Below are 69,475 nucleotides of genomic sequence, written 5' to 3'. Positions count from 1 at the left end.
TATACATACACACACACACACATATATACAGTTGATCTAATTTGTGTGTGTGCCAGTCCTGGGGCTTGAACTCAGAGCCTGGGAACTGTTCTTGAGTTTTTGTGCTCAAGGCTGGCACTCTACCATTTGAGCCACATCTCCATTTCTGGCTTTTGTGTAGTTAATTGGAGATAAGAGTCTCATGGGCTTTCCTGCCAAGACTGGCTTTGAACCACAGTGCTCAGATCTTAGCCTCCTGAGTAGCTGGGATTACAGGCATGAGCCACCGATGACCAGCTTAGAAATATATTTTAAAAGTTGTTTTCCAACGATATCATTAAATACAACTCTTTTTCTTGTATTCAGCCGCAACCAAATCCCTGTATTAATTCCTTTTATGCAATGATGTCACCTCAAAACACATTTGTTTCTTGTTTTTCAATACAACACTCATTTTAATTTTTTCATTTTAACTTGGTTAGGGAATTCAGTGTCAATGGAAAAGGGAATCGTAAATTATATTGAAATAGACACGTGTAAATTTTAAACAAAACAATCTCCAACGCACACTTCATCCACGCTGCATTCGAATGTCTAAAAAGGTCGATGTATTTCCTGACCCTTTCATTTTATTTAGTCAATTTACTTTATTGTAGTTTTTTTAACCAACAAAAATGTAAATGGCGACGCTCAGCTTCTATCTCAGAAATGAAATTACTCTTGCTGTGTAAAAGGTACCCAAACCCCGAGGTAAGTTCCAGGGATGTCCCAGGATCCATGATGAGTGGAATCAGCTCTCTCCCCTCTGGAGGGAGAAGGAAGGAGGAAGGGAACTGAGGCAGCCTGTGCGCTGGGTCTCCTCCGCGCCTGCGCAGTGCAGACCTCCTCTCAGAAACCTCATCCCGGGGGTGTGAGACCCCGCAGGTAACTGCGGGAGCTGCCAAACCACCCCACCTGACAGCTAACTCGGCTCACAGCCCCCAATAGCTACAAACCCATAACCTCCTCGCCCTCACCCCAGGGCAGACGCGCGCCCGGCCACGGCGCCACGACGCTCCCACAGGAAGTCCCGCCTTCAGAGGCTGCGGCCTTGCCATTCCGGCGCGCCCCGCCCCCTGGGCCTCATTCAGCGATTGGTGCCTTTTCATGTCACTCAAAGTCTGAGCCCGGGCAAGGCCTGAAGGTCCGTTTAAAATGATTGGCAGCGCGCGGGATGTCAGGACTGTCCAATCAAGACACCGGAAGTCGAGACGGGGGAGGGGCGGGGCTTCGCGCGGATGTGCGGAGCACCGGGCGATCTCGGCGCCATCTTGGAGTCCGTTTACCGGCTGTGCGGGAAGCCCGGGTGACCGCCGCGTCTTTACCCTGTGAAGGTGCCAGGAGGACCCACGAGGAGGACCCCCAAACACCCCCCCCCCGAGAACCAGGAATGGTGGGTGTGGGGGTACAGTAGGCAGCGCTGGGGGAGGGAGGGGACGTGGGGGAGGGGACGTGGGGGAGGGGAGGGGACGTGGGGGAGGGGACGTGGGGAGGGGAGGGGATGTGGGGGAGGGGAGGGGACGTGGGGGAAGGGACGTGGGGGAGGGGAGGGGACGTGGGGGAGGGGAGGGGACGTGGGGGAGGGGGAGAGGAGGTGGGGGAGGGGAGGGGACGTGGGGGAGGGGGAGAGGAGGTGGGGGAGGGGAGGGGACGTGGGGGAGGGCACGTGGGGGAGGGGACGTGGGGGAGGGGAGGGGACGTGGGGGAGGGGACGTGGGGGAAGGGGGAGAGGAGGTGGGGGAGGGGAAGGGATGTGGGGGAGGGGACGTGGGGGAGGGGAGGGGGGCCCTTAGGGCAACTTTGTTTGGGGGTGAAATAAAAGGGGGAAAGGAGGGGTCCCGGGGACTACTGGCCTTCTGGTGTGTCTTTCCTCTGTCCTGAACACTTTTTTCTTGTGTGTGTCAGTGCTGGGGCCTGAACTCAGGGTCTGGGCGCCGTCTCTGAGCATTTGTTTAGGTGTTTTGCTCAAGGTTGGCGCTCTACCACCTGAGCCACTGGCTCCACTTTTTGGTCTCTTGGTGGTTTATCGGAGATGAGCTTATGGATTTACCTGTCTGAGCTGGATTTGAACCATGATCCTCCCTCAGTAGCAGGGATTGCAGATGTAATTACAGGATCAAAGAAATTTTCAATAGGAAGAAATCAAGGACCAGGAAGAGGGCTCAGTGGGAGAGTGCTTGCCTAGCATGCATGAAGTCCTGAGGTCAATTCCTCAGTACCACATACACAGAAAAAGCCAGAAGTGGTGCTGTGGCTCAAGTGGTAGAGCACTCGCCTTGAGCAAAAGAAGTTCAGGGACAGCGCCCAGGCCCTGAGTTCAAGCCCTAGGAGGGCAAAAAGAAAGAAAAGAAAAAGAAGTCAATAGCAAAAATTTCTTTAATCCTATCATAAACATTACAAAGTCCTTTCCACCCCTTGTGCCCTGTAAGTGGCACAGTAATCATATTGCATTGACTTTTCTACCTCAGAATAGAATACAAATCGAGTTGCACACTATTAAGAATTTGGGTGAAGGGTAAACAAAGGAGGAGGCTGCAATGCTTGGTAAGAAATGTACACATTATCCTGCCCATGTAATTGTAACCCCTCTGCACAGTATGTTCACAAATAAAATTAAATTTAAAAAAAAAAAAAGAATTTGGGTATTGGCATTCCTAGGGCATGTGGACTGGGAATGAGGAACAAAATGTCATTTCAGGAGCCAGTGACATTTGAGGATGTGGCCATGGACTTCACCCAGGAGGAGTGGCAGGTCCTAGACAATGCTCAGAGGACACTCTACAGGAACGTGATGTTGGACACCTACAGCAACCTGGTGTTCGTGGGTCAGTGACACTTGCAGGAACAGAAGAGCTTCTCTTGGTGTAGGAAATGCACCAACCATTTCTGACTTTTTACCTCTACTGCCTTATTACATGTTTTGAACTGACACAAAGTAGTAGCACATCCCTATAACACATTACAGTGTGGCATTTCAGTAGACAAATAACAAGTTACAATGACCAGGTCTCAATTATTGGCTAGTCTTATCAGTTTAAGCAAACACAACTTCTTTGCACATGGAACAAGTAACATCCTTTGCACTGGCTGTTCTGAAATATTCAATTAATGGTGATCACTCATAGTTAGGCTAATATGCTCTGCCACATTGCAAATTATTCTGCATCTTTTACATCTAGTAAATACTTGCATTATATAATCAGGTATTCAGTATTGGCTGTGCATGTCTATCATTATAACTGGACCCTTTTTGAATTGACCTTTTTTGGTATGTGGTAGTGCTGAGACTTGAACTCAGGACCTGGGCTCTGTCCCTTAGCTGCTTCACACAAGGCTGGTGTCCACTACCTGAGCCACAGCTCCACTTTTTGGAGATGAGTCTCGTAGACTTCCCTGCCTGGGCTAGCTTAGAATTGCAGTCCTCAGATCTCAACCCCTTAAATAGCTAGGCTTACAGGTGTGAGCCATCAGTGCCCAACTGAATCATGATCATCTTTTGTTGTTGTTGTTGTTGGTCATAGGGCTTGAACTCTGGGCCTGAGCACTGTCCCTCAGCTCTTCAGTGCTCCACCACTTGAGCCACAGCGCCACTTCTAGTTTTCTAGTGCTTTATTGGAGATAAGAGTCTCATGGATTTTCCTGCCTGGGCTGGCTTTTAACTGTGATCCTCAGATCTCAGCTTCCTGAGTCGCTAGGATTACAGGTGTGAGCCACCAGCGCCCAGCTCATCATTTTATACTGACCTTTTTTTCCTCTTGCACTTCTTAATTTTAAAAAATGTACCATATTAAATGACAGCAGTTTCGTCTGTTTCCACTTGCACAGTTTATCTTTTCCACACCTTCCCTTTGACTCCATGTGCATTTTTCCTGAAATGGGTTTTTTTTAGGCAGATAACCGTGGCACCTAAGTTACTTTTATGCCATTCAGTGAGTCTATATCTTAAGTTCTGTGATTAGAATTTCATCTGGTTAAATCAGATTTACAAAGACTTGATACTCTGTTACTTTTTTCTAATTGTTTTGCATATTGTTTTCCTTTTTCCTCCCCTTAATCTTTTTTTTGTCTGCTTGATGTTTGTATGGATAGGGTTTATTCTTTGAGTGTCTGCTTCTGTCATTGAGTTTATAAATTATTATGTTTTCATGGTGGCAATTATGTCTTCTAGTAAAAGGATGTACTTAAGTATTTCTTGTAAATCTGACCTAGTGGTGGATCTCCTGACATTTTTTTCCTAGGTAAGGTGTTTATTTGATTCTATTCTGAAGGACAGATTTTTAGGATAAAATATTCTCAGGGGGAAACTTTCAAGACATTTTTGCATAGCCTCTTATGTCTATTCTGTTTTCTGCTGGTCCTCTAGTATTTTTTTATAAGTGACGTGGTGCTTTTTGCTATTTTTAGGATTTTCTCACTATTGTGTACTTGTGATGAGTTGAGGAAAATATATCTCAGAGCCTTTATTGGCCAAAAAATCAGGAGTTGTTTAAGCTTCCTGGCCTCTATATCCATATCTCTCCCTTGGGTGACAATTCTTTTGTTGAATACCTGTTTGATACCCTTTTCCTTCCCTGACTGGAGCATCTGTAGTGCAAATGTTAGCTTGTTTATGTTGGCCTGTGTATGAAAGACTTTGTCTTCCTTCTCACCTTATATCTTTATTAATCCATATGAATTGTTTTATTTTTTCATATGAATTATTTTAAAGTAACCTATCTTCACTCTTAAGATATTGATTCTTCTAATTAATTCTGCCTGGTTACTTCTGTTAAGTGTTCTAGCTGTTTGATTTTGTTTATTTGCTTGTTTGTTCTTTGCATTTTTTTAATATATGAGTTCTTAATTCCCAAATTCCTGGTTGGTTCTTTTCTGCTGTGTTTTCTTAAAGTTTTGAGAGAGTCTTGTGATGTTGTACTGGTGTCTCAGCTTCCTGAATGCTGGGGTTACAAGAGTACCTCACCACAGCTAGTTCCCATTTGTTCTTTATGTACTCTGTCTCTTTTCCTAATATCTCCTATACATCATAAGTTAACCTACTAATTTTATTGTGCCACCTCTCGTTTATTCTGATTCCTCCCTTAGCACTTTTCCCATTTTTTTTAAACTTACATCAGTTATTTGTGGACAGAAATTTTATTTTGGCATGAAATATATATGCAAACCATACAAGTTGATCAGACTATGTCCTCTGCCACTCTCCCTCATCACACTTCCAAAAACAACTCCAACAAGTTTCCTTGTTCCATCTTTACACATAATATTTTTTCATATTCCACAGAGTACTAAAGTATCTTGACCATATTTATCAACCTACATTCTCTGTCTGCTCTCCCACTAGTACCCGCCCCCAAGATGTCTATTTTCTTAAATTCATCATTGTAGGTTATTTCCCATACAACTTTTTTGACAAATTAAGGATCAAACTAATAGCCTTACCTATATTAGATTTACTAGTATAGTAGATTTCAAACTGTAGCCATGATGATTGAGAGTGTATGCTTTCTCTAAAGTTTAAAATTGGTCCCATCACCACACACTTGATAAATTGGAGATGTCTGCTCCGTGGATCTGACTTAGCATTTGCAATGAATCTTAAGCTATTTTGCATTTACAGGGCACTGCAGTACCAAACCAGAGTTAATCTTCAGGTTGGAGCAAGGAATTGAGCCAGCTATGGCAGCAGAAGGTCTATACTGGAGTCTTTCCGGTCAGTCATTGCACACAAGGAGGAGGATCAGGAGGAGGAGAGGTAGCTCGTCAGATCCTGGCCATGGTGAGCTGTGTTCTAACACTGCAGCAGCATAAGGTTTCCAAGTCAGATTGTCACATGTAAAACCATCCCTGCTGGGTTGCCTGCTTTGTTTCGCTCCCGTGTTAGCTCCTTATCACACGTCTGTTTGGTTGTGTCATAGGCTCTGGTCTTTATAGCTGTATGATGCTAGAAGAAATCAAACGTGTGTGCGTCCTCTTACAGCACTTACATCTTTGTGGGGGAGAAAGGGGTCACAAAGGTAAAGTTATTTGGTGTTGAGATAAGAGCCACAAAGACTAAGAAGAAAACAAAAGCTCTAGATGACTGGCCAGCTCTTAAAGGAAGCCCATTAAAGAGATTGTTCCTTACTAATTTTGAAGTGAGTACTTTCAAAATTTGGTATGTAACATGTAGGGATGAATAAGGTGTAGACTTCTGTTGTCATGATTATAATGTAAATACAAATTTGGGAATCAGTAGCTTGAAACAAGTATTTAGGTCATATTTATTGAGGCAGACACTTATGGAGCTGATAAAATGAGGAAGCAAGCTCCAGATCAAGCCCTGTGTGCCATACACATTGCACATTGCAGAATTTATGGAGTTACGGATTCCTACGGTAACAGATGATGCACATTTCATAGGTGTAGAACAACTAAAAGAACGTAGCACTGAAAATCTCCCAATGCCATGTTTTATTCATCACCAGGTACAAAATCCTTAGGTCCAGATTATTTTAAAATCTTACACTATTAGGTAATTGTGATATTACATTTATGTTTGAGTTGCAGAATGTTTTGATGTGCTTTGTTGGTACTGATGATTTTCATGTCATTTTAGCTGTCCAGAAAATGAATGGTCCACTTGACATTGGCCAGGAAAATCCAGAGAGAGATTTGCAGGAAGTTGTGATGATGAACAGTAGTAGTACATCAGCTGAACACACAGTTAAAGTAGGAGGAATATTTCCTATGAACTCAAACCCTACCTCAAATCTGAACAGAAACAGTGGGTGCTATTCAGTAACGATGCCTGGAGGGCTCTGTGTAAGCCAAAACGTACTACACCATGGTGAGCTTGAGGAGCTGCACCCTGGACAGGAACCTGACGCTCTTAACGAGAAACTCCTCAGGTATCCAGAACATTCTGATGTACAGAATAAGATTCAAAGTTCACAAAAGTATTTTCAATATTTAGAGCCAGGAAAGGCAAACGCGAGGATGACATTGACACCTAAGAAGTCTCAGCTGCAACACACTTGGAGTAAGTTTCACGAATATAAGAAACCCTTTGAGCAGGTATTGCCCGTAGCCCGAAAAGTAGCCCAGGTTCTGAAGGAATCTTTTGGATGTAATATGTGTGGGATAGTTTTCTGTAACATGTCTGAGCTTAGTGACCATGAGGAAGCCCACAAAGGAGAGAAATTCTACAAACCTAGTAATGGTGAGAAATCTTTCCACAAGAAGTCACACCTCATAAAACAAGAAGAAACACACACAGTGGAAGAGCATACACAATGTAAGAGATTCTGCGAGAGGTCAGAAGTAAGCAGTGATCAGCAGGTGTCCACTAGGGAAAAACTTACTAGATGTAAAATCTACAGGAAGCCCTTTTCCCAGAAGGCGAACCTCCAAGCTAATGAGAGAACTCACATAGGTAAGGAGTCCTATGAGTGTAAGAAATGCAGGGCATTTTTCTGTTACAAGTCCCACCTCACAGAGCATCAGAGAAATCACACAAAAGAAAGACTGTACAAATGTGACGAATGTAGGAAATTGTTCAGCCATTGGGCCTCCCTTCTCACACATCAGAAAATCCATACCGACGAGAGACCTTATCAGTGCGGAGAGTGTCGGAAAACTTTCCGTTGTAAGTCATACCTCATTGTGCATCAGAGAACTCACACCGGTGAGAAACCCTATGAGTGTCCAGAATGTAGGAAGACGTTCAAAAGTTTATCTTCCCTCACGGTGCACCGAAGGACCCACACAGGTGAGAAGCCCTATCAGTGTGACAGGTGTCCCAAAGCATTCTGCTCTAAGCCCCTCCTCACCGTCCACCTGCGACACCACACAGGTGAGAAGCCCTACGAGTGTCAGGAATGCAGGAAGGCTTTCTATTCCGCATCCAGCCTCCGGGTGCACCGGAAAACGCACACAAATGAGAGGCCCTATGAGTGTGCACACTGTAAGAAGATGTTCAAATGCGCTTCATACCTCTCCATCCATCAGAGGATTCATACCGGCGAGAAGCCCTACCAGTGTTCCGAATGTGGCAGAGCCTTTGTGTGGAAGTCATGTCTCACCGTCCACCAGAGAGCTCACAGCAGTCAGAAGCCCTACGAGTGTGAGGTGTGTAAGAAAGCATTCAAAGTTCTGAAGTCCTTGCATGTGCACCAGCGACGTCACATGGGTCAGATGGCCCTGTGAATGAGATGAATGTAAGACAACACTGTCCCCGTCCCTCACTGTAAAAAGTGTAGGGATATCATAGCCTCGGGCGTCAGTGTACCCTGGCCTGTAGCTTAAGTGGTGGAGAGCTAGCCTGGCACAAAAAAATCCCAGGCTCTGAGTTCAAACCCCAGGACTGCTGCACACATGTACACACACACACACACACACGTAGGAAAGCTTTCACATAGTGTCACCTCTATATAAGAAAAGGGATACAAGCCGGAACCCAGGTGCATATAAGAAATTGCCAGACCTAGTGGTGCCTGCTTTAATCTCAGCTACTTGAGAAACTAAAGCTGGAGTGTCTCATTAACTCAGGTTTGATAGTTCATCTGGGCTAATTGACAGGATATGATGTTTTAAGGTAATTTTATTTGGAAGTGAATGTCATGAAAGAAAGTAGCAAGACTGTCCATCCTGAAGGGGACCCCAAAGAGGAATCCCCCAATAAAAAAAGGGAAGCTGAGTAAAAACTTGTGCTGTCTGTATATGACATCTAAAACTCACAGATTTAAAACTAGATGTATTTAAGACTTAATGACTTGAAAACTCCTGTGAGCAAGCACCAGGTTCCAGTGTAGGAAATTCTCTGCACAGATTGCCCCCATGTACATCAAAGACCTCATTCCACAAACCTCAGAAGTGCAGAGAATTTGGAAAGGCTTTGCAGCAGAAGTCAGACATTGGGTAATTCATGAAAATCGGAGGCTCTGAGAATGTGGAGGAGGTAGTGGGGCTGAGCTGTCACTCAGTGACAAGATGTCCTCGAATGTCGGTTACTTGTCCGATCACACTAGCTGAGCCGTACTGTATTGTCTCCTTACTGGCTCAAATCAGCTTTTGGAAAAGTAGGAAAATTGCAGTACCCTGAGTGTACCTCATTAAGATAGAACATTGGGAGAGGGATATTTTAAATTGTCACAAATTTCTTTGAATGTTAGAATTTATAACAGTTGAAAATGCCTCAAATTCAATGGATGAAATCCAATTTAGGTAATTTGAGTGTTAATCTATAGAAAGAATCAAGTGTTGTGTTGTAAGTTCCTTGAGAGTATTCAGTGCTATACTAGCAAATAAATAGGATGCTAGTGGCCTTTTCTGGTGTGCCGTGTGTTCTTTCTTGGGACGTCTGTGGATTTCATGACTAGAAACTGGTCCATGTTTAGGCCTAGACCCCCTGGGACACATAGAGGTTGGCCAGGATGTCAGGTGGAAATGTGCACATCACCTCTGCGATCATCTGTGTGGCTAGCTCAAATCAACAAAAGCTCCCCAATTTAGTCAGGCACCTGTGGAGGCTGAGATCTGAGGATCACCGTTCAAAGCCAGCCCAGGCAGGAAAGTCTGTGAGACTCTTATCTCCAATTAATCAAAGAGCCTGGGCGATATCCCTGAACTCTTCAGCTCGATATCCCTGAACTCTTCAGCTCAAGGCTAGCCCTCTACCACTTGAGCCATAGCACACTTCCAGTTTTCTGGTGGTTTACTGGAGATAAGAGTCTCAGACTTACATGCCTGGGCTGGCTTTGAACTGAGACTCTCAGATCTCAGCTAGGATTTACAGGCATGAGCCACTGGCACCTGGCTGTGTTGTTTCTTTTTGCACCAATACTGGGGCTTGAACTCAGGGCTTGGGTGTTGTTCTTCAGCTTTTATTTGCTCAAGGCAGGTGCTCTACCACTTGAGCCACACACAGCTCAGGGACTCTTAGAACACTCCACTACTGGTCTGAATGGGAAATAGCCACAGAGGGAGGAGAGATACAGAGACAGAGAAGGTCTGACGTGGTCCTCCAGTTTAAGCGGCAGAGAACGCCAGCCTGGCAGCCGGTGGCCACACCTTCCAGGAAAGGAGGAAGCAGAGAATCGCCTGAATCACGGGGAAGTTAGTGCACCTATGGCTGGTGCACTACTTCTCTCCCTGGGCCCTGCCTCCAGACCCTCAAGAGAGTTGCAGACTTGCTAGACAGGTTCCAACAGTCCAAGTCCCACATTCTAGAACCATCCCCCAGGATGTCTTTTCTGGCAGGCAGGCAGTTCTGAGAGACCAGAGTGGGAGTCTTTACTGATTTCCACAGCCCCTTTCCCCCACCCCACTTCACCACCACCAAAGCCGGGAAGTGAACTGCTGGTGGGGCCTGACTCAGACCGACTCCAGGACCTCCATCCTGACAGGCGTTCACTCCAGGTGGGGCTGAAGCAAACTGACCCTCCGAGTCATGTGACTGCCAGGCCTCGCCTGAAGCCCACCTCCAGGATCTCCACTGTGACATGTATCTGCTTCCAGGTTGTCGCTTCTGAGGCCCCCACAACCTCCAGTCTGTCCTGAGTCTCCTTCCCCTACAGAGAATTGAATGGAGCTCCCCCACCCATAGATTTGGACGCTTGTTACTTCAGAAGACAAAATCTGGGGGGCTTGTGGGAGGACATGGAAAGGCTGTAAAAAAAAAAAAAAAAGTAGTTCCCATGGCAACTGGCAATGTCCAATACACACAGAGATGAAGCTAACTAAGAGCAGGAAAGCAGCCCAGGAGCCGATGACCAGCGCATCCACATGGCAACCAGGCTCATTTCCCTGCATCTGAGCAGGACCAGGGATCAGGGCAGTGCCCAGAGCCTGTGCGCAAATGCTGAGCTCCTGACCCATTCCCTTAGTCTAACGAAGAGAACCATCACCTTCAACCCGGCTGCTGGGAGTGGTGCAAAAGGACTTCTTCCATCTCATTTTAACCTGTTACTTCCTGCCCCTGACCCGCCTTTTTCTCTCCCAGGCTCTGATGATGGCTGCCATTACACTCCACACCTCTGAGAGATTGACTTGTAGAGTCTACTCATGAGTGAGAACGTGGGGGTAACTGGTTTTTCCTGTATTGGCTTTATTTGTATTTATCTGTACAAAACAACCTCCAGCTCTATCCATAAGATGGACCAGAGAGCCGGGCACTGGTGGCTTACACCTGTAATGCTACCTACTCAGGAGGCTGAGATCTGAGGTCGCCGTTCAAAGCCAGCCTGGGCATGAAAGGCTGTGAAAGTCTTATCTCCAATAAACCACCAGAAACCTGGAAGTGGCACTGTAGCTCAAGTGGTAGAGTGCTTGCCTTGAGCTGAAGAGCTGAGGGATAACACTCAGGTCCAGAGTTCCAGCCCCATGACCGACAAAAAAAAAAGATGGACCAGAGAGTCTCACGACATTTTAACAACTTACATAAATTGCATAACTTAATTTTATAAGCATTTAAACTTTCTTGGGAAATTGTTTTTACCTGCACACGTGGAATCTCACCAGCTGTACTCATTGATTTTTTGTATGGCTGTATAAATTCAGCAAGTTAGGGTGCTTTGAATTTGTGTCGAGTTACTGTATATCATTATCCTTGAATAAATTAAATAAAAGGGGAAAAACTCAAGTAACTGGGAACAAAAAGCACCAGTTATAAACTTCACAAGGCTGGCACTATTATTGCTAATTAGGAAGAGAGTAAAGGTCACATAGAGGTTTAAAGACAGTAGAATTGATGAAGATGACTCACAAGAATAAATTCTTTTGCTGGGGTTGGAGACATGGCTCGGTTGGTAGAGCAACAGCCAAGAGTTCAAACACTAGTCCCACATAACAGAAAGAAAAGAAAAAAGTTTTTTGTTTACAAACTAAAAGACTAACTTCAGTGGAGGTTTAATTATGCCCAGATGGAAAAGCACTATATTTGCCGACAACATGGTAAACAAGCCTTAGAACACAATGTATGGTCTCACAGCTAAACACAAACTCAGGAAGATATAGAGGATCTCAGGAAGACTCCGCCAGCACACCATCTGAGGATCTTGGTATTTTATTAGGATGCCTTCAGGGGACTAGAATCACTGACCACTAATTAAAGGGGGGAAAAGAACATAGTAAAACTGTAACAATCTGCTACTTGGCTATTCTTGACATCTGATCTGGTGTCTGATGACAGCTACTTACTCTGTATAAGGGATTTATTTGTATAACTATTAGAAAGGTTCCCACCCCAGGAGGTGTGGGAAGAATAAATATATTTATTAGCCGAAAATTGACTGGCTCTGGATTACATGCCTGGAAAGAAAGTCAGGAAAGTCAGGCTCTCTTCTGTGCCACCAAGTGATCATAAAGGTTAAAGTGACTCGAGGATAAAAAGATATATAAGGAACTGGGTGCTAGCGGCTCACACCTGTAATTCTAAGGAGGCTGAGATCTGAGCATCGCAGTTCAAAGCCAGCCCAGGCAGGAAAGGCCATGAGACTCTTATCTCCAATAAACCAGCCAGAAAACCAGAAGTGATGCTGTGGCTAAGTGGTAGAGCGCTTGCCTTGAGCTGAAGAACTGAGAGACAGTGCCCAGGCCCAGAGTTCAAGACCCAGGACTGGTGGGGAGGAAATATGTAAGGGATGAACAGGGTACTGGTGCTCATGCCTGTAATCCTAACTATATAGGAGACTGAGAACTTCCCAGGCAGAAAAGTCTGCAAGACCAAAGAAAGAAAGAAAAGAAGGAAGGGAGGGAGGAAGGAAGGAAGGGAGGGAGGGAGGAAGGAAGGAAGGAAGGAAGGAAGGAAGGAAGGAAGGAAGGAAGGAAGGAAGGTAATGGTAACATTTAGAAAATGAGAGGACATTTCATTTGGGGAAATAGGAAGAATTCTATTTATGGAAAGCACTAGACATTTCCAGACAGCAACAGGAAGATAACTTTAAAAAAATTAATTCCATCAGCCAGTCCTCAACTCTCTTACATCAGCCAATCCTCAGCCCTCTTACATCAGCCAATCCTCAGTCCTCTTACATCAGACAATCCCAAGCCTCTTGCATCAGCCAATCCCCAGCCCACTTACACCTGGATGAAAATTGCCCAGCCTTCCATTAGTACAGACAGAATGGGAGAAGGAATCCATGTCCATACCAATGTGTGCTGTGCTGTTCAATGTCAGATGCTGCTAAAATTGTTAACACAAAACCTAAATTGTTTCCTGTGGCATTCAGGTCGTCCCTGAGTCTAAGGCCAAATCACCAGCTTCTGTCCTCGTTGCCCGCAGGTGGAGGTGCGAACCCCTGACCCCAGCCACAGCACTGTGGGACACACCTCGCAGTCTGCAGGGAATAGAACACACCAGCTCGATGAGAGATCAAACCCAACGAGTAGCCAGGCGCCGGTGGCTCACGCCTGCCATCCTAGCTACTCAGAAGGCTATCTGAGGATCAGGGTTCAAAGCCAGGCCAGGCAGGAGAGTCCTGAGACTCTTTATCTCCAATGAATCCCCAGAAAACTGGAAATGATGCTGTGGCTCAAAGTGGTAAATAAATAAATAAGTAGACTCAGTGAGGCATGTTCATGTCTGTGATCATTTAGGAAGACAAAGTAAGATACTGATACAGGAAATAGTGACGGGAGATTTAAGGTAGAGTTTACCAGTGAAGCATGAGCTGGACACATATGAGGTCCTGAAACTCAATGCCCAACACAGAAAGCAAGAGAGGAGAAAGATGAAAGAGGGGAGAGGACAGAGAGAAGAGGGGAAAGGGAGGGGAGGGGAAAAGAAGAAAGGAAGGAAAGAAGGAAGGGAGGGAGAGAGGGAGGGAGGGAAGGAAAGGGAAGAAGCAAGACACAAGACGGTAATCTGATTATTTGGGAGATGGAGGCAGGGTGATCCTGGTTCAAAACTAGCTTAAAGTGAGACCCTGTTACAACGAAAACCAAAAAGAAAAGAAAAAAATGGAAGCACACATGAAAAACAGTCATCTCTGATTATCGTGTATTATAAGAATCATTCAAATACCTTAGTTACAGCTTTTTTAATAGAAATACTACAACTCATGATTACTCCTTTTTTTTTTTTTTTTGTCTGTTGTGGGGCTTGAACTCTGGGCCTGGGCGTTGTAGCCTCAACCCTTCAGCTCTAGGCGAGCATTCTACCGCTTGAGCCACAGCACCACTTTTGGTTTTCTAGTAGTTTATTGGAGATAAGAGTCTCACTGACTTTCCTGCTTGGGCTGGCTTTGAACTGTGATCCTCAGATCTCAGCCTCCTGAGTAGCTAGGATGACAGGCATGAGCCACCGGTGCCCATCTATTCCTTTATTAAAAGAAAAGTAATGTGACATATGTTACTTGGAAGCAAGTATTCGTGTGTGTGTGTGTGTGTTGGTCCTGGGGCTTGAACTCAGGACCTAGGGTGGTTGCTGTTCCTATGCTCTCTTGCTCAAAGCTACTGCTCTACTACTCGAGCCACAGCTCCACTTCTGGTTTTGTGGAGGTCAATTAAAGATCAGAGTCTCACAGACTTTTCTGACCAGGCTGGCTTTGAACCACAGTCCTCAGATCTCAGCCTCGTGAGCAGCTCGGATGACAAGCCCGGGCCATGGAAGCCCAGTGGAATCTACTATTCTTAAGAACTCCATGCTGTTTGACATTCTGAAATGTGAATTTAATAAATGCCTCTGATCTGAGTATGGAGTAATTTGAGGGCAAGTAGGAAATCACCAACAAAGACAATGGTTTTTGAGAAAGCCCAAGGAACACGTTGCTTAGGAATGAGGCCTCCTTGAATCTGCCTAGAAAATTGAAGATGGCAAAGAAATGGAAAATCAGAAGCAATGAGAAAGATCAAGTTCTGTTCCCCTATCAGCTGAAGAGGACCACCATTTTGAACCCCCAAACCATCCAGCCATTCTGTCGTGAGCACTTACTTCTACTGGGACGGATCGACTACTTCTTTTCTAGTCGCCCTCCAGGAGAGAATTCTCAGGGCCCTCTTGATGTCTTTGTTCCTCAGGCTGTAGATGAAGGGGTTCAGCATGGGGGTGACCACCGTGTACATCAGTGAGGCCGTGGCCGTCGCGTGTGAGTTTTGAGTCACTGCCGAGCTGAGGTACACACCCAGGAGCGTGCAATAAAACAAAGAGACCACGGAGAGGTGCGACGCGCAGGTGGAGAAGGCCTTGTACTTCCCCTGGGCGGAGGCGATTTTGCAGATGGCTGACACGATCTTAGAGTACGAATAAATGATGCCGGCAAAGGGGCCCACAGCGAGCAGCAGGGCGGTGGCGTAGATCACCAGGTCATTAAGGAAGGTGCCAGAACACGCGTGGTGGACCACTTGATTCAGTTCACAGAAATAGTGAGGGATTTCAAGCGCTCTACAGAAGGTCAGCCGCAAGACCAGGAAGGTATGGAGCAAGGAGTTCAGGACACCTACAATCCAGCATCCCAGAGCCAAGAGGCCACAGAGCCGGGGGCTCATGATGACCGTGTAGCGCAGGGGGTGACAGATGGCCACGTACCTGTCATAGGCCATCACGGTCAACAGGAAGATATCCAACCCAGAGAAAAGCAACAGGAAGTACATCTGGGCCACGCAGCCCGCGTAGCTGATGGCCCGGCTGCGCGTCTGGAGGCTGAGCAGCATCTTGGGGATGGTGGTGGAGGTGAAGCAGACGTCCACCAGGGACAGGTTGGAGAGGAAGAAGTACATGGGCGTGTGCAGACGGGGGTCTGCCATGATGGCCAGGACAATGAGCAGATTGCCGAGCACGGTGATCAGGTACACAGACAGGAACAGCCCAAAGAGGAGAGGGTGGATTCGTGGGTCTTGGTTGGAAAATCCCAGAAGAAGGAATTCTGAAAGTTGGGTGCCATTCCCTGGTTCCATGTGCTTGAGATGACTACCACCACCGTCGCCCCCCCAAAACATGACATTAAAAAAGAAAAAGAAAAAGAATATGAGTATGCATGAATCACGTGCCATAAATGTTGTCTTTTATGGCCTCTCACATCCTGGGCCAGCACTGCATCACCAAGCCACATGCCTCCTCTACCCTTCTATAAATCAAGAAATTAGCCAGGCGCCCGTGGCTCACACCTGCCATCCTAGCTACTCAGCAGCCTGAGATCCGAGGATCACAGTTCAAAGCCAGCCAAGCAGGGAAGTCCATGAGACTCTGATCTCCAATGAACCACCAGAAAACTGGAAGTGGCGCTGTGGCTCAAGTGGTAGAGCACTCGCCTTGAGCTGAAGAGCTGAGGGATGGTTCCCAGGTCCGGAGTTCAAGCCCCACAACCAACCAAAAAAAAGCGGGGGGGGGGTGGGGTGAGAAGGGGACGGTGGGAATTTAAAAACACTCCATTGCCACTGCACAGAAGCAAAGGATTTGAACAACTTGTAATTCACACAGTCAGTGACTCACAAGATCACACACAGATTTCGACTCATCAACCAGAATTTAATTGAGGTGAAATTTTGTTGATCTGCCCTTTACTTCACCCACTAATTGCTCCTCCTCTGACTCACCTGAGAGACAGTAATTGCACAATGTAACCCCTGTGGACCGCAATTGCAAGGCCCAATTTGCAAGCGACCTCCACTGATCGATATTTCAGCATCCTCAAATATACTCGGCCATAAAAACACTGAAGACAAGCCAGGTGACCGGTGGTTCATGCCTGTAATCCCAGCTGCTCGGGAGGCTGAGATCTGAGGATCACAATTTCGAAGCCAGCCTGGGCAGGAAAGTCCATGAGACTCTTTGTCAGAAGTGGTGCTGTGGTTCAAATGGTAGAGCACTAGCCTTGAGCCAAAGAAACTCAGGGATAGTGCCCCGGCTCTGAGTTCAAGCCCTGGGACTCACACACACACACACACACACACACACACACACGCCATGGAGGTGTGATCAAGTGAGAACTCAGTTCAGCATCGATCCCTGCCAGTGTCTATTCCTCGGCGTCTATCCTTACAATGGCAAAAGCCATCATCAGCCTTACTGTCCTTGTGCCTGAGCCGCATTATACGTCCAACCTGCTCTTTGGCCCCCACTGCTGTCACCCACCCATCCGCCATCACCCACCCATCCGCCATCACCCACCCATCCGCCATCACCCACCCATCCGCCATCACCCTGGCCGGATACATCTCGCTTAGCAGTGCAGACATCTTCCTGGTGACCCAGGCCCTCACAGATGCCGGAGCCAGCGAACCCTCCCTCAGGGGTGAGCTCGCCAGTGTTCAACTGAGCTGGACACACTGCCCAGGCAAATCTGCTCTGGTTCCGCCATCCCCTGAACCCCTTCCCCCACAGCTGGTGCGGCCTTGGACTCACCTGGATGGAGGCCTCTCAGAAGGGAAGCCTCTGGGGAGAGGCCACTGTGCTCTTGATGCTGGGGTGGGGGAGGAAGATCTGCCCCCAGAGGAGATGGCAGGATGGAGCGAAGGCTTCCTGTCCCCAGGACAGACTCAGGACACCAGCAGTAAGAGGACAATGTCTCACGGAGCTCAAGGTTAGACATGCTGAAGGACCGTACAGGAGGGGGTATTTGTAACCCCCAGTCCCCTCTCCCTCGGCTAGATTTTCCTTCTTGTGGCTCCAACACCTGAGCGCACTGGCAGATTCCCTGTGGGATGAGGCTCCACCCAGAAGGAAAATGGTCCCCGCAGAGTCTTCATTCTCAAGAGACCAGGCTTGGAAATAAAACATAATAAAAAGAAACAAGCCAGGTGAATGCAATCTTCGCTGCCCCTCTGCATCACACTCTCTTGCTTTTCTGAAACTCGCTCAACCCCTCAACTAATTTGCATTCTCCCCCCAAAAAATAAAATAAAATCTCCAATTAAGGAACCTGTCTGCCCCAGGCCCCTTCAATCACCAAGGGTTCCAGAAACTTCATTGTAATTCCCTGTGTGGCAATGAGGAGAGCCCGGTTCCTTTGATGTGAAAACATCGTGTCACAGGGATTTTATAAAAATTAAAAAAAAAAAAACCTCACAAGTATGTCTTCCTCCATTCCATTTTTTATACTTACTGCAGGTATGTGTGGATGGTTTGATAAACATTGCTCGGGCATCCATAGATTGCACTATCATTTATTTAACTTCCATAAAGTATGATTAGAATACTGACTGGAAGCCGGGCACCAGTGGCTATTGCCTGAAATCCTAGCTACCCAGGAGGCTGAGATCTGAGGATCACAGTTCAAAGCCAGCCTGGGCAGGAAAGTCCCCGAGAAACTCTTATCTCCAATTAGCCACTCAAAATAAAAAGCCAGAAGTAGAGCTGTGGCTCAAGTCATAGAGCACCAGCCTTGAGCATAAAAACACTCAAAGACAGCACCCAGGCTTTGAGTTCAAGCGCCAGCGCCTGCACAAAGGGAGTCCTTTGGGGTGATTTTTAAGCATGTGGTATATTATGATGGCTGATAATTGTGTGGGGAACATCGGGGCGGGGAGGCGGGGTGGGGGGAGGATGTTGAATTCAAAGCCAGAAAAGGAAAGCTCAGAATTTCAACTCTTCAAGAAAAATATGTATTCACATATTTATTAACTTTTTCATTGACAAGTTTTTTATTTTGGTTTTGCATCACCAGATATTTGCAGTTTGAGGCGTTTGGTTGTGATACATTTTCACGGATGCACAAATTCCTTTCCCCCCGCATAATCCATTCCTTTCTTTCGTTTATAACTGTATTGTCTTGAAGTAGTTGCACAGAAGGGTTTCCATTAAACATATCCATTTATGAGCTCCATGCATCGTGGCCAGCCTCACCTTTCCCCTCCTCCCGCTCCATCTATGTCATTTATAATTTCCATTACACTTTTATTTGATGAGAGTTGTAGATTGGCATCATTTGTAAGAACTAACACAGAAAGAGCCAGGCACCGCTGGCTTGTACCTGGAATCCTAACTACTCAGGAGAAGGAGGTTCTGAGGATCGAGGTTCAAACTTGGCCCAGGGAAGAAAGTCCATGAAACTCTTATCTCCAATTGATCACCCCCCAAAAAAAGAGCTGGAAGTGGAGCTGTGGCTTAAATGGTAGAGCACTGGCCTTGAGCAAAAAAAAAAAATTCTCAGGGAACAGCACCCAGGCCCTGAGTTCAAACTCTAATAATGACATAAAATAAAATTATGTAAGTAACCTTACCAATTGTGGGCTTTTTTTCTTGTGTAATAAAAATAATCATTATTATTTTTCAGTGAATATTACTTGATATGTGTTGCTGCTCGGTTATATAAAAGGGAATTTCTGCCATCATATTTGGAACAATGGTAACTTATCATGTCTCCTGCTAATATTTCTGGTGCAAATCTTGGACTAAATTTGGGAAATCAGAAGGGCTGGACAAGCAGTTGGATATCAGACAGACCAGATAGCTTTAAAAACTAAGTACTCAGGATCTGGGCACGCCCGTCACCTGGGAGGCTGGTGATGGGAAAGGGATTTCTTCCCCCAGCACGAAGGCAAAATGTTAGACCCCAACATCCACCATGTAGCCAAGATGGCGCCGGCCAGACCTGAACCTCGTGACTTCAGGACTAGAATAAAGGTCTTGTGGAATGTAGTCACAAGGAGTTGTCTGATTTCTATAACAACGCCCTGAAGCCTGGTTCTCCATCACCTTCCTGCCGCTTCACTATTCTGCACTGAAGGGAAATCGCCCGGTTATATATTCTGGAGGTTTCAGTGACTTTCCCCCTACAAATTATATGGCTTACCATTTGGGGGTTTTTGTTGTTGTTGTTTTTGCTAATTGTGGGGTTTGAACTCTGGGCCTGGGCGATGTCCCTCAACTCTTCAGCTCAAGGCTAGCGCTCTACCACTTGAACCACGGCACCACTTCTGGCTTTTTCTGCTTATGTGGTGCTGAGGAGTTGAACCCAGAGTCTCAGGCATGCAAGGCAAGCGCGCTACCACGGAGCCACCTTCCCAGCCCCAGGCTTACCATTTTTTAAACAAGTTGGACGGTCACAAACTGAGGAATCATTGTCAGGAGCACGTTCTCGGCCTTTGTTAGCCAGTTGCAATGGTTATGAGGGCTTTCGGCTTAAAGAAGTCAGAGGTGGGCTAGGAAGGTGGCTCAGTGGTAGAGCGCTTGCCTCGCATGCAGGAGGCTCTGGGTTCGATTCCTCAGCACCACATAAGCAGAAAAAGACAGAAGTGATGCTGTGGCTCAAGTGGTAGAGCGCTGGCCTTGAGCTGAAGAGCTGAGGGACAGCGCCCAGGCCCAGAGTTCAGGCCCCACAATCGGGGGTTGGGGAGGGGGAAGAAGTCAGAGGTGAAGACTGTATTTATTGCTGTTCTGTGTTTAGCTGCTTCACTGCTTACCTGCTAATTTTGTACATGCTTGATGCTACCTCTGTCATCAAGGTGGGTCCACAGATAGAGTACAGCAGAATGCAGAACTTGAGTGACCATATTAGTATCACTGAAAAAGCAGTCACTCACCATCAGACACATTGCATGCATTTTCCTACAATAAGTGCACTCGGCTTTATAAATAATATAGGAAAGACATTTAAAGAAGATCTAGTAGTATTTGTTCTCTTGGGGGCTTCTCTGGACTCTTGAATTTTTCTGAGTTTAATGAGTTAATCGTAGCTTAGGTTTTGTGTGCTTTTCTTTGAACTGCCAATAAATGATTCACTTCATAATATGGGTGGCGGATTGCGATCATGTGTAAAAGGAATTGCAATGAATCCTAACTAAGCATTCTTACCATTGTTGTGTTTCTTTTGCGGTGAATATTAATTGGTTCCAGTCAATAAAAATTTTGTGTTTTGGAAAAATAAAAAATACCCAGAAAGCACCAGTAGCTCACCCCAGTGATCTTACCTACTCAGAAGGCTGGGATCTGAGGATCACACTTCAAAGCCAGCCTGGGCAAGGAAGCCCACGAGACTATTATCTCCAGTTAACCACCAAAAAGCCAGAAGTGGAGCTGTGGATGCCACCAGTCTTTAATGAAAAACTTCAGGGATAATGTCCAGACCCTGATTTCAAGCCCCAGGCCCAGCATTAAATATATATAATATATTTTAATATATTATATATTATGTACTATATATTATATAATATATATTAAAATATATTTTTTAAGCCAGGCCTGATTGCTCAAGCCTGTAATTCTAGCTACTCAAGAGGCTGAGATCTGAGGATTGTGGTTGAAGCCAGCCTGGGCAGGAAAGTCTGTGAGACTCTTATCTCCAATAAACTACTCAGAAAAGGCCAGAAGTGGCACTGTGGCTCAAGTGGTAGAGCGCTCGCCTTGAGCTGAAGAGCTGAGGGACAGCGCCCAGGCCCAGAGTTCAGGCACTATGACTGGCAAAAACAAAAACAAAAATAACTAGTATTTGTATTGAATAGACAAGTCAAAATCCGAGCGATTTAGCCTCTAAGCAATAAACCAGTCGGAATACATCCCTAGTACATCATCTGAGGAAATGCTCAAGCCCCCTCATCTCTGCCTGGGAGTCTGGCCGCTCTTCCGGCCCCAGGGCCTGGCCCTGTCTTCTAGGCTTTGCCTCCTAAGAGCTTCCTCAGGGCCCTCTTGACGTCCTTGTTCCTCAGGCTGTCATGAAGAGGTTCAGCATGGGGGTGACCACCGTGTACATCACGGAGGCCGTGGCCGTGGAGCCCGAGCGGTGCGTGGCCGCAGAGCTGAGGTACACCCCCAGGCCCGTGCTGTAGAACAGGGAGACCACGCAGAGGTGGGAGGCGCAGGTGGACAGGGCCTTGCGCTTCCCCTGGCTGGACGAGATGGCCCGGATGGAGCACACGATCCTGCAGTAGGAATACAGGATGCCGGCCAGAGGGAGCGTGGCCAAGAGCACAAGGGCGACGTACATCACCAGGTCGTTGAGGAGCGTGTCCGAGCAGGTGAGCTGCACCAGCTGGTTCAGCTCACAGAAGAAGTGCGGAATGTCCACCTCTGCGCAGAAGGACAGGCGCAGCACCAGGAGACTCTGCAGCCAGGCGTGCGAGACACTCACCGCCCAGGAGCCCAGCACCAGCAGCACGCAGAGCCGGGGGCCCACGATGGCCGCGTAGCGCAGCGGGCGACAGACGGCCACGAAGCGGTCGTAGGCCATCACCGCCAGCAGGAAGTTGTCCAACTCTACAAACACCAGGAAGAAGAACATCTGGGCCACGCAGCCCGCGTAGCTGATGGCCCGGCTGTGCGTGTGGAGGTTGAGCAGCATCTTGGGGATGGTGGTGGAGGTGAAGCCGACGTCCACCAGGGGCAGGTGGGAGAGGAAGAAGCACATGGGCGTGTGCAGACGGGGGTCGGAGATGGCTGCCAGGATGACAAGCAGATTGCCGAGCACGGTGAGCAGGTACATGGCCAGGAAGAGGCCATAGAGGAGGGGCTGCAGTTGGGGCATTTCTGAAAACCCGACAAGAAGAAATACTAGATTTCTCGTGTTGTTTTCTGAGTCCATAGATGGCTTGTCCCTACCAGAGAACAGAAAAGTAGCTAGGTTACGAGCTGAAATGCTACAGCTCAGGATCTCAGGTGGTTACCTCAATGGCTACATATTTTTGTTGTTGTTATTTGTGGACTGGTCCTAAGAAGGTATTTTTGAGAGGCTGGGAAGGTGGCTCAGTGGTAGAGCGCTTGCCTGGCATGCATAAAGACCTGGGTTCAATTCCTCAGTACCACAGACACAGACAAAGCCAGAAGTGACGCCGTGGTTCAAGGGGTAGAGCACGAGCCTTGAGCAAAAGCAGCTCAGGGACAGTGCCCAGGCCCTGAGTTCAAACCCCAGGACTGGCAAAAGGAAAACAAGGGGGAAAAGCAGGTATTTTTGAGCTATTGCCAATGGGTCATTTCTATCTCACTCGAATATTACTCCAGTGGCTCACGCCTGTCATCCTAGCTACTCAGGAGGCTGCCTGAGATCACAGGGTCACAGTTCAAAGCCAGCCCAGGCAGGAAAGTCCGAGACTCTTATCTCCAATTAATGACAAAAAAACCAGAAGTGGAGCTATGGCTCAAGTGGTAGAGCATTAGCCTAGAACAAAAATTCTCAGGGACTGCACCCAGGCCCTGAGATCAAGCCCCAAGACTGACACAATTGTATTTTAAAAAAGAGATCAGGGTCTGGTAAGGTGGCTCAGTGGTAGGGTGCTTGCCTTGCATGCCTGAGGCCCTGGGTTCGATTCCTCAGCACCACATAAGCAGAAAAAGCCAGAAGTGGTGCTATGGATCCAATGGTAGAGTGCTTACCTTGAGCTGAAGAGCTGAGGGACAGCGCCCAGGCCCAGAGTTCAAGCCCCATGACCAACAGAGACACAGAGAGAGAGACAGAGAGAGAGACAGACAGACAGAGAGAGAGATCAAATACTGTGGAGCAGGTGGTTGAGATCGAGACTTTGCACTTTCTTGTCCAGACTCTAACCCTTGAGTCAAACACCCAGCCCTTCTTACTCGATTTCTTTGAATGTGGTCTTACATTGATGCCCAGCCTGGAACGCAGTCCTAGTGACATCCCCGCACAGCTGGAATGACAGGTGCATCCCACAGCCCTCAGCCTGTATAGTTGACATGCTGGGGGGGGGGGGGGGGGAGGCGTCTCATAAACTTTTCCACTAAAGATATCCTCGAACAAAATCCCCCCCCCCACTTTCTCCACTGTCCAAGTGGCCAGCATTACTGCTGTGAGCCACTGTGCTCAACATTTTTTTTTTCTGGTCAGTTGTGAGGCTTGAACTCTGGGCCTGGATGCTATCCCTCAGCTCTTCAGCTCAAGGCTAGTGCTCTACCCCTTGAGCCACAGCGCCACTTCTGGTTTTCTGATTTGTTTATTGGAGATAAGAGTTTCATGGACTTTCCTGCCTGGGCTGGCTTTGAACCACAATCCTCAGATCTCAGCCTCCTGAGTAGCTAGGATGACAGGCGTGAGCCTCGGGTGCATATTCTTAAACTCCAACTAGCCAGCAAAAAAAGCTGCAAACTGGAAGTGTGAATCAAGTGATAGAGCACCAATCAGCCAGGAGCGAAAAGCCCAAGTGAGAGCAAGAGGGTTCTGGGTTCAACACACACACACACACACACACACACACACACACACACGAACACATTGAAAACTAGGACTAAATACGCTGTCTCCTCACTGGGGGAGAAAAAGAGGGAAGGAGTGACAGGGTACAAAGGCAATGTCTCGTCATCTGGCGCATGTAACCAACCCCTCTGCGCATCACCTCTGCAGTAATTTTTTATAAAGAGTGATGCCACGTTTTTTGCAGTTAAAAAAAAAAAAAAGTAAATGAATCTCATGGGAATTATCATCATTACAAATTGTCCATTTTCCTTTACATGTCTATCCTGTGTGTTTATGTGAATGCCCAGACTGAGAAACAAAGCTTCAAACACTGCCTCTCATGAGTTTCTGTGGCCAAACGAAATCCTCACCAATTCCTTTCCCTCTGTCTCTCTGATCAACATAGAGAAACATGGCTGTGTATGTCTCCTCTTCTGCACAAAGGGTCCTTGCCAACAAGCTGGGTGCTTGATGGCTCACGCCTGTCATCCCAGCTACTCTGGGGGCTGAGATCTGAGGATCACGGTTCAAAGCCAGCCCGGGCAGGAAAGTCCATGAGACTCTTATCTCCAATGAACCACCAAAAAGCCAGAAGTGGAGCTGTGGCTCAAATAGTAGGATGCCACAGCATTGAGCAAAAAGGCTCAGGGACAAATGCCCAGACCCTGAGTTCAAGCCTGAGGACCAGCACCAAAAACAAAGTCTTTGCTTCTTTATGTGCTTCATAGCTAATTCCCCTCTCATCTGTTCATTTCACTTGAAAACAAAATCTCACACAGGCTTTTATTGCTGTTCTTTTATGAGAAGCAACGAGCCCAGCATTGAGTCCATTCAGTATTTATTAGTCATTAAGTGTTATAAAGAAACAAAGCAAGCCAGGCACCGGCGGCTCACACCTGCAATCCTAACTACTGGGGAGGTTCAAATCTAAGGATCTCAGTTCAAAGCCAGCCCAGGCAAGAAAGTACATGAGACCCTCATCTCCAATGAACCAGCAAAATAGCAGAAGTGGAGCTATGTGGCTCAAGTGGTAAAGTACCACCAATCTTGAGAAGAAGAAGAAAAAGAAAACCCAAGCCTATAATCCTAGCTACTCAGAAGGCTGAGATCAGAGGATCACAGTTCAAAGCCAGCCTGGGCAGGAAAGACCATGAGAGTCTTGTCTCCAATGAATGACTTGAAAAAGAAAAAGAAAAATCCAGAAGTGGTGCTGTGGCTCAGGTAGAGAGCTCACCTTGAGCTGAAGAGCTGAGGGACAGTGCCCAGGCCCAGAGTTCCAGCCCCACGACCGACCAAAAAAAAAAAGCTCAGGGACAGTGGCCAACCTCAGGCCCAGCAAAATAAATAAATACACACATGCACACACCAATGTGCAAATAACAGCATAGTGGTGCATTTGCACAGCCTAGTGCATGCACACTGCACCGTGGAGATGTACGATGTCCTGGGCAGATGCTACCTGATGAATACATCACTCATCAGCAACCATCAACCCCAGAGACCAGGCCAGGCGGGGTTGGCAACTCTGGGGTCCCTCCCTTCCATCCTCCCCGCCACCCCTGCCGGGCTGTCACTCACCGGACGTGCTGTGAGGGGCTGGAAGCCACCGAGTGGGAAGCCTCGGTTCCTCCCTGGATGTCAGAGGAGGAAGATCAAGCTCTCTGTTCAGGAGGCTCCCAGGGAGGACTGAAAGGCTGGTCCTCTGGGAAGACGTTCGCCAGAGCCGGCAGCAGATGCCTGCATCTCCACGCTGGGCGCCTTGCCCTGGCCTTACATCATCCTCTAGCTCTCCGCCTGGTCTCCCCATGGGCTGCTGTGGCCTGGGAGAAGAAATCCTCTCCTTCTCTCTGCCCTCAAGAGACCAGTGGAGTCTCTGGTTCACCTCTTCCTCCTTCCCAGACCTCGTGGCTCTTGCAGAGATTTGGCCTAGGAGTCTCCTTCTCCTCTTGGGAGTTATTAAAGCTTTCTCTTGTTTTGTTTGGGGTTTTTTTCCGCCCTAAGATGGAACCATCTTGACTAAAATGCCAAGACCCTTCAGAGTGTCTGGGTAGGGTGACGAGGGCAGAGCCCCTGATGTTTCTAGAACGTTCATCCTCAGAAAGGAGAAAAGTGTCCCGGGCTGTCAGGCTGCAGGCATTCTCATTCTTGGCTTTGTGGCCTTTGATCAGACGCTACTGGGAATTTTATATTTCAGTTGGACATGGGTGGCTCACGCCCGTCATCCCAGCTACTACTTGAGAGGCTGAGGTCTAAGGATCCCGGTTCGAAGCCAGCCTAGGCAGGAAAAGTCTATGAGACTCTTATTTCCAATTAATCACCAAGAGGCCAGAAGTGGAACTGTGGCTCAAGTGGTAGAGCGCTTGCCTTGAACAAAAAAAGGCTTAAGGACAGTGCCTGGGCCCTGGGTTCAAGGCCCAGGACACACACACACATACACACACAGACACTGCCATGTTATGCAAGAGTAAACATGGTGAAGAAGCTGGTCTTAACAGAAGAGGAAATGGCTTTAAACTAGAAGAACCTGATATTAGACACCATGACTGAACACGGGGTTCCCAAAAGAAGAGAATTGGAGGCAGTGGTTGGCAAATTCTTTTTCCCCCCTTTTTTTTTTTGCCAGTCCTGAGGCTTGAACTCAGGGTCTGAGCACTGGCCCCGAGCTTTTCTTCCTCAAGGCTAGTGCTCTACCACTTGAGCCACGGCTCCATTTGCATCTTTTTACTGGTTCACCAGAGAGAAGAGTCTCACAAACTTTCCTGCCAAGGCTGGCTTCAAACTGCGATCCTCACTTCTCAGCCTCCTGAGTAGCCAGCGTGACAGGCGTGAGCCGCCAGGGCTCAGTTTCAGAAGGCTAAATCCTACAAAAAGCTTTTCACCCGAACACCCTCTCCTCCCCACTCCCCAAAACACGGGAGACCATGACAGTTCAGTGCCAAGCTCAGACTCCTCTTCCTTATCCCCACGCTGTTTTATTTCGCCGTCTAATGTTTGCACTCGAAGATGTCAAACAAAATCCACCCTGGTTGTCCTAAGGCTGTGAACTGGTCCAGGGCGGTGCGAAAGGCACAGGCCAGAATCACACGTCAGTTTTTATGTGTAATGGGTCTTCACTGTGAGAGAGGACCGGGGAGGTGATTCTAAGCACTGTGCATGTCATGAGAACATCAAATTGTGCAGAGACCAGAGGGGAGACGCAAACGCTGCCATCATTCCAGCAGGGAAACTTCGTGTGTGCTTAATTTTTTCCTAACAACTTCTGTGTGTGTGTGTGTGTGTGTGAGAGAGAGAGAGAGAGAGAGAGAGAGAGAGAGAGAGAGAGAGAGAGAGGATATCACATCAATACATTGCAGAAATGCCCTGTGTGCCAAAAACATGGGGTTCTACCAGGCACCTGTGGCTCACGCCTGTCATCCCCGCTACTCAGGAGGCTGAGATCTGATGATCACAGGCAGGAAAGTCCATGAGATTTTTCTGCAGTGAACCATCAAAAAAGCAAAAAATGTGGTGCTGTGGCTCAAGTGGTAGAGCACCAGCCTTGAGCAAAAAAAGCTCAGGGACAGCGCCCAAGCCCTGAGTTCAAGCCCCAGGACACACTCTCTCTTTCTCTCTCTCTCTCTCTCTCACACACACACACACACACACACACACACACACACACAATGTACCTTATCAACATGTGCAAAAATGTTACAATGAGCCGGGCGCTGGTGGCTCACGCCTGTAATCCTAGCTACTCAGGAGGCTGAGATCTGAGGATCGCGGTTCAAAGCCATCCCGGGCAGGAGAGACCATGAAACTCCTATCTCCAATAAACCACCAGAAAACCGGAAGTGGCGCTGTGGCTCAAGTGGTAGAGCGCTCGCCTTGAGCTGAAGAGCTGAGGGACAGCGCCCAGGCCCAGAGTTCAAGCCCCACGACCGACAAAAAAAAAAAAAAAAATGTTACAATGAAATTTGCTGGGGAGTTTTTTTGGCAATTAATATATTCCGAAGAAACAAAAAAAAAAAAAATCCCACAATATCATTCAAAATCAAGTCACAGGTCCCCAGTGGTTTACAAGGATCTCCAAGATGACATTATCTTTATAATAACAATTTAAAAAACTAGGCGGGAGCCAGTGGCTCACATCTGTCATCCTAGCTACTCCGGAGGCTGAGATCTGAGGATCGAGGTTCAAAGCCATGAGACTCTTATCTCCAATGAACCACAGAAAACCGGAAGTGGCGCTGTAGCTCAAGTGGTAGAGTGCTAGCCTTGAGCAAAAGAACTCAAGGGCAGTGCCAGAGTTCAAGCCCCATGACCAAAAACAATTAAATAAAATTAAAAATAAGCCGGGCACCGATAGCTCACACCTGTCTCCTAACTACTCAGGAGGCTGAGATCTGAGGATCGTGGTTCAAGCCAGTTCAGGCAGAAAAGTCCATGAGACTCTTATGTCCAGTGAACCACCAGAAAACTGGAAGTGGCGCTGTGGCTCAAGTGGTAGGGCGCTCACACTGAGCAAAAGAAGCTCAGGGACAGTGCTCAGGCCCAGAGTTCAGGCCCCACGACCGGACCCAAAAAATAACTAAATAAGACAGATGTGAAGAGGGAAATTATCTCAGTGCTGTCTAATACAAGTTACTGTGCATTGCTCTCATAGCTCCCGTGTTTGGATCCAACAATGGGTTTTACGAAGCTGTTTCCTTAATAAAGCTGATACCTTGTGGTTTGGGTTTGGTTTGGTTTGGTCTTTCTAGCTTTTTTTTTTTTTTCCAGAGGTGAGGACCAAACTCAGGGCCTTGTACTTGCCAAGAAAGTGAGTGCTCTTCCACCAACAAAAATTCTAGATCCTCACACACCGTGAGACCAAAAGGCGACACTCAGTTCCTCTTCAGATATATCTACACCAAAATGAACGCCAAGAAAAGTCCAACCATAGAGCTCACTGAACACAGATGTAAGTGAACTACACAACTCATGGTGGAAACGGGAGGGAGGGGCTGGGCGAACAGAGAAAGGAAATGTACTCATTACCTGACGCGTGTCTGTATATCATCTCTACAATAACAACAAAGTAAGTTGATTTCTTTTAAGGCCGTTGCCATTATTTACCATAGCTAAGATACGGAACCAACTCAGAGGCCCCTGAGTAGATGAATGGATCAAGAAGATGTGGTATCTATACACAATGGAGTTCTTTCTATCAGAAAGAATGACGCCGCCCTATTCGGAAGGAAATGGAAAGACCTGGAAAACATTGTATTAAGCGAAGCCTCCCGGGAGCAATGTATTGTAGGTTGCATGTTTTCCCTCATTTGTAATAACTAGACCATGTCTAGGGGACCTCAATTGCCCAATGGCTGAGTGCACAGAAACATATACAATGAAACAGCCCAAAATAAGCACCAAGAAGTGGAAACAAGAGGTTCCCGATATGTTATTAAGCTCCACTTCTGGTTTTTGTGGTAGCTAAGGGTCTTGCAGACTTTCTGGCTCAGAGGTTGGCTTCAAACCGCCATCCTCAGATCTCAGTTACTATGCATCTATGTCCTCTGCAGTCATTCCTATTTTTGTTTTAGTGTTCTGTACCCTTTGTCTTGTCTATGTGATCTGAGGAAGGGAAAGGGAATCGCAGGAACAGCAAGACAAAGGATGGACTAATGCAACAATGATATTCACTTGACACTATGTTGGAAATGAACTTTACAACTTAGGGGGAAGGAGAGGAGGGAGAGTACGCAGGAGAAAATGAGGGAGCGGGTATGAGTGTGTAAAATGAAATGTACTCACTACTTCACTTATGAAACTGTAACCCCTCCCCATTCACCTTCACAATAAACAAAATAAAATTTTAAAAAAGCTGTTGCCTAGAATGCATCTGTTTTGTTCTGTTTTATTTCTGCCAGCCCTGGAGCTTGAACTCGGGGCCTGGTCAACTGTCCCCGAGCTTCTTTGGCTCAAGGCTAGCGCTCTACCACTTGAACCACAGCACCACTTTCGGTGTTTTCTGTGTATGTGGAACAGAGGAATCGAACCCAGGGCTTCATGCATGCTAAGCAAGCACTCGACCACTGAGCCACCTTCCCAGCCCAGAGTGTGTTCTGTCTGTCTGTTTGTTTGTTTGTAGATCAGGATGCTTTTTAAACCAGGTGTGACTAGGTAAGGCATTATTCAGAAGAGCAGTAGGGGCAGAAATCGAGGTCCACTGGGGGTCCAACCATTGAACTTGGAGTCTTGTAAAGCCCAGGGTCTGGCTTCCTTTTTGATGAAAGAAACATCTCGATCTGTTCATTACTCCTTCAAGCTAAAAAGTCATCTCCTAAAAACAGTGTTCTACGCCTAGCATTCTTATTCGCTGCAATAGTTTGAACAGATGCTCACGTTGGGCTATAAAAGCATTGATTCATAAATCCTGTGTGTGTGTGTGTGTGTGTGTGTGTGTGTGTGTGTGTGTGTGTGTGTGTGTGTTGGGGCTTGAACTCAGGGCCTGGGCATGCTCTTTCCTTCCTCCCCCTCTCCCCTTCTGCAAGCACCCATTTCCTAATACTTATTATTTGGGGCTTTGACTTTGCCTTTTGAAAGAAGTTAATCATTTTGTGCTCTCCATATGCTTTCCTGAATGAGAAAAAAAAAAAATACCTGACCTGCCAAGAAGGGAAGTGAGGGAAGGGCAGGGGAGAGTGTTGAACGGCACAGCACTGACCAAGATATGATGTGCTCATCAGCGGCTCCTTGGTATAACTACTTAAAGATAATTATTTTTTTTTGGGGGGGGGGGGGGTCTGGTCGTGGGGCCTGAACTCTGGGCCTGGGCGCTGTCCCTCAGCTCTTCAGCTCAAGGCTAGCGCTCTACCCCTTGAGCCACAGTGCCACTTCCGGCTTTTTTCTTTTTGCTTATGTGGTGCTGAGGAATCGAACCCAGGGCCTCAGGCATGCAAGGCAAGCGCTCTACCACTGAGCCACCTTCCCAGCCCCAAAGATAATTTTTTTAATACAAAAAATTAGAAAATAAAAGCACCTTTCTACGTTGGGTCTCGGCGTTCCCGCAGGACCACGCCGCCCGCTCGGGGAGGAGGCGATCCTGAGGCTTTCTGGGGGATGGGGCCTCAGGGGGCTGCAGATCGGAGCTGCCCATCCTCCCACCACCGCGCCAGGTCCATGACGACTTTTGCTTGTGGCCACACCCTCGCCCCCACTTAGCGGCTAGCTTGAGCCTCCATGGCCCCGTGAAACAGACCCAGGAAACACATCCCTCTGCAGCACCTGCCTGGATGCGGGTTTGGAGGGAGGGAGAGAGGGAAGGAGGGCGGGAGGGAGGGAGGGAGGGAGGGAGAGCTCTCCAAGGGTAAAGGCTGGCAACTTAAAGCATTCAGTGCCACAAATCTCTGTCCTTCGTGGCCTTGTCACACCTTGTCCCTTCTTCTGTACCTTCCTCTTGACACGTCTCTCTCTCTCTCTCTCTCACACACACACACACACACATCTGTATCAAGCTGTTATAGCTTGATATATAGCTTGCCTACTAGCCAAGCACCAGCAGCTCATGCCTGGCATCCCAGCTCCTCAGGAGGCTGAGATCTAAGGATCACGGTTCAAAGCCAGCCCCTAGCAGCAAAGTCCGTGAGACTCTTATGTCCAATGAACCAGCAAAAAGCCAGAAGTGGGGTTGTGGCTCCGTGTGGTAGAGCACCAGCCTTGAGCACAAAAGCTTTGAGGACAGCTTCCCAGGCCCTGAGTTCAAGCCCCAGGTTGCCTTCATGCCCCTCCAGAAAAATCTTCAGGTGTTTATTACGATCGTGGTTCCGCTTCCTTTTCTGTGCTTCTCCATTTGTCACCAGTTGAGGAATCTTTCTAGGATTTAGGCTTCAGGCTTTATAACTATAAATGCTACCCACTCCACACACCAAACAGCTCATTCTCTCCTTCGGCTCTCCTACATGGCCACTTCCTCCTCTGAAACCTTTGAGTTGATAGCTCTAGGTAGTAGTGGTTGATTATGATCTAGAGTCTTTATTTTTTTTTCTTTTGTCAGTCATGGGGTTTGAACTCAGGGCCTTGGAATCATCCCTGAGCTTTTTCACTCAGGGCTAGCCTATGCTGAACGCTTTCATCCACAGCCTGAGGAAGAGAGACGTGAAGGGGGTAAGATGGCGCCTCTCGGGGAGGGCCCACGCGTGGCCCCATGAGTTAGTGACGTGCGGGCACAGGGGACGGATGGAGGCCCCGTGAAGCCTCCCACTGAGATCCGTCCTCCGGGATCCATGCTGCCCTGGGTTCTAGCCCACCACGTTTTATCTGGATCACCCTTTACAATAGTCAAGCTTTATTTATTTATTTAGTTGTCGGTCGTGGGGTTGAACTCTGGGCCTGGGCGCTGTCCCTCAGCTCTTCAGCTCAAGGCGAGCATTCTACCACTTGAGCCACCGCTCCACTTCTGGCTTTTTTTTTTTTCTGCTTATGTGGTACTGAGGAATCGAACCCAGGGCCTCAGGCATGCAAGGCAAGCGCTCTGCCACTGAGCCACCTTCCCAGCCCCTTTTTTTAAAATGACATGCCTAATGAACTTTCTTGATCAAGGTTAGCACTCCACTACTTGAACTACAGCCGCATGTTCATCTCTTTTTTTTTTTTTTGTAATTAAATGGGAATAAGAGTCTCGCAGACTTTTCTCCCTGGACTAACTTTGAGCAGAGTTCTGAATCTCAGCATCGTAATTAGCTGGGATTACAGGCGTGAGCCTGAAGACCTCTCTGTACCTCGCACCAACTTGTGCCTGGCACAGCTGAACCAAGTCCCTACCTTAATTATGTGACTAGCTCATTCTCTCCTAGAAACAGCTGAGATTGTCACTGACAAAAAAAAAAAAAAAAAGGGATGACCCTATAGAAACAGGGCCTGGCTGTGCTTAATTACACTCCTGATTCCTAGGCAAGATGGGCACTCTTTCCTGGGCTGACAGGCCGGCGTAAGACACTTGGCTTTTAGTTAACACCGGTATTTGTACTTTGCTCAGATAAAACTAACTGTAGTTCATTTCAGTTAGCATCATTTTAGATGCACCAGAAATACTCACAAAACCCTAGGTTGGAAATGAACTTTACAACTGGGGGAGTGGGGGAGGGAAGGGGGAAATAAAAAAACGAGGGAGGGGGTAACAATGTTCGACCAGAAATGTACTCATGACCTTACTGTGTAACTGTAACCCCTCTGTACATCACCTTGACAATAAAATTAAATTTAAAAAAAGAAACATTGTCAATCTGTTGTGACTCGGCTTTTGCAAGCAAGCGCGCCCTCTTGTGGCAGACCCCGGGTTGGCCATTCAGTTCTTCACAGAGTCCAGCAGAAGTAAAAAATCCTGAATTGATCAAGTCAGACATTGCTTGGTAAAATGCCAACTTGCAGACCTAGGGGGCGTGGCTTAGACAGTGGGGGCGTGGCTACGCAGGAGCGGACTTAGCTCAGAGCTGGAGGCGTGGCTTAAGCGGTGGGGGCGTGGCTACAGCGAAAGCCAGGCTCATCAGTAAGAGGGCTTAGCTCTACCGCAGGGGCGTGGCTCTGGGTTGGGGCGTGGTTTGCCTGAGGGGGCGTGGCTCACGTGGAAGAATGCCCGCCTGGCAAGTGCAAAGACCTGAATTCCAACGCCAGAGTCACCAACAGTAAAATATGACTAGTGAACCCTGACATCTACACACACACACACACACACACACACACACACACGTAAGACTGGAAAACGGCAGCGAGGTAGAGGAAAGGGAAAGAAGAGAGGACAAAGGAGTATTACAGAAGTGCATTAAATATGTGCGTGGAAAACAGATCGTGAAACCCACACCAAAGATCACTCATCAGGAGAGAGAGGTTACGGATTGTCATGGAAATAGTGAATTTGATCTAAGGACACACAGCTGTGAATGGAATGCAATTGGCCTTAATTGGCTAAACAATGTGTTGTAAAAATAATTCAATGTCTCAAGATCCAAATCCATAATAATGGAGGATCTTGCTACGCAAACTTCAGTTACATCTTGTCCACATGGATTCAGGAGGAAAATATTTTGAAGTCAATTGCCTGATTTGTTTCTTGCTGCTTTGTGTGTGTGTGTGTGTGTGTGTGTGTGTGTGTGTCAGTTGTGGGGCCTGAACTCTGGGCCTGGGCGCTGTCCCTCAGCTCTTCAGCTCAAGGCGAGCACTCTACTGCTTGAACCACACAGCACCACTTCCATTTTCTGATGGTTAATTGGAGATGAGTCTCACAGACTTTCCTGCCCAGGCTGGCTTTGAACCTGAATCCTCAGATCTCAGTCACCTGAGCAGCTAGAATTACAGGAGTGAGCCACCAGTGCCTGGAGTTTTTTTTCTTTTTGTGCCTGTCCTGGGGCTTGAACTCAAGGCCTGGGTGCTGTCACTGAGATTTTTGCTCAAGGCTGGTGTACTACCACTTGGACCACAGCTCCACTTCTGGATTTTTGGTGGTTAACTGGAGATGAGGGAAGACCTTCTTGCCTGGGCTGGCTTTGGAATTGTGATTCTCAGATCTCGATCTCCTGAGTAGCTAGGATTACAGGCATGAGCCACCAGTGCCCAGCTCTTTTCCTTCTTTCTATTAACTGGTATAGGCCAATTGTATAAAGGGGTTTATTGTGGTATTTCCATAGTTGGATGTGAAGTATTTTGATTATATTCACCACTTTGTAACACTTTCTTTTCCCTCTCTCCCTGTGTGTGTTACTATTTTCAATGGATTTTTATCATCCTGTTTTCATACACGCATATAAAGTACTGTGATCACAAGGTGCATTAAATCGACATATGACATAACAAAATCCACTAAAAGTTGTTGAAACTAGAAGGGAGGAAAGCGAGAGGGACTTCATCTGAACAAAATACAACATATGCATGTGTGAAATTTCATACACTTGAAGTCTTCAAAGTACTTTGATCCTATTTTTTAAATTTTGGTGTTCTCTGTGTGTATGTGTGTGTGCATACGGGGAGGGGGGGCACATGCATACACCCCAGGGCCACATCTGACTTTCTTTTTGTTGTTGTTACGTACCAGTCCTGGGCCTCGACTTCAGGCCCTGGGCAATATCCCTGAGCTTTTGTGCTCAAGGCTAGCACTCTACCACTTGAACCATACTTCCACTTACCACTTTGGGCAGTGGGTGGACAGGGGTTGATGGTTAGGGATGAGAATCTCATAGACTTTCATGCCCAAGCTGACTTTGAACCTCATTCCTCAGTTCTCAGCCTCCTGAGTAGCTAGGATTATAGGTGTGAACCACCAGCACTGGCTTCACTTGGCTCTCTTTTTTTTTTTTTTTGTCGGTGATGGGTCTTGAACTCAGGGCCTGGGCGCTGTCCCTCAGCTCTTCAGCTCAAGGCGAGAGCTCTACCACTTGAGCCACAGCGCCACTTCCAGTTTTCTGGTGGTTTATTGGAGATAAGAGTCATACGTACTTTCCTGCCTGAGCTGGCTTTGAACTGTGATCCTCAGATCTCAGCCTCCTGAGTAGCTAGGATGACAGGCGTGAGCCATTGGTACCCGACACTTGGCTTTCTTACGGCTAATGTTCTACCATTTGAATCATGCCTCCAGTCCACTTCTTTTTTTAGCCAGACGCTGGCTCACAACCCAGGATGAGGATCCTACGCTTGGACAGTGAGGAGGGGCGCCGCGCTCGTGGGTGGAATAGCGCCTTTCTCATGAGAGTGGGTGCAGTATCAGCCCTCCCCCCCCCCCCCCGCTTCCGCACATCTCTCTCCTTCTGACTTCCACCGTGTCACGAAGCAGCCTCAGACTCAGCAACCAGATGCTGGGCCTGCAGCTTCCAGAACCAGTCATTCACAGCGACTTCACCACTTATAAACACACCCCATCTCGGGGATTGTGTTACAGTAACGACAAGAGCACACAAATCCCACTCGGTCCCCTTAGCCTGTCCCCCCAGTCTTTGATGTCCCACAGGGGAAAGAATTCTTTTATTTTTTTTGGGGAGGTCCGGTCGTGAGGCCTGAACTCTGGGCCTGGGCGCTGTCCCTCAGCTCTTCAGCTCAAGGCTAGCGCTCTACCACTTGAGCCACAGCGCCACTTCCAGCTTCTTTTTGCTTATGTGGTGCTGGGGAATCGAACCCAAGGCCTCAGGCATGCAAGGCAAGCGCTCTACCACTGAGCCACCTTCCCAGCCCAGGGGAAAGAATTCTATGCCTGATGTATACACACACACATGCACACACACACACACACACACACAAACACATACACACACACACTCACACACACACCTTGTGCAGCAGAGATACAGTGCTGATGTATCTCAGGAGAATAAACCTGGGCTGCCACAGCCTGCGGTTCTTCCCAGAGGAAACCGCTTCTATTTTCTTTTTGTTGTTGTTTTTTTCTTTTTTTGTGCCAGTCCTGGAGCTTGAACCTAGGGTCTGGGCTTTCTTTCTTTTCTTTTCTTTCTTTCTGTGTGTGTGTGTGTGTTGGGGCTTGAACTCAAGGCCTGGGTGCTGTCCTTGAGCTTCTTGTGCTCAAGGCTGGTGCGCTACCACTTGAGTCACAGCTCCACTTCCAGCTTTGAGTGCTTTCACTGGAGATGAGTCTCCCGGACTTTCCTGCCCGGGGCTGGCTTTGAACCGTGCTCCTCAGATCCTGCCTGTGGGATAGCACGGATCACTACAGACGGGAGCCAGTCACCAGCCCCTGCTGGCCTTCCTTTGTTGTGATCTCTGAAGCTTTCCCCTGCACACCCCTCAATTACCCAAGAGAGGGGTCCCCGCCTTCCTTGTCCAGCCCCACCACGCAGCACTCAACACGCACTCAGAGAGGACTCGAGGCCTGGGACAGCTTTCGCTCCTGCTCCTTTATCTCAGCTCCCCCCTCCCCAGACAAGACAAGCAGAGCACCGCGCGTGTTCCGCACACGGTCCGCTGGGCTCCGGCGGCCCCCAGGGCTCCCTCCCGTCCCCTCCCCGCCCGCCCGCCCGGCGGCCCCCCTGCAGGCCCCTCACATGGCGCTCTCGTGACCCCCCCGGCCCCTGGACGCCCCTTTTTCCTGTGCCATGAGTGACTTGTAGGGCTTGCCCAGGCTGGGAAGGGTGAGCTCGGCCTCCTGCAGATCCAGCTCCTGCTGGGACAGGTGCTCGATGACGGCCGCGCCGATCGAGTCCCCCAGCACGTTGGTCATGGTGCGGAGCCGGTCGCTGGTGGGAGACAGAAGCCATCGTCCACAGGGGACCGCGAGGAGGACCGCGGGGAGCGGGGCAATCGCACCCCCCACCCCACCCCCACGCAAGTCCTTCTCCTTCTGTACCCTCAGTGGACCTTCTGTTCATTTTTGTCGGCCGTGGGGCTTGAACTTAGGGCCTGGGCGCTGTCCCTGAACTCTCTGTACTCAAGGCGAGCGCTCTGCCACTTGAGCCACAGCGCCACCTCCAGCTTTCTGGTGGTTCATTAGAGATCAGAGTCTCATGGGCTTTCCTGTCCAGGCTGGCATTGAACCGCCATCCTCAGATCTCAGCCTCCTGAGAAGCTGGGGTGACAGGTGTGAGCCACCGGCGCCCGGCTCAGTGTCCCGGCTGTGAGATGCTCAGAGCTGTTCTTAGCAATGGGGTTGTTTCTAAGGATGTGAATCTCACAAGACAGGCCATGGAGAGTAGAGGCAATGGCCAGCGCAGAGAGGGGACGGTCCATCCAGACCCTAGCCCACCACAGTAGGGTAGCTCCCAGCTACTCTGCTACGCAGGAGGCTGAGATCTGAGGACCGCAGGTCAAGGCCAAGGCCACACAGGCCACTCTTATCTCCTTGGGGGAAAAAAAAGCCACAAGTGGCGCTGTGGCTCAAGTGGTAGAGTGCTAGCCTTGAGCAAAAGAAGCTCAGGGACAGCGCCCAGGCCCTGAGTTCAAGACCCAAGACCAACCAAAACAAAAATTGCAAGCCTGATCTGTTCTGAGTATCTCTCCCCCCCTCTTTTTGTTTTTTGTTGTTGGTTGTGGGGCTTGAACTCTGGGCCTGGGCGCTGTCCCTCAGCTCTTCAGCTCCAAGCTAGGGCTCTACCATCTGAGCCACAGTGCCACTTGCAGTTTTCTGTTGGTTCATTGGAGATAAGAATCTCACAGACTTTCCTGCCTGGGCTGGCTTTGAACCGTGATCCTCAGATCTCAGCCTCCTGAGTAGCTAGGATGACTGGCGGGAACCTCCAGCGCCCAGCTAGTATCCCCTTTTTTGATTTCCACGTAGGGCACTTCCAAGAGGAGCTGCTCTAGCTGACGAATAAAGCTCTCCCTCTGTGTCCCGTGCCGCCCTACATCCTGGGGCCCACAGGCCACGGCTTCCAGAACTCTCCAAAGACCCTTTGGTCTGAGACACTAGGGATCTGTCCTTGCTGGATCCTACAGACAAAAGCAGGGGTGGGGTTGGGAGGGAGGGTAGGCGGGGTGCCCCATCCAGAGGGCACTCACAGAAACCAGTCCACAGCGATGATGAGTGTGATGTCCTCGGTGGGCAGGCCCACGGAGGTGAGCACGATCACCATGGTGACCAGGCCCGCCTGGGGGATGCCGGCCGCGCCCACGCTGGCCGCCGTGGCCGTGATGCTGGAAGAGAGAGGAGAGGGGCGGGGTGGGATGATGGAGTCAGCTCAGATCCCCAACCCGGCACCCAAAGAGAAGAAATACTGCAGGAGCTGCCTGACAGCGAGGGAGCTCCCCAGAAGACAGAAGATGTCAAACTCAGGGAAGCGGAGTAGAGTAGTGGGGTAGTTTTTCTTTTTTCAGGGTTGGGGGGGGGGGGAGGGAGAAGACCTGGGTCAAAGGGCACCAGATTTTAGTCACAAAATTAGTAAGTTCTAGGGATCTAACGAACTGTATGGCAGCTAGAGTTAATAATGGCGGTGTTGCAGAGAGAGGAGAATGTAGGTGTTCTCAGAACACCAACAAAAAGGAAGGAAGGGAGGGAGGGAGGGAGGGAGGGAGGGAGGGAGGGAGGGAGGGAGGGAGGGAAGGAAGGAAGGAGGAAGGGAGGGAGGGCAGAATGAGGGAGAAGGGAAGGGAAGGAGGAAGGGGAGAGAGAGGTGTTGCATGAATTCATCAGCTTGGTACTGAAGTCGTTTTTGGCGGGCACATGAGAGCGCATTGCACACCTTAAATCTATGCACACTTCGCATCAGCCACCCCTCACTATGGCTGGGGGAGGGGAGAAGGAGAAGGAGAAGTTTTGGTTGTTTCCTTTTTTTTGTTTTTGTTTTGCAAGTCCTGGGGCTTGAACTCGGGACCTGGGCGCTGTCCCGGAGCCTCTTTGTGCTCAAGGCTAGGGCTCTACCATCTGAGCCACAGCACCACTTCTGGCTTTTTTGAGTAGTTTACTTCCTGCCCGGGCTGGCTTTGAACCTCCATCCCCAGATCTCAGCCTCCTGAGTGGTTAGGATGGCAGGCGTGAGCCTGTACCCGCACACAGCTCGCCACACTGAGGCGGATTAAGTCAGGTATGGAGTGTATTTCTTGCTCAGTTAAAGAAGAAAAATCTGTTCTGAAAAAACATACTAAGCAACTTGCTGACAGCTCTTGCCTAGACACACTGGGTTCTGTCCTCGGTACTGAAAGTAAGCCAATCAACCCTCAAATGAATCAATTCAAAGTGACACACACACCTCCCTCCCCGCTGTGGCTCCCTGCCCCCCCCCAGCCCAGCGCCACCTACTCCCCGCAGGCAGGCAGGTCCCACCTGATCGTGGTGATCTGGCCCAAGTTGAGCTCGTAGTTGTTGACTTGGGCGATGAAGATGGCGGCCAGGGCCTCGTAGAGAGCGGTTCCGTCCATGTTGACCGTGGCACCCACGGGCAGCACAAACCTGGTGATGCGACGGTCCACGCCCAGGCCTTCCTCCAAGCAGCGGAAGGTGATGGGCAGAGTGGCCGAGCTGCAGGGGGGAGGGGGGAGGGGGAGAAGAGAGAGGGAAGGGGAGAGAGAGGGGAGAGGGGAGGGGAGAGGAGGGGAGGGGAGAGGGGAGGGGAGAGGAGGGGAGGAGAGGAGGGGAGGAGAGGAGGAGAGGAGAGAGGAGGGGAGGGGAGGGGAGGGGAGGGGAGGGGAGAGGGGAGGGGAGAGGAGGGGAGGAGAGGAGGAGAGGAGAGGAGGAGAGGAGAGAGGAGGGGAGGGGAGGGGAGGGGAGGGGAGGGGGGAGAAGAGAGAGGGAAGGGGAGAGGAGAGGGGAGGGGAGGAGAGGAGAGAGGAGGGGAGGGGAGGGGGGAGAAGAGAGAGGGAAGGGGAGAGAGAGGGGAGGGGAGGGGAGGGGAGGGGAGAGGAGGGGAGAGAAGAGGAGAGGAGGGGAGGGGAGGGGGTAGGGGAGGGGAGGGGGAGAGGCGCAGGGGGAGAGGGAGGGGAGGAGAGGAGAGGGGAGGGGAGAGAGAGGGGAGAGGGGAGGGGAGGGGAGGGGAGAGGAGAGGGGAGGGGAGAGGAGAGGGGAGGGGAGAGGAGAGGGGAGGGGAGAGGAGGAGAGAGAGGGAAGGGGAGAGGAGAGGGGAGGGGAGGGGAGGAGAGGAGGAGAGGAGAGGAGGAGAGGAGAGAGGAGGGGAGGGGAGGGGAGGGGAGGGGAGGAGAGGAGAGGAGAGGAGGAGAGGAGGGAGGGGAGGGGGGGAGAGGTGCAGGGGGAGAGGGAGGGGAGGGGAGGAGAGGGGAAGGGAGGGAGGGAGGGGAGGGGAGGAGAGGAGAGGAGAGGAGAGGGGAGGGGAGGGAGGGGAGGAGAGACTGCAGCATAGGACCAAAGGAGGGCTTCCCATGACGGCGTGGAGAGCGCCAGTGGAATGGGGCCAGAGGAAGAGAGGAAGTGGAAGGCCTCATCACCCGTTTAAACTCGGGAGTTTAAGGCCAACAGTACCCAGCCACTAAGTAATCCAGTCCTGCACTTCCAACCCCGCCCCCCTCCCCCACGCCTTAGGGCAAACAGCAGTGTGTTGGCCAAGCGCCTGTGGCTCCCGCCTGTCATGCCAGCGACTCAGGAGGCTGAGCTCTGAGGACGGCAGTTCAAAGCCAGCCCCAGTCCTGCGGACGCTCCATCTCCAATGAACCACCCAAAAGCGGGAAGTGGAGGTGGGCTCAGTGGGTGGGCGGGGCCTCAGTGGGGGCGGGGCCTCAGTGGGGGGCGGGGCCTGCGTGGGGCGGGGCCTATGTGGGAGCGGGCCTCGGTGGGTGGGCGGGGCTATGTGGGGGCGGGGCCTCGGTGGGTGGGGGCCTGTGTGGGGCGGGGCCTACCTGGAGGAGGTGCCCATGGCGGTGAGGAGCGCCTGCAGCAAGCCCCCGATGAAGGGAAAGGGGTTCCGGTGGGTGACAAGGAAGTAGATGAGGGGCAGGACGCCGCCGGCGTGCAGGAACAGGCCCACGATGACCGTCAGCGTGTACATGCCCAGCTGACCGCCCAGGACCGCCATGTCTTCCATCTCCAGAATCTTCCCCGCGATCAGGAACAGGATGCCCACGGGCGCGTACCTGGGCGAGCCGGGCACCTGTCTAGGCTGGTCACCCTGTTACACACGCGCACACACGCACACACACCTCAACCCTCCCGCACACCCACAAACCACACAGATCTAACGTTCCCTAAAGCTCAGCGGTCGCCCAGGGCATCAGCGCCTTTGGGAGGTGATCGGATCTCGAGGATCCTGACCCCACGCCCAGGGATTCATCCACTGAGGGACTTCGAAGGTGTGGAAACTACCGGAAGTAGAGCCCAGTTCCATGAAGTAGGTAACTACAGAGGGGGAGGGGTGACCTTATAGGGTGTGTCTGGTCCCCCTTCCTCCGATGTGTGTGTCTGTACCACCGCCACAATGAACAACTCACATGCGCATTAACAAAAAGGAATAAATATTCCACCAGGCGCCCGTGGCTCACACCTGGAATCCCAGCTACTCGGGAGGCTGAGACCTGAGGATTGCGGTTTGAAACCAGTTCAGGCAGGAAAGTCCATGAGCCTCTTACCTCCAATGAAGCAGCCAAGAGCCTGGAGTGGAGCTGTGGCTCAAGTGGTAGGCTGCCTGTCTAGCAAGTAAGAGGCCCTGAGTTCAGACCCTGGTACTGCCAAGAAAAATTAAGTAGGAGCCCGATACTGGTGGTTCACACCTATAATCCTAGCTACTCAGGAAGCTGAGATCTGAGGATCATGGTTCAAAGCTAGCCCAGGCAGGAAAGTCCATGAGACTCTTATCTCCAATAAACCCCTAGGAAACCAGAAGTGGCGCTGTGGCTCAAGTGGTAGAGCGCTCGCCTTGAGCTGAAGAGCTGAGGGACAGCGCCCAGGCCCAGAGTTCACGCCCCACAACCAACAGAAACAACAGGAAACAAAGAATAAATGAAACAAACAGATGAATGAGAGATGGTGCAACTGAATAAACTATGCAGGCAGGAATGAATGAACTGGCAAGTAAATTAACCAGTAGATGAATAAATGACTTTGGTTAAACATCCGCCACCACCATTTCAGCATCTCCCACACGGCCTGGCTGGTCCAGCCCATCGGGGCTCCCCCACGCACCCCCAAGTGCCCTGGATGCCCGCCCAGACCCAGCCACCACTCACCAGATAATGATGCCCACCAGCCTCATAATGGCCTCGTTGAGGCTGTCGAAAAAGTCCCTGAGGACGCGGCCCTTGTGTTTCATGCCCCCGATGACCAGGCCGAAAGCCACAGAGAAGACCACCAGGCCCAGGGCATTGATGCCATTGGCAGAGCCGGGCACCGGCACGGTCTCCTCGAAGCTGAGCATCTCCTGCAGGGTGCCCAGGGCCCGAGTGACGTTCTCCACCACGCTGCTCTCGTTGTCCGCCAGGGACAGGGGCGCCGCCGAGGCTCCCGGCTCCGACCCGTTCTCCGTCCTCACCACCGTCCTGGTGACCACCCTGGTGCTATACTGAGTCTTGAACTGAAACACAGAGAGGTGGAACCCAGATTTAGCATGGTGGGCATAACAGGGAATTCCAGACTCTCACAATGATGCATACACACACATTTCACTCACTCACACACACAGAACTGGGAGAGTGAATTAATGATTTGATCGAGGCATGAATTACAAGAGCCGCCCCCAACCCCATCACCAAGTATCTATAACCAAAGGAAATGAATTCGGTGTCTCCAGGAGACAGAGGTTGACCTCCCTGATGGAAAAAAAAAAAAAGCCACACAAAGTCTGAAACTTTTTTCAACACTGGCATAACACAAGCAGAAAAATCCCATGCCTGAATTTTTGTGTGACAGATCAGTGAAAACAGGTGTCTGGCTGGGTGCCCCAGCACACACCTGTAATTCCCGGCTACTTGGGAGGTGGAGATCAGAGGATTTCAGCTTAAGGTCAAACAAGATAATAATAATAATAATAATAATGTCCATGAAACTCCATCTCAACCAAGGACTGGGTGTGGATACTTGTCACCGGCAGTGACAGAGAGAAACACAAAAAGGAGGTTCACAGTCTAGACAGAAGTGGCCATAAAGTAATATCCTACCTCAAAAATAACTAGAAAGAAGGCTGTTACTACTCACTGGAGGCTCACACCTGTAATCCTAGCTGCTCAGGAGGCTGAGCTCTGTGGATCGCTGTTCAAAGCCAGCCCCGGCAGACAAATCCAAAGTGTGTGAGTGTGTGTGTGTGTGTGTGTGTGTGTGTGCGCGCACATGCCAATACTGGGGCTTAAACCCAGGGCTTCATGCTCTCCCTTAGCTTTTCCCACTCAAGGTTAGCATTCTACCACTTAAACCACAGCTCTCCTTCTCGCCTTTTGCTGGCTAATCGGAGATAAGAGTGTCACAGAGTTCTCCACCCAGGCTGGCTTTGAAAGGCGATCCTCAAATCTCAGCCTCCTGAGCAGCTAGGATGATAGGCGTGAGCCACCAGAGCCTGACTGATTTTAAGGAGGGGGGGAGGAGCAGAGCGACAGAGGAGGTGAGGCAGGCTGGGACACGGCACACACGTGTGTGGGAATGTCACCACTCAACTCCCTGTGCAACCAATGTAGAGCCTGCATCCTTCACTACACTGGATGTCACTTTAGGGCCTCTCTCCCCGAGTCTCCACATCCAGGCCTCCCCTGATCCCAGGCCCAGACAACTCAGGTCTCTCCCTGATGCCCATGGAAACTACGTTTTGTCTCTCAGTGTCTTCCAACAACCCTTGCTCACTCTCTTCTCCCCCACCCCTCACCGGCAGCCACCACCTACCTCCCCCCCACACCCCCCAGGCTCCAACTCTTTCCAGACGAAGCAAGCTCTTCCTCCTCACCTGTTTGAAGCAGGCCTCCACGAGGTTGGGCGGAAACATATTTCTGCAGAAAAATAACAGGAAGCAAAAGCGCTTAGACCTTGGAAGGGAGCCTCGAGCGTGACTCTCCTTCATCTGAGGTAATGATGGCTCGCATCCATGGTAGGCCAGGACCCGGCTGCACCTCATCTGATTGAACACTACAACAGCCTGCCACACAGGTGCGTCGTGTCCCGGTTTTTTACATGGGAAGGAACAGGTGCTCAGGGAACTTCTGTTCATTACCCAGAGCCGTCCAGCTAATGGAGGTGACCTTGACTGCTAGCACTCTACCACTGGAGCCACAGCACCACTTCCAGTTTTTCTAGTGGTTCACTGGAGATCAGAGTCTCATGGACTTTCCTGCCCAGGCTGGCTTTGAACCATGATCCTCAGATCTCAGCCTCCTGAGTAGCTAGGATGACAGGCGTGAGCCACCAGCTCCAGCTCGAAGGTTCTTTAGCTTATGGTTTTGGAAGCTGAGGAATGGAACACAGCCACAAATGGACGAACCCAGCTCTGACAGCCAAGCCCTCATCTCTCCAGAGATGGATTCATCCATTTGTGGCTGTGTTCGATTCCCCAGCTTCCAGAACCATGAGCTAAAGAACCTTCGAGTCTCTACAACCCGCCAGACTTAAGCGTTCTGTGACAGCCATGGAAAATAGACTGAGACAAACCTCAAACCCAGGGCCTAATGAGCACCTTTGTCAGAGCCCTTCCAACTCTGAAGTTCCCGGCCAAGTTGGCGACCAGGGGGAACCTGTGAATAGCCCTGATTTTGCCTACCAAAATCTCGATGAGAACCACGGGCCCACCCAATGGAGCCTGCCAACATCAAGCCAACAGTAGCCCTCAAGATGGTGCCACCGTACCCTGCCCGGATGAAGGGTGGGAAAGCTCATGTCTCTCAGCAGCTCTCTCGGAAGATACGCATCCACCAGGGAAAGACAAGGTGAGGCTCAGGTCCCGGGCTGGGTATTCCCCCGTCCCTTTGTCCTTGGCTGCATGGCCCAGAAGGAAGTCCCGCCCCAGAGGCGGGCCGAGCCTCACCTGACCAAGTCCATGAAGGCGTCGGCCGTGGGGACGGTCTCAATGCGGCCCTCTCGGTGCAGCCCCTCCTTGGAGCCCTTGCCAGGGTGGATGATGGTGACCATGAGGATGCCGATGAAGACCGCGATGACCGTCGTCACCATGTAGTACACAGCTGCCCGCATCCCCATCCGCCCTGTGGCCTTGTTGTCCAAGGACGCCATACCTGAAAGACAGACAGCCCAGTCTCCACACACGTGTCCGTCGTGGGGCTTGAACTCGGGGCCTGGGCGCTGTCCCTCAGCTCTTCAGCTCAAGGCGAGCGCTCTACCACTTGAGCCACAGCGCCACTTCCCGTTTTCTGGTGGATCATGGGAGATCAGAGTCTCATGGACTTTCTTCCCACCTGTGACCCTCAGATCTCAGCCTCCCGAGTACCAAGGCTGCCGGGTGTGGGCCACCAGCGCCCGGCTTCACCCTCTTTTTTTTAATTTCTCTTTCATTCTTTTCTTCAGGTGGAGTCTCTGTTCTTGTCAAGCTGGTCTATGCTTCCCGTACCGCAAAGCTGGGATGGTAGGCGTGAATGACCATGCCTGACTTTCTTTCACTGACAGAGGAGAAGGTCTCACCCCTGCCTTGAACCTCAATCCTCTCCATCTCTGTCTCCCTCACAGATAAGATTCCAGGCATGAGACACCACATCTGTTCACCCACCTCATTCTTTACCCCAAACACACCTCCAGCCCACCACACTACCTGCCCTCTACTCCACACCAACCTCTTGATCTCAATCTTGCCCCATAACCTCCTTTCCATCTCTCTTCATCTCACTACCCACCTCAGACCTGCTCTCCCTCCAGCCCGCCTCACCAGACACTCACTCGGTGGGTATTTTTGGCACTGTATCCAAATGCCCAGGACCAGCCCAGCATACTTGTCCCTCAGCTGCTGTGAGCACTGGCTGCTAAGAACTCAGGCTGCCGCCTCCTCCTGATAATTGCCCTGAGCACAACGGGCACTGCTTCACCAGAAAGGCTCCCCAAAACAGCCAACAGCCAAACACCGACTGGTATAAGGGTTCAAAGGCTAATTCCTCCCAGGCATCCCATGGCTCATGCCTGTAAATCCTAGCTACTCAGGAGGCTGAGATCTGAGGATCACAGGTGGAAGATGGCAAAGACAGGAAAGCCCATGAGATGCCTATCTCCAACTAAGCAGCAAAAGGCCAGACGTGAAACTGTGGCTCAAGTGGTGGAGTGCTAGCCTTGAGCAGTAAAGCTCAGGGACAGCGCCCAGGGCCCTGAGTTTAAACCCCAGGATTAGCTCCCAAAAAAGGCAAACTCCTTTGATGCAGGTGTAGACAATCTCCCAATGCTATTCCCAGGCAATGAGGCAGAGAGTCTGGAATTCTTCTGAGCACACATCCCTCACCAAACCCTGCTTCTACCCCGCCCCCCCCCATGGGTCCCTTCCTCAAATATCCTGTCAGCCTCGGCTTCTAGGAAACCCAACCCAAGGAACCACTCTTCATCTTTTCTTTCTGTTGTCAAAACCAGAAACACGCCATCTACAATTAAGGAACCAAACCTGGCCCGCTTCTTGTTTTTATAAATACATATTTTATTAGAATACAAGAGTGTTCATTTGCTCTCCTGTTGCCTATGGCTGCGTTTGTGCTACAAGAAACAGCGGTGGGTGAAGCTGCAGCGGAGATCAAAGAGTCAGCAGAGAGGAAAATGCTTGCTATCCAGCCTCCTAGAGAAAATGCTTCTAGAGCCTTGCATGATCCATCCATCCTCCCAGCCCACCCCCTGCTCCCCATCCTGGAACCTCAGCCTCATTCACCGCCTCTTCATCCCCCCCACCCCCACCCATATTACAACTAGCTTTCTTGACTGGCTCTCCCTTCCCAGCCTTTCTTTCCCCTCTGGATAAAACTGAGCCCTTGCAGGCTGGCATATCTGCTCCTAAGGAGAAGTACAGGAAAGCTACTGAGGCAAGTGGGGTATGAGTGCCAGGACCACCAGGACTTGAATGGGAAGGGAACCTAGGCTCAGACCAAGGACGAGGGGGGCCGAGGTGTGGAGGGGACCCACGGTTGGACTGTAGGTAATTCTTGGAGGCCAACACTGGCCCACATCCACTCACCTGTGACCAGACTGGAGACAATAAGAGGCAGGACCAGCATCTGCAGCATCCTCATCAGAAGCTCGCCAGGAAAGGAGAAGTATTTGATTTGGCGGTAAGTGAGCTGGTATGGACGCAGGGCGAATGCCAGGCTGACTCCTACAGCCAGAAGAAGACGTGCATGGGGACAGAGCAGGCGACTCGGGCCCAGGCAGCTTCCATCCATCCTCAGAACGGCGCGTGTGGGGATGGACAGTTGGAGAAACGTGCTCGTGTGTGTGTGTGTGTGTGTGTGTGTGTGTGTGTGTGCACGCACTGGTAAACGCATACACTGCAGAGATGTACGAATGTGTTGGGCGCCTGTGGCTCACACCTATAATCCTAGCTACGCAGGCAAGTTGAGATCTGTGGATCTCAGTTCAAAGCCAGCCCAGGGAAGGAAAGTCTGAGATTCTTATCACCGGTGAACCGTCAAAAAAAAGCCAGGAGTGAAGTTGTGGTTCAAGTGGTAAGAGCACCATCCTTGGGTACCAAAGTTCACAGGCGGTACCCAGGCCCTGAGTTCAAGCCCCAGGAGGGATACAAGGAAAAAAAAGTGATCTCATTCTGGGATGGGAGAAAACAGATATGATATTCAATGTACTGTGTGAACGTGGAACCGAGGGGCTGGAGTGGGGCTGGGAAAGACGGGAGGAGGGACAGGATGGCATCGAGCTGGCCTGCTGAACTGAAACCCCTTTATACAAATGGTCACTTTAAGTAAATATTTGCTTCTGGGCTAAGCATTTACAGACTTCTTATTTTTCTGTTAGAGAATAAATTTTATTTTTAAGAGGCCTTTTTTTGCACACGACTCGTGAGTGCCAATCAGAGATGAGCCAGTAGGAAGTTCCGCCCTCTACGGGGAGGAAGTCCCGTCCCCAACCACAGGAACTCTTTCTCCTTCATCCCGCCGGCAGGAAGCCCCTCCCCCGGAAGTCCCAGCTCACCAATGACGACGGCGCTGACGGTGAGCAGGATGAAGGCGTTCCGGCGCAGGAAGCGCCGCACGTGCTCGCGCGTGGTGGTCTGCAGGCGCAGGCGCAGGCGCAGTGCTCGCCGCTGCAGGCCCTCGCGCGTGCGCCGCAGCCAGCCCGCCCGGCCCAGGCGCGGGCCGCTCTCCCGCAGGAACAGGCTGTTGCCGTGGCTGCTCATCGTCTCGCCGCGGGGGACACAGGAGCCCGGGTCTGGTGAGGGAAGAAAGAGGGGGGTCGGGGGGGGGGACACCTGAGACCCTGCTTGGAGGTCAGAGGTCACGCCACATCCGGGCATCCCAGGCTCCTGGGCCTCACTGCTGGGTGAGGCCAGCCAGGCTGTCGCAGGCGCATCCTGATGGACGCCGGGCCCTGTGCCCCGCGCCCGCTGCAGGCGGAGCTCCGAGCCGGTCTCAGAGTGAACGGCTTGCGGTCCTGGCAGGAAAGGCCATGCTTCTCACCAGGGCATCGTTCGCAGGCGAGGTGAACAGTGGGTGCCCCATCAACGTAGCTCTGCCCATCCCCAGCGCACCCCCAGCAGCAGAGGGGAGGGGCACCCCAGGGAAGAGGCGGCGACCGTCCTTTGGTCTTTGTGCCTTGTATTTCCCTTCTTTATATTTGTCCAATTTTTTTTTTTTTTTTTTTTTTAGGGCCTGAACTGAGGGTCTCGGAGCCGTCCCTGAGCTTTATTGGCTCAAGGCTGGTACCCTACCACCTGAGCCACAGCTCCACTTCTGGCTTTTGGGTGGTTAATTGAGAGAGAAGAGTCTCATGAACTTTCCTGCCCAGGCTGCCTTCAAACAGTGATGCTCAGATCTCAACCCTCCTGGGTAGCTGGGATGATAGGCGTGAGCCAAAGGCACTGGCCTTTACTCATATTCTCATTTACCTATCTTAGGAGGGAAAAAAAAGCATATATACACAGGTATGGGTAGATATATATCAACATATATATCTAAAGTGGAATGCTCAGATCACTACTGGAAATGATGTACTTTTCACAGACGTTAAATAAAATGCATTAAAGAAAAAAAACTTGCCCATCTATTTACTAACTAAACACCTCAAACAAACAGGAGAGGTTGAAAGTTGTGACAGTCCATGGATCTGAGGAACTTTTCCCTTCATGGACCCCTTCCATGATCTCAAAATTATATTTTACTACTGCCTTGATATCAAGGTAAATACAAGCAGGGCATGGTGGTACATACCTGTAATGCTAGCATTCAGGAGGCTGAGACAGGAGGATCATGAATTTGAAGCCAGCCGTGGCTACATAGCAAGACCCTGTCTCAAGGAAAAGAAGAATTTTGGCCATTCAGCTGTGTTCTAAGAAATCACAGCTCCCAAAACCTCTTCTCACCTCCAATGCCTGAATTCATGCAGAGCAGACCTAGGAGGTATGATTGCTTTCCTGGCACTGTCTCCCTAATCTCCCCACCCCTTCCCAAAGTCTTGTTGTTAAGTAAAAAAAAAAAATTGTTGGTCGCTGGGCGCCAGTGACTCAAGCTGTAATCCTAGCTACTCTGGAGGCTGTTATCTGAGAATTGAGGTTCAAAGCCAGCCCAGGAAACTCCCTGAGACTCACCAAAAATATACTCAGGAGAAGAGAAAAAAAAAAAAAAACGGAGTGGATCTGTGGCTCAAGTAATAGAGCAAAATCTTGAACAAAAAGCACCTCAGCGACAGAGCCTGAGCCCTGAGTTCAAGCCCCAGGACCAGCACGCAAAAAAAACCTAAAAATTAAAAACTTGCTGGCTCTCAGCCTAGAGAAAAGCACACATGTCCATATTTCGGACCCCAATTCACTGTGGCTAAGATAATTCAGTGCACCAGACAGTTAGAACAGTACAGGGTGACCACAAACTAAAAACATGTGGTTGGTGAAAAGCAGAAACCTGAGCCCAGGGACTCAAACTTGTAATGCCAGCTCTTTGGGAGGCAGAGATGGGGCTCCGTTTTAGGCCAGCCAGGGCAATAAAAAAAAAAAAAGTTTATATAAAAGACTCCACCTCACATCAATGCCTGAGCATGGTGGTGCATGCCTGCTATCCCAGCTACCAGGGAAATGCAACAACTAGACACTGTGATGTGAGCCTCTCATCCCCAGCAAAGAGAAACACAAGTAGGAGAATCATAGATCAAGCTGTTCAGGGAATAAGGCAAGACTCTTGTAAATAACAGGAAAAGGGGGGGTTGGGAACACAGCTGAGTGGTAGAGCGCTTGCCTTGCATGCATGATGCCCTGGGTCCGATTCCTCAGCACCACATACACAGAAAAAGCCAGGAGTGGCGCTGGGGCTCAAGTTGCTGGAGCACTCGCCTTGAGCTGAAGAGCTCAGGGACAGTGCCCAGGCCTAGAGTTCAAGCCCCACGACTGACAAAAAAAAAAAAAAAAGGAAAAGGGGCTGAGGGAATGGCTCAAGTGGCACAGCATCCATCTAGCAAGCACAAGGGCCTGAGTTCAAACCCCTGGACGTCAACTTGTCTCAGTCCTGTCTGCATTACTGTAAATAGATAATTATAGTCTGTTAATTGAAACTAATATTAGAAGCCTGGTTCTGGTGGCTCACATCTGTAATTCCGACTACTCAGGAGACAAATCGGTTTGAAACCAGCTTTGGGCAGGAAAGTCGGGGAGATTCTTATCTCTAACTAACCACCAAAATGCCAGAAGTTGAGATGTGGCTCAAGTGGTAAAAGCACTAGTTTTGAGCAAGAAAGCTCAAAGACAGCATCCAGGCTCTGAGTTCAAGCCCCAGCACAAATACTATATATTTAATACATGCATATATACGTATATGTGCATGTACTAATTTTCTTATTTTTAATTGGCGGTAATTGTGCCTATTTATGAAGTAGTGATCGTTCGAAACGTGAATACAGTGCGCAGTGCTCGTCAGAGTACACGGTCCTTTTGCGCGGGGCCCTGGTGAGCTCCAGGCATCCCACCGCCCTGCAACGCCCCGCCCTGGACTGGCTCTCCCGTGTGGCCTCCCCCCTCCACCCTCTTCCTGTCTACGCCCTCTGACCCGCAGCACCCGCATCCGTGAAAACATGCAGTGATCTTAATAAAACTGTTGATACTGGTCTGACGTGGTTCTTCCTGGGTGGGCAGCCACCTGTGTCCCCGGCCTCTCTGGCCTCTGGAGGAGTCTCTTCTTACCCTGGGCTCTGGCGCTCCACCACTGATCCACACCTCCACTCCGGCTTTTGGGGGGCGGGGTGGGGGTTCATTCGAGATGAGAGACTGACAGGACTTGGCTGCCCAGAGCTGGCTTCGAACCGTGATCCTCGGGTCTCAGCCTCCCGAGTAGCCCGGATCACAGGCCCAGCCAAGGGGGGAAGCCGCGGCGGCGGCGGCGGCTCCGGGTGCGGGGCAGGGCCCGGCCCGCGTCCGTGTCCGCCTCCGTCTCGCCCGCCCCACCCCCGGGCCCGCACCCCACGTGCGGACACCGCCGCGGGCCGGACCCGCCCTCGGACACCGCGGACCCGGGCGTGCCGCACGCGCACCCCTCCCCAAAGCACAGGCGCCGGCCTGCACGGGCACAGCTTGCACACGCCCGTGCGCACACGCGCGGTGCACAGGGAGCGCCCCACGCAGCGCTCGCGTGCGCACACCGCACACCCGCACGGCCCCCGTGCAAATGAAGCCTGACAGGCGGCTCCTGCCCGCGCGCGCACACACACACACACTCGGGCACAGAACTTCACCGGCGCGGCGCCGCCACGGCCCTCGGGCAGGCAGCCGGCTCCCAGCTTCGCTCCCGCCGGCCCGCGCGGCCCGCGGCGGGGAGGGGAGGGGAGGCGCGCGCACCCCGGGGCGCAGGCCCGGCCCGGGGAGGGTCCCGCACTCACCAGCCGTGGAGCGGAGCGGCCGGGCCGGCCCGCGCGGAGCCGCCGGGACCGTGGGCGCTGGCTGGCGCGGAGCCGCGACGCGCGCGCTGTGCGGCCGGCGGGATCGGGGCCGGCCGTGAGCTCACGTGGGCGCGGGGCGCCGGGGGAGGGGGCGGGGTCCCCTGCGGGACGCCCCCCCCCCCCCCGCCTCCCCCGACCCGCAGCCGAGGGCCCCCCGCGCGCGCGTGCGGGCGGCGGCGGGGAGGGAGGGCGCGGGCCTCCGGTGCGCAGCCTCCCGCCTCCGCCCCGCCCCGCGCCCGCCCCGCCCCCGGGACCCCCGCGGGGACCTGGGGTCCGCAGCCCGCGCTCCCTCCGCGCCTCCCAGCCGGGAACTATTCCTTATCCGAAATGCGGAGTGCTTGGGCTCCTCCTGTGTGTGCGTGAGTGTGCGTGTGTGCGCGCGAGTGTGCGTGCGCGAGTGTGCGCGCGCGTGTGCCGATCCTGGGGCCTGACCCCCGCGCCTGGGCGCTGCCCTCGGCTCCCCTCTAAGGCTGGCGCTCCACCTCTGGAGCCTCAGCCCCACTTCTGGCCGGTTTCCTGGTGGTTCATTGGAGATCAGAGCCTCACGGACTTTCCTGCCGGGCTGGCTTCGAACTACCGTCCGCAGATCTCAGCCTCCTGAGTAGCTGGGATGACAGGCGTGAGCCCAGCTCTGACTTTTTTTTCTTGTCTTTATTATATATATATATATATATATATATATATATATATATTATATATACATATATATACACACATATATACATACATATATATATTAAGGTTAAGTTCACACCATCGCCGAGAACCCGCCCACTCTAACCACCCGACAGGGAACCCAGCCCTGGCCACCAGCCTGCTCCCCGTGCTTCACACCTGCAGAATGCTTCACACTTGACCTCTGCCGTGGTCTTGTACATCCCTCAAGCTTCCTCTCCACCCTCGAAATCCATCGGCTTCCCCTTCTACACAGAAGAGAGGACCGAAGAGGTTAACTGGTGAGCCACGCCTTAACAGGTGACAGAGCCAGGATCTGAGCCAGGTCTGTGTGATGTCCACCCAGCCCAGGCCCCCCCTGGCCCCCAGCTCCGGCTCACACGGAGCACTCCCCACCCCCACCCCAGGGCTGTCCCAGGTGACCAGCAGGCTGCAAGGTGGGGCCTGAGCCAAGCCCAGAAGAGCCTGACACGGAAGAACCAGGCTAATTCCTCTGTGGGTAGCCTCCCTGTCAATTAATTAGGGCAGAGTTAGCCGGCGGCATCCCCGACACCCCCAGAGTCATTAAGGGAGAGGAGGGTCTCATTAGGATCCAGCCGCTTCCCTGCTGTTCCCAGAGGCCTAGGGGAGCTGGCCTCCCAGAGCAGCAGGGCTGCTTAGAGGAGGCCAGCGTGGCTGTGAGAGATGTCAGACCAGCGGTCAGGGAGAGGCCTTAGGAGATCAAACATGAGCATGAGCCTGGTGCTCACGCCTGTCATCCCAGCTGCTCAGGAGGCTGAGATCTGAGGAACGTGGTTCAAAGCCAGCCTGAGCAGGAAAGGCTGTCAGATTCTTATCTCCAGTGAGCCACCAAAAAAGCCAGAAGTGGAGCTGTGGCTCCATGGTAGGCTAAACCTTGAGCACCAAGAGGCTCAGGGACAGTGCCCAGGCCCTGAGTTCAAGCCCCAGGATCGGCACAGAAAAGGGAGGCAGCCTCTAGGAAATAAGCCAGACACAGACAGTCAACCTGTCCATGTTCTGGTTCCTATGTAGAATGTAGCACAGCCGTTCTCACGGATGGAGGCGATCTAAGCTGACTACCAGGGCCGGGGAGGGGACGGGCAGAGAAGCCAGGCAGCAAGTGCAAAGACAGAATTCAGCGAGAGGCCTGAGCCCTGAACTCCACCCCCCAGGAGCAGCCGGAGTTGACAGCCATGGAATGCCTGCTCCATGGCCTCCACACAAAGAAATGAGGGCGGGTGTTAGAGGCACAGACGCACCAACTTCTGACATGGACACAGACTGAGGGAGTCCTCTCTTGTTAATGCCAGTAATCTGTATGTGCCAGTTAAAAAATAAATAAAAGCTAATGGGTTTTGTTTTGTTCTGTGTTTGGGTTTTGCCAGTCCTGGGGCTTGAACTCAGGGCCCGGGCGCTGTCCCTGAGCTTCTTTTACTCAAGGCTAGCACTCTACCACTTGAGCCACAGGCACCACTTCGGGCTTTTCCTGTGCATGTGGTACTGAGGAATCAATCCCAGGGCTTCAGGCTTGCTAGGCAAGCGCTCTACCACTAAGCCACCTTCCTGGCCCAAAACTAATGTTGTTTTTTAAAGTAATAATCATTAATAAAATGGAAACCCCAAAGAGAAGTGAGCCAGTCTGCCAAGTGGCCCATGCCTGTCATCCTAGTTACTCAGGAGGCCGAGATAGAGGATGGCCACTCAAAAAACCAGCTCAGGCAGGAAGGCCTGTGAAACTCTTAATCCAAGGAAGCAGGAAAAAGCTAGAAATGGAGCTGTGGCTAAGGGAAGTGGTAGAGCACTAGCCTTAAGGAAAAAAGTTCTTAAAAAAACTAAGGGACAGCTGGGCGCCGGTGGCTCAAGCCTGTAATCCTAGCTACTCAGGAGGCTGAGATCTGAGGGTTGAGGTTCAAAGCCAGCCGGGCAGGAACATCTGTGAGACTCTTATCTCCAATAAAGCACTAGAAAACCAGAAGTGGTGCTGTGGCTCAAGCGGTAGACCACTCGCCTTGAGCTGAAGAGCTGAGGGACAGCGCCCAGGTCCAGAGTTCAAGACCCACGACCGACCAAAAACAAAAACAAAAAAGAAAACTAAGGGACAGTACCCAGGCCCAGTACCAGCACTAAATAAGTAAATAAACAAGCAAATAAACTATGTGACTCTTCCATCCCAGAAAACAGGAAGTTCAGCCATGATTCTCCAATCCCAGAAACAGGAAGTTCAGCCATGATTCTCCCATCCCAGAAACAGGAAGTTCAGACATTTCTCTCCCAATCTCGACAACCATCTAGTGAGAGACCTGAAGCAAATAAATAAAGCTTTTAAGTGTGAAAAGACTCAGGGACATCAACAATTTCAGATAGTACCCTAAAGGTCCAGTCATCTGAAGTGGAAAAGACACTGTGGAATTTGCCAGGTCCAACAGAGCACTGGCGACCTTTGCTTGGGTCATTTCAGGAGCCTGGGGGAGGGGACCCATCCTTGTCACTCACTGGCCACCACAGGTCACTACTGAATCCCTACCTTTGCAGGAAGTGACCAGGAAAAACCTCCCCTCACAGCCTAGGGCTTCCCGCATCTCCTGACACCTCTTGCTAGGAAAGCGACCTCATTTCTCAAAGACAAAACAAATTCTAGGTCACGTCCCCCTGAGAAGAGAGACCAACTGGATGTGATTATCTCCGAGAGAAAGGGGGGCACCTACTAAAAGTAGAAATCCATGCCCCAGAAGGGAAGACCTCGGGGAACCTAAAAAGGGGTCTCTGATAATTATCTGCCAAGATGGCAGTGTGAAGGGCATCTCCACGTAATGCCAAGAGGAAAGGCGAAAAGAATCACTAGAAGTTTTCGAAGGTTCTCCTTCCACGGCCACTCTGGCACTAAACTCTTATTGTACCCAAGGACACAACTCTCTTCTCTGCTTGACACTTCTCAACTGCTCTAGCAGGTGGCCACAGCTCAGAAGGCAGCCAAAAAGAAATTTTTCACTGTTCCCTCTATTATTTAAAAAAAAAAAAGTGTATAATCACAGAGGTAATTTCATAGAGAAAGGAATAATTCCCTATTGGCCAGAGTTAGAAAGATTTGGGTTTTAGTATGTTAGAAGGATATGTGTGTATATTCATGTTATTCCTGTTTACATAGAAAGTACAAGGGGAGTAAAAAAAAAAAAAAAAAAAGGCCATATTCTGAATAAGTAAAGCAAGACCCTATATCTTGAAAATATCCCAAAGAGAGGCTGGCTACCTGGCTCAAGAGGAGATAAGCAACCAAGCACCAGCGGTTCACACCTGGAATCCAAATTGCTCAGAAGACTGAGATCTGAGGATCACAGTTCAAGGCAGCTTAGGGGTAAAAAAGTCTGAGAGGCATACCTCCTTCTAACCAGCTAAAAATCTGGAAGTGGAGTTGTGATTCAAATGGTAAGTGAGAGATCAAGGCCCTGAGTTCAAGCCTCAGTACCAACACAAATTTTTAAAAATTTTAAGAGGAAAGATGGGCACCAGTGGGTCACACCTGTCATCCTAGCTACTCAAGATCTGAAGATGGTAGTTCAAAGCCAGCCTGGACAGGGAAGGCCGTGAGAATCTTATCTCCAATGAATCACCAGAAAACCAGAAGTGGCACTGCGGCTCAAGTGGTAGAAGGCTAGCCTTGAGATGAAGAGCTGAGGGACAGCGCCCAGGCCCAAAGTTCAAGCCCCACAACTGACAAAAAATAAAAATAAAGAGGAAATAGCAAAACAAAACCAAAAAAACCAGCCATCCCTCTCTTCCCCCCAAAAAAATCCATAGCGAGATCTGATCAAAAGAATTGAACAGCACAAGAATTGTAGGAAGACAGAGATAAGCCAGGGAGACTGGCTTCGGGATGAGGTGGAAATAAAAGACAAATTCACTCAGGAAGGTGAAGAAAACAGCCAGACTGCAAGGCCTTGTGAGGAGGGAGCTGGCAGACTTCATTCTCCCTTCACTGGGATTCACTGAAGGACATCACTGCTGGCAGCTGGGTGGGAAATGACTAATGGAAGCCGAGGAGTGGAAGGTGGGCAATGGATTAGAGGCTTAAAAACAAAAAATGAAGAGGAAGAAGAAAAAAAACCTAAGGAAATACTTCTAATTTTGAATCATGAGCAGCTGGAGTGCATAGCGAGCCAACTACCAAGTGAAGCAACTTTAAGAGAGTGGGAAAAAGCGAGGACGTTCCATCTGGAAGCTTTGGGAAACAGAGGTGTGATGGAGAATTATTTAGGAGAGAAGGACGGGCTCTTGTCTCTTAGTTTTCCCACCTGGCAGGGACTATGATGGGCTGCCACAAGCGCTTCCTCCTACCCCAGAACCAGGAAGCTCAGCCCTGATCCTCCCATCCCAGAAACAGGAAGTTCCGCCATGACTCTCATTCCAAAATCAGAAAATTCAGCCAGGACACGCTTCTACTTTTCCTAGGAACAGGAAGATCAGCCAAGAGTTTGCCATCCCAGACACAAGAAGTTCAGCCCTGATTCTCCCATCCCAGAACCAGGAAGTCCAACCATTTCTTTCCATCCCAGAACCAGGAAGTTCAGCCATTTCTCTTCCATCCCAGAAAGAGGAAGTTCCGGCCGTGGCTTTCCCAGCTTCCCTCGCTGCCAGGCATGGCCATGTGGCACAGGCTCTCAGCTAACTAACTAAAGCCAACTGAGACCCTGGGCTCCACAGGGTGAGAAGCGGGATCAGAGAGGAGGGGTCTGGGGTCAGGCCAGCAGACAGGGTGCGATGTGGCCAGGCCAGCCACAGTGTCCCCAAGGGGCAGCCCTTGGCTTTCAACCTTGGGTTGTTTTGTGGTTTGGCTTTTTGTCCGCCATCTAAAGTGAGGCCCTTTCCTGTTCCCACAATTCCCAAGCGATGACGGGGAATGGGGCAGAGGGAAAAAAAATCTCCTTTCAGATACATACGCTGGGTTCTGGTATGGAAAGGAGGCGGCCATAAACACAAAGACATGCAAGGCCTGGGGGCATGGCTCAAGAGGCAGAGCGCCAGCCAGAGAAGAGTGCAAGGCCCAGAGTTCAAGTCCCCATACAGCACCAAAAGGAAAAAAAGACATTGAAAGAGTATCCCGTGCGGAACATAACGCAGAGCGGAGGGAGGGCGGAGGGAGAGCCGCGGCGGGCCGCGAGTTCCAGCGCAGCGTGACCCTTTTCGCTGCTATTACAAAGGGACTAGTTCCCCGTTTTAGTTAATGTCTTTCCGCTCGAGGCGGGAGCTCCGCGCTCGGGACGGTTCCGCCCGGGCTCGGCGGCGGCGGGCTCGCAGACGGCTGCCCGGGCGGACTCCGGGCCCGACCCCTTGGCTCCCGGCCTCCCGGAGGCCGCGCTGCCAGGCCCGCACCCTGGCCTGGCGGACAGGGTTCTTCATCCACTCCGGGACGTCCACCGCGAGTCCGGCCGCGCACAGCGGAGTCGGCGGCCCGGGCCCGGCGCTCACCGGCGGGATCCCACGGAGGCCTCAGGTCACGGCGTCCGGGCCCGGGCCCGGCGCGCACCGGCGGGATCCCACGGAGGCCTCAGGTCACGGCGTCCGTGACGGCCCAGTGCGCACCGATCCCACGGAGGCCTCAGGTCACGGCGTCCGTGACGGGCCCAGTGCGCACCAATCCCACGGAGGCCTCAGGTCACGGCGTCCGGGCCCAGTGCGCACCGATCCCACGGAGGCCTCAGGTCACGGCGTCCGTGACGGCCCCGCGCGCACCGGCGGGATCCCACGGAGGCCTCAGGTCACGGCGTCCGTGACGGCCCGGCGCGCACCGATCCCACGGAGGCCTCAGGTCACGGCGTCCGTGTCGGGCCGGGGCCGGGCCTGGGCGCTCCCAGGCACCCCTGCGCGCTGGCCGCCGCTGTCCTTCCGGTGGTTCCCTTCCTACCCAGGGCTGGCTTCGAACCGCGATCCTCCGATCCGAGGATGGCCGGCCCGGGAGGGGGTCCCCTCTTCCCGCCCCTCCCCCCTGGAACCCCGCGGGCGTCCGCGTCGCGTCGCCCCGGTGACCGGCGCGCGTGGCGTTCCGCGCCAAAGCGGAGCGGCGGAGGTGCGTGCGTCGGGTGGGCCGAGGTCCCCGCGTCCGTCTGCCCGTGCGTCCGTCCGCCCGCGCCGCCGCCATGCCGCCCGTGCTGCTCCCGCCCGCCGCCGAGCGCCCGCAGGACCTGCGCGTGGGCGCCCCCGCGTGGCGGGCGGCCGCGCTGGCCGCGTCGCGCCGCGCGCAGCAGCTGACGGAGCGCAGCGGCCTGGAGGCCGTGGGCATGTGGCAGCCGGCCGACACCGGGCGCGACCCGCACCTGGCGCGGCACCTGAGCCGCGCCGCGCACATGGAGCCCTGGCGCTTCCGCGTGGAGATGCTCAAGGGCGGCGGCACGGTGGAGCGGCCGCCGCCCGGCGAGGGCGTCACGCTGTGGCGCGGGAAGACCAAGCCGCCCGCCTGGAGCGCGCGCCTGCCGCTGCCGCTGCACCGCGACGCGCGCGCCCTGCAGACCGCCGAGCTGGTGCTCGCGCACGCGCGCGGGGCGCGCCTCACGGCCGCGCGCCTGGGCCGCGCGCAGGGCCAGATCAACGCGCAGCTGCAGCGCGTGCTGCGCATGCGCGAGGGCTGCGACCGCCGGCTGGGCGAGGTGCGCAAGGGGCTGCTGATCAACGAGCAGAGCACGCGGCTGCGGGGCTTCCGCCACGCCTCGGAGAAGGTGCGGGGAGGGGGGGGGGCGAGGAGGGGGCAGACCCGCCCGGGGGGGGGGAGGCCTGCACGGGGGGGGAGGGGGCAGGCCTGCACGGGGGGGAGGGGGGCAGGCCTGCACGGGGGGGGAGGGGGCAGGCCTGCACGGGGGGAGGGGGCAGGCCTGCACGGGGGGGGGAGGGGGCAGGCCTGCACGGGGGGGGAGGGGGGCAGGCCTGCACGGGGGGGGGGGGAGGGGGGCAGGCCTGCACGGGGGGGGGGGGAGGGGGGCAGGCCTGCACGGGGGGGGAGGGGGCAGGCCTGCACGGGGGGGGGAGGGGGGCAGGCCTGCACGGGGGGGGGAGGGGGCAGGCCTGCACGGGGGGGGAGGGGGCAGGCCTGCACGGGGGGGGGGAGGGGGCAGGCCTGCACGGGGGGAAGGGGGGCAGGCCTGCACGGAGGGGGGGCCTGCACGGGGGGGGAGGGGGCAGGCCTGCACGGGGGGAAGGGGGGGCAGGCCTGCACGGGGGGGAGGGGGCAGGCCTGCACGGGGGGGAGGGGGGCAGGCCTGCACGGGGGGGGGGAGGGGGGCAGGCCTGCACGGGGCAGGGGGGGGGAGAGAGGCCTGCACGGGGGGGAGGGGGGCAGGCCTGCACGGGGGGAGGGGGGCAGGCCTGCACGGAGGGGGGGCCTGCACGGGGCGGGGGGCAGGCCCGCACCCCCCTTCCCAGCCCCAGGGACGGCTGCCCGGCCACGCTGGAGGCTGAGAGGAGGAGGATCACGACATGAGGCTGGCCAGAGCCTGGTGGCTCTGCCTGGAAAACCAACACCAGAGGGGGGCGCGGTTAAAGTGGTTCAACCATGCCCTGAGTTCAAGTCCCCAGTGTTTTCGAGGAGGAGGGAGGGAGGGAAGGCAGCCAGACCCTGTGATGTTGGAGAACCCTCTTTGGTCAGTCGTGGGGCTTGAACCCTGGGCCTGGACGCTGTCACTCAGCTCTCGCAGCTCAAGGCAAGCGCTCTTCCACTTGTGCACAGCACCATTTCTGGTTTTCTGGCACGAGGGCCTGGGTTCAATTCCTCAGCACCACATAAGCAGAAAAAGCCAGAAGTGGCCCCATGCTTTATTTCCCCCTCCACCCAAGGTTGGTACTCTGCCACTTGAACCCACAGCTCCACATTCAGGTTTTCAGTGATGAATTCTCCAATAAGTATCTCATTAAATGACTTCCCTGCCCTGGCTGACTTCCACCTAGGATCCTCAGATCTCAGCCTCCTGAGTAGCTGAAGATTACCAGTGTGAGCCACCAGTACCAACCACCCACCCCCCCCCTTGGTGTTTAGATTCCTGACAGAGTGGACAGCACACTGAAATGGGAGAAAGAGGAGCTGAAGGCCATGAAGAGGAAAATGGAGGTGGACATGGAAAAAACAGAGACCTTGCTCAAGGTCAGGAGGCACCTGACCCTTGTTAGGCAGAGGCCGAGTTGTTGGGGGCTGGGGAAGGGACCCCCCCACAGCTGTCCAAGGGCTAACTCACTCGGACGCCGAAGACTGTACAACTGGAAGATCCATGCACTCACGTGGCACTCCCGGCGGTGGTGGTATCTTCGCTTTGCAAAAAGGAAACACACAGCCCTGAGAGGTGGGGTGTGCCCCACCCTGCGCCATCCTTCAAAACTGTGAAGGGCTGAGCGCATCATCCTGGCTGGATGAGAGACAGAGACAGGATCACGGATTCCCTGCTCTCACGGCCCCCAGACTCTGGCCACCTGCCGCGACACGCTGGGCTTCTACTGTCAGGAGCGGCTCCAGGCTGCGGAGCTCATGAACCAGCCTCTGGACAAGGTCCTGGAGCAGGCCGGCCGCCACTCCTGGGTGGACCTCTCCCGAGCCCCTACTCCTCGAACCCAGGGCCTGAAGACACCGCCTCCCGACCCTGTGGGTGCCTACACCCCAGGTAGGCCCCACAGAAGGGAGGACTCTGTTACAGCGCGCGCGCGCGTGCGTGTGTGTGCGTGTGTGTGTACACTAGTCCCAGGACTTGTGTGTGTGTGTACACTAGTTCCAGGGCTTGAACTCAGGGCCTGGGTGCTGCCCCTGAAGGGTTTTTTTTGGGGGGAGCACAAAGTTGGCTCTACCACTTGAACAGCTCCACTTCTGGCTTTTTGGTGGTTAATTAAAGATGATCTCAACTAGGCGCTGGTGGCTCACGCCTGTCATCCAAACTACTCAGGATCCAAACTACTGAGGATCACGATTCAAAGCCAGCCCAAGCAGGGAAGTCCATACGCTGTGATCTCCAATGAACCACCAGAAAACCAGAAATGGTGCTGTGGCTCAAGTGGTAGAGCACTCACCTTCAGCTCAAGAGCTGAGGGACAGCGCCCAGGTCCAGAGTTCAAGCCCCATGACTGACAAAAAAAAAAAAAAAAAAAAGACGATCTCCCAGACTCTCCTGCCCTGACTGGCTTTGAACCTTGATCCTCAGATCTCAGCCTCCCGAGTCGCTAGGGTGACAGGTGTGAGCCACCAGTGCCGGCAAACTTCCAGCTTTTTTCATGGTTCATCAGCGATAGGAATCTCTCAGAGTTTTCTGCCCAGGCTGGCTTTGAACCTTGGTCCTCAGATCTCAGCCTCCCGAGTCGCTAGGGTGACAGGCGTGAGCCACCGGCCGCCAGCGAGCGTCGTCAATCCCTGGCCCTGCAAGAGTTCACTCTGTTTCTCCCCCTGGACACTCCTCTCCATGTTCAGCCACAGATTTTGCTTCAACAAACAAAATGCCTACTCAGGCGGTTGCCCGTGTGCATGGCCTACCTCTGTGTGAGGGGTGAAGGGGCAACAGGAGAGGAGGAAAGGGGAAGAGGAGGGGAGGGAAAAGGGGGAGGAGAGAGAGGAAGGGAAAGGGAGAAGAGGAGGAGAAAACGGGAAGAAGAGAAAGATGAAAGGAAGAGGAGGAAAAAGAAAGGAGAGGAGAAGAATTGGAGGAGGAGGAGGAAGGAGGGAAGAAGAGGGATGGGAGGAGGAGGAGAAAGAAGAAGAGAGGAAGGAAGAAGAGGAGAAGGAGGAGGAAGTAGAAGTTGTTGAGAAAGTGAGTAGGCCAGGTACCAGTGGCTCACACCTGTCATCCCAGCTACTAAGGAGGCTGAGATCTGAAGATTGTGGTTCAAAGCCAGCCCAGGCAGAAAAGTCCGAGGGACTCTTGATCTCCAATAAACGACTCAGAAACGCCAGAGTGGTGCTGTGGCTCAAGTGGGAGAGCCTTGAGCCCAAAGAGGTTCAGGGACAGCGCCCAAGTTCTAATCAAGCCTCAGGACAGGGGAGGAAACAATGGAAGTGGAGCTGTGGCTCAAGTGGTAAAGGCACCATGCCTAGACCCTGAGTTCAAACCCCAGGATGGGCACAAAAGAAGAGGAGGAGGAGGGGAGGGATGCGGGGCCAGGGAAGGAGGCCCACCCCCACCCCTGCACCCCCAGACTGCGCGGCGGCCCTGTTCGAGGCCAAGCGCCTGCTGATGGAGTCCAAGGAGGCGCTGGCGGAGCTGGAGCGCGGCTCCAGCGGCCTGGACGAGCAGCAGCGGCAGATCGGGAACCGCGTGAACAACACGCTCCTGCAGAAGATGCGGGAGACGCTGGAGCTGAAGGTACCGGGCTGGGGCGGGAGGGGGCGTGGGGGCCAGGAGGGGGCGCGGCCCCCCCACACCCACGACCCCCGCTCCCCAACCCCCAGGAGCGGATAAACATGACGCTGGGCCTCATGCGGGGCACCATCCACCGCTGCACCAAGTTCAGCCAGGAGATGTACATGACCTGCGGGATCATCAAGGTACGCACACACCCGCGTGGGGACAGGTGCATGGGGCCTGCGAGGCTCGGTGTCCCCGCCCCCCAACACTCTGCCCCCCACTCCCGCCCCAGGGGCCTCTGCTGAAGACTCACATGGAGGCCCGAGAGAAACTAGACAGACCCCTGGTTCGAATGTACCAGAAGCACGTGGGCACGCAGCTTCCCGAGGCCACACGCCTGGCTCAGGTAGGTGCTCGCCAACCCCTGATGGGGTAAGGCGCATCCCACCCAGCCCCCCACCACGGACAGGAGCCGTGGCTCAAGGGGTAGAACGCAGCGTCCCAACAGCGCAAGGCCCCGAGTTCACAACCCCGCTCTGCCGAGAGAGGAACTCAGCACCGATCACCACGCTGCCTTTCAACCCAGTCTCCCAGGAGACTCCTTTTCTGTTTGTTTTTGCTCTGGGGCCTGGAGACTTGAACTCAGGGCCTGGGCACTGTCCCTGAGCTTTGTTGTGGTCATTTTGCTTACGGCTGGTGCTCTACCACTTGAGCCACAGCTCCGCCTCTGGCTTTTGTTGGTGGTTCACTGGAGATAAGGATGTCTCCACAGCTTTGCTTGCCCAGGCTGGCTTCGAACCCCGATCCTCAGAGCCCCCTGAGTAGCTGGGATGACAGGCGTGAGCCACCATGCCCAGCTCTATTCAGCCCTCTCTGGCAGTGCCGGGGCCGGGCAGGGTCCACCGGCCCAGGGCCTGGCCAGAACCCAGCATGGCCTCTCTCCTCCCCTCTCCCCGCTTCCCCTCCCAGGGCACCGACCAGCTCCATCAGCACAACACGCTCATGGAGAAGAACTTGAAGGAGCTGCTGGCCACGCGGGACAAGCTGGCCGGGTGCCTGGGCGCCAAGGAGATGGGCTACCAGATAGACCACAGCGTGGTGCGCCTGCGCCGGCGCCAGCAGAACCCGCACGTGGGCTACGAGCAGGCCCAGCAGCTGATCCATCACTGAGGCCCAGCGCCCCCCAGCCCCTCCCCCAGCCCCCTCCCCCTCCCAGCCCCCCTCTGGCAGAATTATAATTAAAAAGGCTATTTATCATGTAAACCTCCTGCAGGCTTGAGAGGAAAGCTATTAGGAAGGCTGGGGGGGGCGGGGCACCAGACTCGCTGGAGGTTCAAATCTCAGTTGCCTGGCTTCTTTAAGCTGTGCCACTTTGGGACACCATCATCCCTCTCTGGTTTCGGTCTCTCCAACCTACAACAAGACAAGGACACAGGGTCCCCATCCTGGTCTATCTAACACCATGGGTTCCGCTCCCCCCTCCCTTTCACATTTTTACTGGATAATTTTCTATTTAAAACGCCCCCATAGGACTGGGAAGGTGGCTCAGTGGTAGAGTGCTGGCCTAGCGTGCATGTAGCCCTGGGTTCAATTCCACAGCACCACATACACAGAAATAAAAATAAGGTTCTTTTTTTTTTTTTTTTAAAGCATGGTCATAAAAAAAGTCATCTCAATAGCAACAGACAGAATATGTTACAAATATTTCTAAGAACATGGAAGTGTGGTTAAGGTGGCAGAGCACCTGCCTGGGAAGAGTCAGACCCCAAGTTCACACTACTTCACACACACACATACACACACACACATACACATATATATACATATACACATACACACACACACACACACAAATTAAAAGGGGCTGGGAAGGTGGCTCAGTGATAGAAGGCTCATATGTATGAGGGCCTGGGTCCGATTCCTCAGTACCACATACACAGAAAAAGCTAGAAGTGGCACTGTGACTCAAGGGGTAGAGTGCTAGCCTTGAGCAAAAGAAGCTCAGGGACAGTGCCCAGGCCCTGAGTTCAAGCCCAGGACTGGCAATAAATAAATACCTTCATATAAAGTGAGCATAAACAAGGGTGTCTCGCTGCATAAACTGCACATCAGTATGGTCATTTAGGTCGTGAAATAACAGTGAAACCCCTTGGAATAATTCATATACACTTTTAAAAACAGACAAGGTAGACAGATCCTGTCTGGGCAAAAAGTCCTGGAGACCTCTTCTCAATAGCAGCCGGGCACAGCAGTGCAGACATGTCCCAGCCACCTGGGAAACACAAATGAGGAAGATCATGGCCTAGTCTGGCTCACATGCAAGATCATGTGCAAAAAATGAAGTGTGTGTGTGTGTGTGTGTGTGTATACACTGGTCCTGCTGCTTGAACTCAGAGCCTGGGCGCTGTCCCTGAGCTGCATTTTGCTCAAGACTAGGGCTCTACCACTTGAGCCACAGTGCCACTTCCAGTTTTTCAGTAGTTGGTTGGGGATGAGAGTCTCAGGGAGACTTTCCTGCCTGGGCTGGCTTCAGACCGCAGTCTTCAGCTCAGCCTCCTGAGTCGCGGGATGGCAGGCGTGAGCCACGGTGCCCGGCCCTCCCTGTGTGTTTGGACCGGCCTGCAGCTCCTTTTCCTGGGCCTGCCCAAGGCAGCGTCACCCGTCCGATTCCCAGAACCTTTGCGTGAGGATGCAAATGCTGCTCTGCAAGCAACGTCTTGTCCCACGGGGTGGAAGCCTGCCACCCTCGCCCGGCGGACACAGCCCTAGCTGTCACCCCGGCGTGCACGTAACCCAGGCAGCATTTGCACAACCCCCAAAGTTGCCTCAGAGCCCGGATTTCAGCTTGGTGGCCTCCCCAGGTGTGGGCTTTCCAGACAAGCCACAAGATGCTACCGGGTCACAGGTGAATACTGTCACAATGGTGGAAGACAGCATGAGGGAATGAAATCCAAACTCCAAACAGTGGTCGGCGAGCGCTAACCTCCTCTCCTTTCATACAACATGGGGCCCTGGGTTCCCTTATTGCAATAATGAGTAGACAGCTAGGATAATCTTAGCAGATGAGCAGAATAGCTCGATGTCTATGTCTGTATGACCATTGAAGACGATGCTGAGTGAAAGACATGGACACAAGAGGCGTTTCTTCCTTGTTGTTGTTCTCAATGTACTACGTGATTCCTTTTTTCTTTTGTGTTTTCCCCTCTATGGTATATCCCCTATTGTCACTGTATTTGGCCTTGGTACCCTGGGTACAATTTGGGGGGGGGATTAGGGAAAGAGGGGAGGGGGTAACAAGGTTGACAAGAAATACTCGCTACCGAACTTATGTAACCGTAACCCCTCTGTCCATCACCTTGACTATAAAAACAAAATTTAACAAAACAACAACCGTGGTCAGTAAAGCACAGGAAATAACAAAAGAAACAGAGTCAACAGAGCTCTGGGATGTGATCACCTCCTGACCCCAGTCAGGCCCGGGTTTCCCTGGGGCCTACATCTTCCTCCCCTCTCCCCCCGCCCCTTTTCTATAGCTGCAGCTAGAGAAAAGCTCATCTTCCACTAACACTACAAACCCTTGAATGATTTTTTTCCCCAGGATGCCAACCAGCTGCCTGGCATCAGAAAGACATCTCACCCTTCAGCAAACCTCAAAGCGACCGGGTGCCAGTGACTCATGCCTGCAATCCTAACTACTCAGGAGGCTGAGATGTGAAGATGATGGTTCAAAGCCAGCCCCAGGCAGGAAAGGCCATGAGACTCTTATCTATAATGAACCATTAAAAAAAAGATAATGGAAATGTGGCTCAAGTGGTAAAGCACCAGCCTTGAGCAAAAAAAACAAAAAAAAGCCAAATGTGAGCAGCAGGCTCTGAGTCTAAGCACCAGTGCTTCCAAAAAAATAAAAAATCTTAAAAAGATTAAATGCCAGTGGCTCACGCCTGTCATCCTAGTCTTATCTCCAATGAACCACTAGAAAACTGGAAGTGGTGCTGTGGCTCAAGGGTAAAGTGCTCGCCTTGAGCTGAAGAGCTCAGGGACAGTGCTCAGGTCCAGAGTTCAAGCCCCATGACCAACAACAACAACAAAAAACCTCTGGCTGGGAAGGTAGCTCAGTGGTAGAGTGCTCGCCTAGCATGCATGAAGCCCTGGGTTCGATTCCTCAGTACCACAGACACAGAAAAAGCTTCAGTGGCACTGTGGCTCAAGTGGTAGAGTGCTAGCCTTGAGCAAAAAAAGCTCAGGGACAGCGCCCAGGCCCTGAGTTCAAGTCCCAGGACTGGCAAAAAATAATAAAGAGTAGGTCATCTCACACACACACACACACACACACACACACACACACACACACACACACGAGTATTACTCAACCATAAAGAATGAAATGATGACATTAGTAGCAAAAAATGGATGGAAATGAGGATCCTCACATTAAGCAAAATAAGCCAGAGTTAAAAAGACAAATATCCCGTGTTGAGTCAACATGTCTATAGGAACAGATACATAAAGGAAGGGAGCAGGGAGAGGGGGAGGGAAAGGGAAGGAACGCGAAGGGAAGGGGAGACAGGGAAGAAGCCAGAGAGCTTAAAAAAAATGGAATGGGGGAAAAGACTTTCTAAAATAATCCCACATTTCCTCTTGATATGAGAAGAGAGAGAGAGACAGAAAGACAGACAGACAGAGATAGAGACAGAGACAGAGGGAGCGCAAAGGAGAGAGCTCTCTGTGTGTGACGCCATAACACGCCCCCCCAGCAGCAGCTCCACGCCCCACCATGCTGAGGAGACCACCATGAGGCCGCATCTAGAAAACCCAACCTCAGTCACCCACCGTCTCCCCACTTCCGGCGTCCTGGCTCCTGGACGGCAGGATCTCCCTACAGATCTCAGCATTCACCCCGTGCTGCTGCCCTGACTCACTGGGGCTGACAGCCCAGGACTCCTGCTCCAGTGCTCTGGGCAGAAATGATCTTGTGCAAGCATCCCCCTCCCCCCCCATCTCAGCCCCTCCAGGACTGTCTACTCCAGACCTCTTTCCTGACACTTTCTGCCCCCTTCCTCCCCCTCTCTTCTCTCTCTCCTTCTCCCTCTCCCTCTCATTTCCCCCCATTTCTTTCCCCGCACTTTCCTGAGCACAGAAACATGTTTGCAGTTCTTCCTTGCAAGAACGCACCACAGTGGCCATGTGTGCGTATTCGCGCTCTCAGGCGGGATAATTGCTCTTTTACCTTCACCTCCCCCTCATTAAGAGCCCTCCTGAAACAGCCATGATTAAGTCATTCATCATCTTAAGTCACTCACCCCATGGGGACACGGGGACACACATCCTCCTCCAGGAGACCTGGCTCCGCTCATGGGTCCTACTGAGGCTTGGGGCAATCTCCTTCCCTTCCTTCTTCCATGTTGTCTTTGTTTTTGTCCATCGTGGGGCTTGAACTCATGGCCTGGGCGCTGTCCCAGGCTCTTTCACTCAAGGCAAGCGCTCTACCACTTTGAGCCACAGCACCGCTTCCAGTTTTCTGATGGTTCATTGGAGATAAGACTCTCACAGAGCTTCCTGCCTGGGCTGGCTTTGAACCGTGATCCTCAGATCTCAGCCTCCTGAGTAGCTGGGATGACAGGCGGGAGCCACCGGTGCCCGGCTTTCTTTCTTCCTTGTTTATCATTGAAAAGCCAGAGAGCGCACACACGACACCGGCCAGAGGACCAAGCCCACCTCCTCAGACGCCAAGAGCTCGTTGCGTTGCTTGGGGTGTGTCCACGCCAACCAACACACAGCGCTGAGCCTCCGGGAGTCCGGCTGCCCCTCGGCACCAGCTGCCCACCGAGTACCATTCAAGAAGTGGTGTTGGAGAAAAGGGATAGAGAGAGGCGCGGAGGGCAGAGGGAAGGCGGAGGATATTCAGGAGGTGTGTGGGGCTGGGCATGGCGGCTCACACCTGCCATCCTAGCTGCTCGGGAGGCTGAGATCTGAGCATCGCCTGAGGGGGAGCTCATGAGATGCCGGGTGTGATGGGGCCCTCTCTCCTTCTAGCTATCCAGGGTACAAAGGAGGAGGGCTGAGCTTCAGCTTCCCTCTGTGTCATCATG

The 69,475-nt window shown here is 51.9% G+C and overlaps 5 protein-coding genes across 5 annotated transcripts; 2 read left to right on the top strand and 3 right to left on the bottom strand.

Annotated features, from left to right (window-relative positions):
• Positions 1-6,990: 6,990 nt before the first annotated feature.
• LOC122100282 (zinc finger protein OZF-like) lies at positions 6,991-8,199 on the top strand. Its single transcript, XM_042670634.1, has one exon. It carries the CDS (start codon positions 6,991-6,993, stop codon positions 8,197-8,199), a length of 1,209 nt encoding a protein of 402 aa, XP_042526568.1.
• Positions 8,200-14,925: 6,726 nt separating this feature from the next.
• LOC122100281 (olfactory receptor 7A17-like) lies at positions 14,926-15,885 on the bottom strand. The gene has a single exon (XM_042670633.1). The coding sequence runs from the start codon at positions 15,883-15,885 to the stop codon at positions 14,926-14,928; it is 960 nt and encodes a 319-aa protein (XP_042526567.1).
• A 5,684-nt stretch (positions 15,886-21,569) lies between these two features.
• On the bottom strand, positions 21,570-22,445 carry LOC122100295 (olfactory receptor 7A10-like). The gene has a single exon (XM_042670644.1). It carries the CDS (start codon positions 22,443-22,445, stop codon positions 21,570-21,572), a length of 876 nt encoding a protein of 291 aa, XP_042526578.1.
• A 14,599-nt stretch (positions 22,446-37,044) lies between these two features.
• Positions 37,045-48,705, bottom strand: Slc1a6 (solute carrier family 1 member 6). Its single transcript, XM_042670654.1, has 9 exons — positions 48,472-48,705; positions 47,504-47,641; positions 45,377-45,581; positions 44,306-44,348; positions 42,606-42,949; positions 41,283-41,516; positions 39,760-39,954; positions 38,499-38,633; positions 37,045-37,240 (listed from the first exon to the last, which is right to left on the bottom strand). The coding sequence occupies exons 1-9, from the start codon at positions 48,674-48,676 to the stop codon at positions 37,045-37,047; spliced, it is 1,695 nt and encodes a 564-aa protein (XP_042526588.1). The 5' UTR covers positions 48,677-48,705.
• Positions 48,706-59,219: 10,514 nt separating this feature from the next.
• Ccdc105 (coiled-coil domain containing 105) lies at positions 59,220-64,556 on the top strand. The gene is made up of 7 exons (XM_042670632.1): positions 59,220-59,795; positions 61,106-61,210; positions 61,523-61,721; positions 63,238-63,404; positions 63,491-63,586; positions 63,679-63,792; positions 64,356-64,556. Exons 1-7 carry the CDS (start codon positions 59,220-59,222, stop codon positions 64,554-64,556), a joined length of 1,458 nt encoding a protein of 485 aa, XP_042526566.1.
• Positions 64,557-69,475: the final 4,919 nt, after the last annotated feature.

The sequence above is a fragment of the Dipodomys spectabilis genome, unplaced genomic scaffold, assembly GCF_019054845.1.
Source record: "Dipodomys spectabilis isolate Male_0828 unplaced genomic scaffold, ASM1905484v1 ptg000573l, whole genome shotgun sequence".
Classification (NCBI taxonomy): Eukaryota; Metazoa; Chordata; class Mammalia; order Rodentia; family Heteromyidae; genus Dipodomys; species Dipodomys spectabilis.
Note: the sequence above shows the minus strand (reverse complement) of the source record. Positions and strands in the feature narration are given on the sequence as shown.

Excerpts from the sequence above, each read along its gene's own strand:
- Slc1a6 (XM_042670654.1), bottom strand. The coding sequence starts at position 48,676 with ATGAGCAGCCACGGCAACAGCCTGTTCCTGCGGGAGAGCGGCCCGCGC. Across the intron at positions 42,950-44,305 it reads TGGAGGCCTGCTTCAAACAG|TTCAAGACTCAGTATAGCAC; the intron begins GTGAGGAGGAAG and ends TCTGTGTTTCAG. Across the intron at positions 37,241-38,498 it reads ATCGCTGTGGACTGGTTTCT|CGACCGGCTCCGCACCATGA; the intron begins GTGAGTGCCCTC and ends GTCTCCCACCAG.
- Ccdc105 (XM_042670632.1), top strand. The coding sequence starts at position 59,220 with ATGCCGCCCGTGCTGCTCCCGCCCGCCGCCGAGCGCCCGCAGGACCTG. Across the intron at positions 61,722-63,237 it reads TGTGGGTGCCTACACCCCAG|ACTGCGCGGCGGCCCTGTTC; the intron begins GTAGGCCCCACA and ends CTGCACCCCCAG. Across the intron at positions 63,793-64,355 it reads AGGCCACACGCCTGGCTCAG|GGCACCGACCAGCTCCATCA; the intron begins GTAGGTGCTCGC and ends TTCCCCTCCCAG.
- LOC122100295 (XM_042670644.1), bottom strand. The coding sequence starts at position 22,445 with ATGGACTCAGAAAACAACACGAGAAATCTAGTATTTCTTCTTGTCGGG.
- LOC122100282 (XM_042670634.1), top strand. The coding sequence starts at position 6,991 with ATGACATTGACACCTAAGAAGTCTCAGCTGCAACACACTTGGAGTAAG.
- LOC122100281 (XM_042670633.1), bottom strand. The coding sequence starts at position 15,885 with ATGGAACCAGGGAATGGCACCCAACTTTCAGAATTCCTTCTTCTGGGA.